Source organism: Diceros bicornis, chromosome 7 (genome assembly GCF_020826845.1).
Source record: "Diceros bicornis minor isolate mBicDic1 chromosome 7, mDicBic1.mat.cur, whole genome shotgun sequence".
Lineage (NCBI taxonomy): Eukaryota > Metazoa > Chordata > Mammalia > Perissodactyla > Rhinocerotidae > Diceros > Diceros bicornis.
Genome location: NC_080746.1, coordinates 72,923,466 through 72,995,554, shown reverse-complemented (window position 1 = coordinate 72,995,554; position 72,089 = coordinate 72,923,466). Strand labels below are relative to the sequence as shown.

General features: G+C 41.0%; 1 protein-coding gene across 3 annotated transcripts; it reads right to left on the bottom strand.

Moving 5' to 3' along the window:
* Positions 1 to 60,284: 60,284 nt before the first annotated feature.
* LOC131408900 (calcitonin gene-related peptide 2-like) lies at positions 60,285 to 67,163 on the bottom strand. 3 transcript variants are annotated; one of them, XM_058546041.1, is made up of 7 exons: positions 66,958 to 67,163; positions 65,344 to 66,116; positions 64,177 to 64,271; positions 63,255 to 63,392; positions 62,948 to 63,031; positions 61,031 to 61,215; positions 60,285 to 60,448 (listed from the first exon to the last, which is right to left on the bottom strand). In XM_058546041.1, exons 3-6 carry the CDS (start codon positions 64,260 to 64,262, stop codon positions 61,056 to 61,058), a joined length of 468 nt encoding a protein of 155 aa, XP_058402024.1. In that variant the 5' UTR covers positions 64,263 to 64,271; positions 65,344 to 66,116; positions 66,958 to 67,163; the 3' UTR covers positions 60,285 to 60,448; positions 61,031 to 61,055. The 3 variants fall into 3 exon arrangements, with proteins under 3 accessions (XP_058402024.1, XP_058402023.1, XP_058402026.1); XM_058546040.1 differs by lacking the exon at positions 66,958 to 67,163 and having other exon boundaries at positions 65,344 to 66,322; XM_058546043.1 differs by lacking the exons at positions 62,948 to 63,031; positions 66,958 to 67,163 and having other exon boundaries at positions 65,344 to 66,315.
* Between the last annotated feature and the right edge of the window lie 4,926 nt (positions 67,164 to 72,089).

Genomic DNA, 72,089 nt, shown 5'->3' with positions numbered 1-72,089 from the left:
GTTCATTGTCTTTAGGAGCTTTGTGGTTTGTGTGAATTAGGCCCCTGCTACCACAGCTCTAAGGGTGGGTGTGATAGATTTTAGATCATCTCAAATTCTTTACAGATCTTCCCATTAAGAGGTGGGGACTTGCTTTGACCAATATAATGTGACAGAATTTATGTCACTCAGGTCTCGAGGTTACATGTCAAGAGGCCTTACAGCCTCTGTCTCACCCTCATGGAATGCTGTGCACATGAGAACAAGGCCAAGCTGGCGTGCTGGAGAGGACACACAGAAGAGAACCGAGGCAGCCCAGACAACCGGCAGACCTGTGACCAACACCAGCCAGGACCAGCCAGGCCTGAGCAGACTTGTTAAGCGACCCTAAATGCATGAGTGAGCCCAGCCAACAGCGCATGGAAGAGAGTGAGCCACCCCAGCTGAGCCCTGCCCAAATTCCTGACCCCCAGAATCAGGAGCCAATAAATTGTTGTGGTTTTCAGTCACTAAAAGTGGAGGTGTTTTATTATATAAGGCGAATATAAAGAGTGGGCTAAGCCAATCGGGGCGAATCTTTCTTCCTGTCACAGTTGGTCCAGAGCACAGGCCTAAGTTGTCAGTGCAGGTTCAGGGGTGGCCCAATGAGTGAGAACCTCCTGGCCTTGACTGGGAATTCCTGGTCAAAGCTGTTCTTCCCCGCTCTGCACAGTGTGCTGTGAAGTGAAGCCAGAACTAGAGCAGCCACTTTGCTACTTTAAAAGGAGTCAGCCTGAGGAGGAAAACTTCATGGGAGAACTCTCCAGAAAACTTCAGAGAAATGGAGTTGGACTCTTGATCAAAGTCTCTAACAAATTGCACTGGAACCTCACATCACCTCCAGACTTCTATAATTATATGAGTCGTCAATCCTCCCAGTTATTTAAGACATTTAACTTTGGCTTTGGTTATTTACAACTGAAAGTGTCCAGCTGATACACTCTCAAAGCTCTACACCAGTGGTTTTCATGTTCATTTTTCCAAAGAAACCTGCTTTTTGAACAAAATCTTAAGCACAAGCATAAAAGGAGAGACAATTGGCTGTGTTCGAAGTAGGGGTGGGCTGCCCTGAATCGCAAGAGCAGGTTCCTTTTTTTTTTGTTTTTTTTTGTGAGGAAGATCAGCCCTGAGCTAACATCTGCCAAATCCTCCTCTTTTTGCTGAGGAAGACTGGCTGTGGGCTAACATCCGTGCCCATCTTCCTCTACTTTATGTGGGACACCACCACAGCATGGCTTGACAAGCAGTGTGTCGGTGCGCACCCGGGATCCAAACCTGGGCCGCCAGCAGCAGAGCGCGTGCACTTAACCGCTAAGCCACGGGGCCGGCCCCAAGAGCAGCTTCTTAATTCCCTGAATTAGAATCCTAGGGCTGCCGTAGGAAGTCCACCCACGGGCTGTCTCAAAACAACAGAAATTTATTGTCTCATAGTTCTGGAGCCTAGAAATCAGAAATCAGCATGTTGGCAGCACCACGCTCCCTCTGAAACCTGTAGGGGAATTCTTTCTTGCTTCTTCCTAGCTTCTGCTGGTTTTGGCATCTTTGGTGTTCCTTGGCTTATAGATGAATCACTCCAATCGCCGATCTACACATGGCTGTCTCTGTGTCTCTTCTCATCGTTTTTCCTCTGTGCATGTCTATCTGTGTCCAAATTTCCTTTATAAGGACACCAGTCATATTGGATGAGGGCCCACACTAACGACCTCAGTTTAACTTGATTACTCCTTTAAAGACTCTGTATCCAAATAAAGTCACATTCTGGTTAAGACTTCAACATGTCTTTTTGTAGAGACACAATTCAATCCATAAAACTCCCTAGCCCACAGCAGTGCCTGAGACAGCCATGCAGGACATTGATCAGGGATCTGAGGAAGATGCCATGTTTCCATTCCTCTGTGCCATTTTACATTCTGAACTTCTACCCAAAAGTCCTTCTTCTTCTTCTCTCTTAGATTTCAAGGTTCAGAATGGATGGCTCCTACTCTTTCTGCTCCTCCTCCCAAAATAAATAATCCATCTCTCTATTGTGTTTCATAGCACTTGTTCAAAAATCAAAAAAGGTACTGTCAACACCTCAAAGGCTAAATCTGTGTGTATGTACTATTTCCACACTGGACTTGATGGCAGTATTGTCACTTGCGCCTTGCTTAGTGACTAGAATATAGTAGATATTCAGTAAGTTTTGGGTGAAATAAAATTATGTGCCCTGACATCTTGTATTAATTGTTAGACATCATTATTTATAAGTTAGAAAAATAGATTTTCTCACCCATCCTTTATAGGATAATGACTTTGCAAAACTCAGGATTTGAGGCTCCAAACTATGGCATCAAAATGGTCCTGGGAATGAATGGGAGGAGGAGAAGTTTGAACATTGACTGGAAGTCACCCTTCTGCCAGATTTTCCCTCATTTGACTTTCCTTGATGCTAAGAATCTCTCATTAGAATGCCTAGACATCAAGAGCATCATCTTGTGATTTCTGTTTATTAGAGGTTTTTGTGGTTTGTAATTTTTGTTCATTGGTGCTTCTCAAATATTCATATAAGTGTTGGTATGAAAATGGCAGAATAGCGAAATCCCAACTAGCAAACATTTAGCATATTAACCTATGAAGATACCACTGTGCTTGCGTGTGTGTGTGTGTTTGGGGAAGAGGAAGAGACAAGATTTAATAGTGCTGTAAAGAAGTAATACTGAAGAGTCACACAGCTGATGAGGAGGATGGGGGCATCCACACTGCAAATTCTCTTCCAATCTAAATCAAAGCTCTTGTTCATTGGTTACCCTGGGATCAGATGTGCATCCTGATTATACAAGCTTAGGAAATAACTCCAGATCCCTCTTCATGCTTAACAGAGCCCTCCAGCTACCTTGCCTGCTCTCTAGCCAACTGAATAGAGAACTATATTACATGGTAACCACAGTGCATAGCCCAACAGGCATACAGTCGGCAAAAGCTCATTCACCCAAAAATATTCATAATATCTGTTCCGTGTAAGTGTTGTGAGGTTTAATAATATAATATATTTTCAGAGCCTGGCACCTAGTGAGTGCCCAATGCATGGATGATGTTAGATTGGATTGTTGTTACTAATTCTTCACTTCTACCCTGTAATAGATTTATATTTATCTTTATATGTAGCCCTTTGCCGTGTCATTTGTCAGTGCCTCCTTCTTGAAGTGGATTGTATGGCCCAGTCTCCCTAACACTGAACTTAGCCCTATGACTTGCTTTGGCCAATGGAATGTGAGTGGATACAACATATGTCATGTCAGACCAGACTTTAAATGTGCTCGAATGTTTTTTTCTGTCCTCCTGGAGTTTCCACCCTGTGCCATGAGAAGAGCATGTCCCAAGTAGTGATTTCTCCTTCAGCCTGGGTACAGGAATGGACATACATTGAGCATCCTGACCCAAGCCAAAGTCTAAAGTTCAGTCTGGCCAAGCAAGCCCAGCTGGGATCACTCAAGCCGCAATTTATCTGCAGTCATCAACAAGAAAGATTAATGTTGTTGTAAGTCACTGTGAAATTTGTAGTTGTTTGTTATGCAGCATTGTTGCAGGAATAGCTGACTAATAAAGTGATGATGATGATGATGATGATGAAGAAGAAGAAGAAGACGATGATGATGATCTCTGCTCTAAGGAACATTTCAACCTTCAGACTCCCACAGCAGGAAGGAGCTCAGAATATCACAGACCGGGGAGAAACTACCTAGACTCACAGAATGTCATATTTCATTTCACATATGGAAAAACTGATATTCAGAAATCTGAGATTAATCACCCAAAGTCTCACAGCTTATCCACTGACAGAATTGCAACCAGCATATGCCTCAGTGGTAGAGTGACCACACATTGCAGTTTGTCTAGGATGGTCCCATTTGACACCTGTTGCCACCATGTAATGATGAATAGCTCCTCCTTACTCTGAGAGTGGTCCTTATTTGAACAATAAATTATATGGTTACCCTACTCACTGGCTAACATTCACAAAAGTTAGTTTGGAAGTTGTCAGTGAAGATGATTTCAGTTGTAAACAGAGAAAATCCAACTCAAACTGGATTAAATAATAAAAGGGATTTATGGGCTGGCCCAGTGGTGCAAGCGGTTAAGTGCGCGCGCTCTGCTGTGGTGGCCCGGGGTTCACAGGTTGGGATCCTGGGCGTGCACCACGCTCCGCTTGGCAAGCCATGCTGTGGTGGCGTCCCATATAAAGTAGAGGAAGATGGGCATGACTTCCTCAGCAAAAAAAGAGGAGGATTGGCAGATGTTAGCCCAGAGCTGATCTCCTCACAAAAAAAAAGAAAGGGATTTATTAGCTCATGAGGAAGGTGGGAACACCAAAGGCTTGGTTTATTTTGACCTGTCTAACCCACACGTCACTACCCCCAAAGGCGGACTCCATTTCACTGGGACAAAGTGATTAGCTGAAACCTGCTTCCTCATCCCTACCCCTGTACTGCATGCTTCCTCAACTCCTATCCCAGGAGAGAGGAAAGAATATCTGGAAAATCTCTCAGAAGAGCAAAGAGGCATATTTCTCAGAGGCTCCCAGCAAACGAATCTTCACGCTCCTTGTCCCAATTTTGCATACATGCTCGTTCCTTCATGAAAATCTGGGGCCAGAGAGTAGGGTCACACTAGTCTGAATCAGATGTCCTGCCCAAGGGACAGGGGTCAAGTCAGCTTCAACCAATGTCCTTGGGCTGGGCAGAGTTGGCATTAGCACCCAGCAAAAATCAGGGTAACTACCAAGCGAAGAAATAATGGATGTCAGGGAGTCACCTTCTTTTCCATTCACTGCAGAGCTTGTGAAGCTCAAAAGGCAAGTGGGGTTTCTGCCTTGAAACAATGAGTGTTCCATAATACAATCCCAGAGCACACTGGGCCCGTTTTTGCCAGGAGTCCCCATCAGATAGGATGGTTAAAGAGCACAGCAGGGCTGAGGGGCATCTCCTCTGTACCTACCATCCGGGTCTGGAAAGAGTTTTGGTCAGAGCATCAGACACTCCTAGGTTGAATCCCAGCTCTGCTATTTACTTTGTAACCAAGTGTGTAGCTTAATCTCTCTTATATGTCTCTGATTCTCACGTGTAAACTGAGGGCAGTAATGCCTACTTCATTGTGTTATGAGAGAATAAAAAAAAAAAATAAAGCTTTTAAATTATCTAGCACAGTGCTAAGTACATAGGTAATTAATTTCCTTTCTTTGTGCCTTAAACTCTGGTTTAGAGAGAACAGAATCAGAAAAAGGAGCTATCACGGCCTGAGTCATTGATCTTTATCAAAGAGAAGATCCTATTGTCTGAGTTTATGAGACACAGCTTGGGCCTACATCCCCCTGGTCTCTGTTGCAAACATGCTGACTAATTCATAGTGTTTGGCTGTCCTTTCTCTAAACTTGGTTGCCACCTCTGTGTTATTCTTTCCTTAGTGTGTTAATTAACAATGTCACAGTTTTCTTTCAGATCAGTTTCTTTCAGAGAACACACTTTGGTGTCTACAGATGCCTAAACTCAAACATTTTATGTAAGATATTCATTTTATCCTAAAGTCCTGGGAGAAGCTCACTCTCGTTCCCTATGAATATAAGCACCTTCCTTGCCTAGCCTTCCTCTGGATGGAGAAGGTCAAAGGAGTTTAAGGATGTAAGATCCTTCCATAAAATCTAAAACCCTATGCAGACAATGGTAGCACTATATGCACTGTTAGAGGGCCAATATTGCATGGACCCTAAATCAGGCAAGCCTCCCTGCTCCCCCCACTAGACTCCTGCTGCCAAGCCTCAGGTAGAATCTTTTTTTTTTTTTTCCAAATCTTTATTTGAAATAAATTTAGATTTTCAGGTGAGGTACAAAGATAGTAGAGTTCCCGTATACCTTTCACCCAGCTTCTCATGGTGTTAACATCTTACATAACCACTGCCCATTTATCAAAACTAAGAAATTAACATTGGTACAATAATATTAACTAAACTATAGATTTTATTCAGATTTCACCAGTTTTTCCACTAATATCCTTTTTATGGTCCAGGATACCACATTGCTTTTAGTTGTCATGTCTCCTTAGTCTCCTCTGATTCTTGAACAGCTTCTCAGTCACTCCTTGTTTCTCATGACCTTCACACTTTTGTATACACTGGTCAGGTATTTCTTACACTGCTCCCTGACTTAGGTTATCTGATGTTTTCTCGTGATTAGATAGAGGTTATGGATCTTAGGGAAGAATATCCCAGAAGAGAGGTGCCTTTCTCATTGCATCATATCAGAGAGTCTGTGATGTCACAATGTATTACTGGTGAGGTTAACCTTGATCACTTGGGTAGGGTGTAAGGTTAAGGTAGGGTCTGCCAGGTTTCTCTTGTTACTAAAGATACTCAAGTTCCATTTCCATACTTTGTCTGTTAGATGAGTCTCTACATCCACCCTACACTTTGGACACTTGAGCACTTCCTCATATTCTAGCACTATAAGATGCTCCAGACTCATCTTGAATTTTTCCTACCCCAACCCTAGAATCAGCTATATCTCTTGCTTAATTTTACTGGAGAATGTTATATGGAAATATAAAAGGATGGGGCCAGCCCGGGGGCGCAAACGGTTAAATGCACGCGCTCCGCTGCGGCAGCCCGGGGTTCGCCGGTTTGGATCCCAGGAGCGCACCAACACACCGCTTGTTAAGCCATGCTGTGGCGGCGTCCCATATAAAGTAGAGGAAGATGGGCACAGATGTTAGCCCAGGGCCAGTCTTCCTCAGCAAAAAAGAGGAGGATTGGCATCGGATGTTAGCTCAGGGCTGGTCTTCCTCACAAAAAAAAGAAAGATACAAGGAGTAACCACTATGTGGTGTTTACAATGCTATGTGCTGGGGATGGCACAGTTTGTTCCTTCAGATAAGAAAGTCATAGCCCTGCCCTCAAGCAGCTGCAGTCAGATGTGATGAGTATTATAGAAGGAAAGTACATAGAGTTATAGGGCATATAGCCAGGGAAGTTAACCTCCTAGGGGGTCAGAAAATCTTCCTAGAGGAACTAGCACTAATGCTGAGCCTAGAAGGAAGAGCAGGGACCCAAAACCCTCAACTGACCTTTAAGGAGCTATGGGACCTGGTGCATTCCCACGTCTCCAGCCTCATTTCTTGCCACTATTTCTCCTGCTCTCTGTTTTCAAATGCCTGTGGGCAGGCCAGGATGAAATAGGGCATGAGGTATGCTCAAGGAACTGAAGAAAATGCATTCCACCAAGACAGAAGAGAGCAGGAGAAAGAGTGGCAAGAAATGAGACATTATTCCAAAGACAATGGAGAGCCATGGAAGGCTGTTAAGCCAATGAGTGACCAGACCAGGTCCCCTGGCTGCAGTGGGGAGGATGGGTTGGAAGGGAGTAGGGCATTAACTTCTGGAAGGCTTAGTTTTCTTCCTGACTCATGGGATTGGGGTGAGGACTAAACAAGGGAACACATACAAGTTCCCTGTAGTGATGTTTGGCACATAATAGGCAATGAAGAAATTTTACTGCCTTGTTCAGTCCAACAATTCTGATTCTTTTTCATCTAATCTCATTTTTCTCTTTATCCCCCTGACCATATTTTGGGTAGAAAATTACTTTTTTAACTTTTTGCTGTAATTAAAATTGATTCCTGTGACAGACACAGTGAACAAATGTAAATAACACCTGAGTTTTTCCTCAAGACTTCTTTACAATGAGCCATAACATGATGTGGTATGAACCACACTAATGACATGAGCCCAAGCCCTCAGAGGGCAGGGACGGCATCCTTCACCTCTGTCCTTCATGTCAGGCAAAGGATGTGGCCATAGGACTTCAACTCAGATTTCTCGACTGAATGACCACATGCTCTGGGAGGTCAGAGCAGGAGGCTTGGATGCACTGACAGTTCAGTGTCTTAGGATTCAGTACAGGCTCAGTGAAGACTGTGGCTTTCTTTCTGTATATTTTGTTGGTTAATGTTTGGGACTATTGTTTACTTTCTGTTTTATTTTTTATTAATCATGAAAGTTTTTCTAAATGATTATTCAACCATATTTTCAAATCAAAACTTTCCTATCAGGAAATACTATATAACAACATGAAGACATCAAATCTATGCTGAGATACTTGGTATGAGAATATTTAATTCCTACTTATGTACCATATTTCCGTCTGAGTCACAGATAACAGGAGGCCAATTTCATTCTCTATTGCTGCCTTTTCCTACCACCTACCTGCACCTTGGCCACCTAACCTAACCCATAGCTGACATGTGTTTAGAAAATCAGAGTAATTTACCCTTAGCCAGAGCAACACGCCAGTGAACTGGTATGAGATCCTGTAATGTTGGGTAAAGTAAATGACTATGGGGTCATGACTAACACTGTTCCCTCTGTCTCCATGGGTAGTTCTCCCAGTTTCTATGCTAATTTATGTTATTTCTGAGGCAAGCTGAAAAATGATGGAAGTAATCATGCTGGCTGTGAGAATATTTAGCACTATTGTGGAGAAGTTAAAGGCAAAAGCTGTATTATTCTTGTATTAACAGTTCTTCAGATTCTTATGTTGGACTTGACCTTGGTCAAATTGCTTACTTTTTCTTAAAGAGTTTTACTCTTCCAGATGAAAGCCATGGCTGCCTGTCCTCAAATTCATTGGAGTTGGTGGCTCCATGTGTGACAGCTGCCATGCACCAATATGATCACCCAGGGAGGACAAGTGCACTTCGAATACCTACACATGTCCCTCAGGTAAGAAACACTTTTTAAAGAAAACTGGAGAGGCAATCCTGACACTTTACAGCTAATCTGTACTCTTAGATGCATTTGAAAGTATCTTTTATTATAAAACCCAAACTCCAAGTGAGAAATTTAAAAGTACAGAAATTGTGGAAAAGGAAATATAAGTTCCTATTTCCCAATTCAGTTCCACAATTCCATACCCCAAAGGTGCCATTGTTAACAGTTTTTGTGGTTTTCTTTCAGACAGCTTTCTCCTTATACAACTACATAAATGAAGTATCTATTATACATTTTAATACAAATGGAATCATCCTACATACAGTTTTGCATTTTTATTTTTTCAATTAAAATTGTCAGTACATTTATATCTTTATCTTCTTTTTAGTGCCTGTATATCATTCCATATAGAGATGTACCATCAATTATTTTACCTATTAATGATGGTTTACATTGTTTCCTTTTTTTTTGCTACTAAAAACAGCACTGCAATGAACATCCTTCTACATACATTTTTTTTTTTTCAAACTTAAGCAAGTATAGCCATTGTATAAATTCCAAGCAGGAATCCTAGCACTGCTTTGAATAATATTCTTCATTTGATTTAGATGCCCAAATAGTCCATCCTAACAACCCACAGGGTAATTTAAGAAATGGTGACGTGTGGTATTGATATAACACATTCTGTTGAATTAGGCAACGTTCTAGTAATCTATTGCTACATAATAAACTGCTCCAAAACTTAGTGATTTGAAACAAAACCACTCATTTATTAGCTCAGAAATCTGCAACTAGTTTGGGGCTGGGCAAGGATGGCTTGTGTCTGCTCCACAGAGCATCAGCTAGGCATGGCCCAACTGTGAGACAGAGGACCCATTTCCAAGATGGCTCACTCAGGTGGTTGGATCTGGCTTTCAGTTTGAAGCTCAGCTGGGCCTGAGGGCTGTGAACCCTCGGTTTCTCTCTGTAGGAATCACTCTATGTGGCCCGGGCTTCCTTGTGGCATGATACTTGTATTCTAATGGCAAGAATCCAGAGGGACGGAGCTAGGTGGCAGCTGTACTGTTTTTTACAACCTCATCTCAGAAGTCTCCTCGTGTCCCATCTACTGTACTGTACTCATTAAGCTAGTCACAGAAGTCCTTCCAGTCTAACAGGAGCGAACACAAATTCATCTCTTGATGGAAATGTGGCAAAGTTCTAAAAACAGCAGATGGAATGAGAAATATTATTGCAGCCACTGCTGGAAAACATAATCTGCTACAGTCAAAATATACCGTCTTCAGTTCTAGACAAATAGTTCAAAATATTATGATGTGTTTATTTTTGAAACAAGGACATCCAATTTTTACTGTTTTTCCTTTGATTCTGAAAAAATATTTTACTAGAACCATCAGTTTGTTTTCTTTTTGAAGAGGTAATACTCATGTTAGTCCCAACTATGACTAAAAACTGTGGTAGTTGCACAATCAACAATTTTTTTTAATTGATGAGAAATGATTTATTTTGTTTTTCTATTCCTCTCCATTTAGCATTGCACCTAATGATAATTATTATTATTATTATTATTCCGTATGAGTTATTGTATCTTCACTTACAGATGAGGAAATCTAGATGTGAAAAAGTGAAGCAATTTTTCTAAAATCACATTGGTGGTGCAGCTTGGATTTGAACATAGGTCTTTGTTCTAAGCCTAGGTTCTTCCTGTTAATTAAACTTTCTACATCATTGGGTCAAGTGTTTTGTTATGTCAAGCTAATCAGTAGGAAAATCTTTAGTCATGACTTAATCCAAGGAGTTGTGATACCCTCCCAGAAAACTGTGTCCTTGGATCTTTCAAGCTATGGATGTGGGTTACATACAGATTTGTATTTGAATATTACCATGTCTGTTGTTCTGTCTGAGAGAATGCTTGAACTAATATAACAAAACGAGATCTCAAGATCCAATGTGGGGAGAACTAAAATATTGTTTTGCTTCTTCTCCATTCTTCTATCAACTCAATTTCATTCTTCTATAAAATGACACACTCTAATTAAATGCCATACTAAGATAAGGAGTTAGCGGATAAAAGGAATCACAGAAATTTTGCTAGTAGGTAAAAGAAATCATGGAAAGCTTCTTGAAGGAAGGTGATCTTGGCCAGTGAAATGAAGGAAAGGATGGATCTATTGTGAAGACTCTGATAGTTTAGTTAGTTCCCAAGACTGGTTGTTCATCAGAATCACCTGGGGAACATAGTAGCCATTCAATGCTCAAAGCTGACCCCTGGAGATTCAGATTCAATTGGCATAGGGTGGGGCCTGGGAATATGTGTCTTTATCGATGCCCAGATGATGCTGATGTAATAAGCCTTCAGACCTCTTTTGAAAACAGGTTTAGGGCACTATTCATGAGGCTTTTTTTAAAACCTTCAATATTTAGCATTTTAAAAAAGTTTTGATGTCTTTCTCTCTTGTCATCAGATTTTTTTTGGCTTCTTTTTTTTTGAAAACCTACGAAGTAATGTCTATTCTTTGATAGAACCCAAGATTCTGATTCATTCTTTTGCAATTACCATATGAGGTTATTATAATATCTTTTGTGCTGAATAAGATGAAACTCTGTTTTCATTGGAAATGAAAATGGTAAGACTCCTAGAGTATGCAATTTTGGGCTACTTGATACATTAATATTTACATTTTCTTTAAATATTAAAGTTCCTTGCCACTGAACTACACCATTAGTATGTGATTGAACCTTCCTTTTTAGTACAGAAATGACTGCCTCCTAGAATCAGTTTGCTTTCTTTTAATGTTTGGTACAACTTTGAAAACTGAATGGACACTCCAGTGACTTATAAAAAAGATGGTTTCTCCAAGGAGTGAACTGTTACTATTTGGCATTCATCGGAACTTCCTAGAAGCATCTAGAAGGCTTTTAGACCCTTCCTTCTCCACTTCTCCAATCTGTAGTGCACTAAGCAGGGTTCCCACAAGTGTATTGAGGATTTTCATACTGGGCTTGTGACATTCTTCAATCTCTATAGAAAATTAATTCGTTCATTCAACGGCCTTTTTGAACATATACTATATTCTAGGCACTAGAAATACAACAGTTAACAAGACAGGCACCATTCCTGCTTTAATAGTGCTTACAGTCTGATGCGAAAGAAAACAGTTATATATTATATATAATCTGGTAGAGCAATTTTATCGGGCAGAGTTCCACCAGAGAAACAGAACAAGTAGTAAATAGACAGACAGATAGATCGATAGATAATTACATATATATAAAAAAGAGATTTATATATATATATGGATATATATCTATATATAAAGAGATTCATTGCAAGGAAGTGGCTTACATGGTTGAGGTGGCTGGTTAGGAAAATCCAAAATCTGTAGGACAGGCCGTCAGTAAGGGAAGGGAAGGCTGGAAACTCTCAAGGAGATGATGCTGCAGTACACAGATAGAATTTCTTATTCCTCAGGGAAACTTCAGTATTGCCCTCCAGGCTTTTCAGATACTTGGATCAGGCCCACTCAGATTATGGAGGATAATTTCCTTACATAAAGTCAACTGAGTGCAGATGATGATCACTTCTACAAAATACCCTCATAACACCACCTAGATTAGTGTTTGATTGAATAATGGGGTACTATAGCCTAGCCAAGGTGACACATAAAACTAACCATCACAGTAATGTTTGGAAAATGCTATCGTAGGGAAAGAATAAAATGCCAAGGACCCACATAGCAGGGGCATTTATCTTATTCTAAGGGGAGTCAGGTATTTCCTGACAGAAATGACAAATAACATAAGACCTGAAAGATGAGTAGGAATTAGCTAGATAAAGAGGTGGATAGAGAACATTCTGGGATGTGAGAATAGCTTAGGCAAAGACCAGATAGAGAGCACTAAAATCTCTTCTTATCAGATTTTTTTTATGGCTTTCTTTTTTCAGAATACCTATGAGATGATGGTTGTTCTTTAGCAGAAGCCAAGATTTGATTCTTTTCGTTTGTAATCATTATATCAGTTTATTGTAATTCCTTAGTGCTGAATCAGATGAAGCTCTATTTCCATGTTTGAATTAGCATTTCCAATTACTGGTGAGATGAAGCACCTTTTCATATGTTTATCTGACATTCAGGTTTCCTCTTCTGTAGATTGCCTGATTGTAACCTTTGCACATCATTCTATCGGGTAGTTTTCTTTCCCTTATTGATTACATATGATTTGGATATTACTAGAAATCCTTTGTCTCTATATGCATTGCAGCTATATCTCCCAGAGAACGTCAGTCCAAACTGGGAGGAGCTTTGTAGGCTACAGTTTTCAGTGAGTGCAACGGGACCTCGTCCAGTCAGAGAGTGCTGGAGTGAGCTCAATTCTGGGTCCAAGTCTCACTTCTAGGACAGAGCCCCCATATTAAACAGGAACAATAGGGGCAAAGGAAAGAAAAGAAGCCAGCCCATCTCACAAATGGCTGGTATCAATTTTTTACACTTCAAATAAATGACAGAAGAGGGAGCTCTAATGCCTTGAAGCTCCACTGGTTGTCCTCTCTGCTAGCACAGGCAAACACTCCACTGACACAAGCAATAGGGAAGAAAAGTAGTCTAATCTGTTCAAAACTGTTACCAGAAAAAAAAGAAACTTAGGAGCAGAATAACTTTTAAGCAATGAAAACAAGCCAGAAAGACATGCCCACAAAATAAAGGAAAACTGTATTCTAATATTTTAAACAAACAGCTAAAAGAAATTAAGAAAATAATAGAAGTTATAAAAGAACAACTTAAATTAGAATCAAAATAACTCAGAAATAATATTATTGGAGAAAAGAGAATAGGAGGATTTGAAAATGAAACTTACAAAACCAAAGAATGTGTTAGAAATAAAAGAAAAAATATTTTAGAAATAGAGACTAGAAGTAATACATTAGTGAATAAACACTATGAATAGTACATAAAGAAAAACAGAAAATAAAAAGAAGGAAATTTTTTAACTAAAAAATGAGATAAATTAAAAAGATTTTAAGAGAAAGTGATACAGAACATTAGCAAACCGAATGTGTATATATGTGTGTGTGTGTGTCTATAAATTCCTGAATAAGAAAACCAAAGCAGGTGAACAGAAATACTAAACAACAAATCATTGTTATACCAAACACTAAAAAATAATAATTGAAGGAATCCATTCTGAAATAAAAGATAGCTTGAAATTACATATTGAAAAGATATACTGTATGCTCTAGAAAATCAACCCAGAATGACTGACATCAAGGCATATTGCAGTAAAATAATTAGAACTTAAAGAAAAAGAAAAAAGCATTAAAAATAGGTATTTAATAACAAAAATTTTTAAAGTCTCTTCAACTAGAAAGCTTAAAATCATGCTATCAAACAACACTTGGATTAAAGCAGAAATACAAATTTAATTAGAGAATTTTTTGAAAAGAATATTAATAATATTAACACAACATAACAGAATTTGTGGGAGACAGCTATAGTAGTTATCTGAGTGAAGTTTATAGCATGAACTACCTATACCAATTCAAATAAAACGGTGAATTTAACACCTAACATATTGAAAGTTATGGCCAATGCAATTACACAAAAGGAAGTAATCAGAGGATTAAGAATTGCAAAGGAAGAGATAAACCTGTCTCTATTTGCAGATGATAAAATTAAATGTCTGGAAACTGAGAAGCATCAAAAAGACTATGCTTTAATAAAATAACAAATTAATTGTAATGTCAGCGTACAAAACCAATAAACTCTACAGTTTAAAACAAAAGATAGGTAGGAGATATAATGGATGAGAAAAATCCATTTAAATACAGGAAGGAAGGGAGGGAGGGAGGGAGGGAGGAAAGGAAGGAAGAAAAGAAGGACAGAGGGAAGGGAAAAGAAAAAAAGATAAAGATAAAGAAAAGAAAATACCTAGCACAAGAAATAGCCACAGCCTAAATGTGTGGAAGGAAGGAAGGAAGCAAGGAAGCAAGGAAAGAAGGAAGGAAAAAGATAAAGAAAAGAAAATACCTAGTGCAAGAAATAGCCACAGCCTAAATGTGTAAAAGAAAAGAAAGAAGAAAAGAAGGGAGGGAGGGAGAGAGGGAGGGAGGGAAGGAGGAAGAAGAAAAAGATAAAGAAAAGAAAATACCTAGCACAAGAAATAACCACAGCCTAAACGTGTAAAATAATAAGACACTCTAGAAAGTCAAAACATAGGTTTGTACAAATGGAAATTTTCCTTCTTTCTTGAGTTGAAAGATAACATTAAATCTATGTCACTTTTTCCTAAATCAATTTATAAATTTCCAATAAAAATATCAGCAGGGGCCGGCCCTGTGGCATAGTGGTTGAGTTTGGCATGCTCCGTTTTGGCGGCCCAGGTTCACAGGTTCAGATCCTGGGCGCAGACCTACACCACTCATCAGCCATGCTGTGGTGGCAATCCACATACAAAATAGAGGAAGACTGGCACGGATATTGGCTTAGGGCTAATCTTCTTCCTCAAGCAAAAAAAGAGGAAGATTGGCAACAGATGTTAGCTCAGGGCAAATCTTCCTCAGCAAAAAAAAATATCAGCAAATATTTTCACAAGCTAGACAAGTTCATTATAAAGTTCACTTGGAAGAATTAAGAAAACATTAACCAGAAAAACTCTGCAAAAGAATAAGCGGGGGCTGGCCCTATCAGAAACGAAAATATATTAAAAGCCTCTAAAATAGTAAGTGTAGTATTGGTGCACGAATAGCCAGAGAGTCAGTCTAATGATATAGAATAGAAAATACAAAAATAGACCCAATAGCATATAGTAAACATGTAATGAAAGCAGTAATTCAAATAAGTAGGAAAACGATGGATTTTTTTTAATGTGGTATTGAGATAACTGGATAGCTTTATAGAATATAGATAAAATTGGATCCATTTTTCACACCATACAGTAGGATAAACTCCAAATGGGTCAAATGTCTAAACAGAAGTGATGGTACCGTAGAAGTACTGGAAGAAAGCTAAGAATTCCTCTACATCTGCAGGTAGAAAAAAACTTTCCTTACTGTGACTAAAAATTCAGAAATGATGAGAAAATACTGAGATATTTGATCTCATCTAAATAAAACTTTTTCATGAGAAAAAAACATAAAAGCAAGGATAAGAAACCCAGAAAACTAGGAAAAATTTTGCAACCTATATCATAGATAAAAATGTTGGTATCCTTAATATATAAAGAGTTTCTAAAAATAGAGAAGAAAACCAACAATGTTAGAGAAGAGTAGTAGGCTGAAATAGACAATTCCCAGAGAAAGAAATGCAAATGAACTTTAATAGATGAAAGATTCCTAGCCTGACTCGTAACAGGAAAAAAACACAAATTAAAATCTATTGAGGGCCGGCCCCGTGGCTTAGCGGTTAAGTACGCGTGCTTGGCTGCTGGCGGCCCAGGTTCGGATCCCGGGCGCGCACTGACGCACCGCTTCTCCAGCCATGCTGAGGCCGCGTCCCACATACAGCAACTAGAAGGATGTGCAGCTATGACATACAACTATCTACTGGGGCTTTGGGGGGAAAAAATAAATATAAATAAAATCTTTAAAATCTATTGAAAAAACATTGCTCACCTACCAGATGAGCAAAACTTCAAAGGTTTAACAGCATGCTCTGTTGTCTAGGCTGTGTGGAAACAAACACTGTCATACATTTCTGGGAAGGGCTTCTAGCCTTCAAAGAGTGAACTACTGATACACACAACAAAATTGATGAACCTGAAAAAAATAGTATACTGAGTAAAAGAAGCAAGACATGAAAAAGTACATCTTGTATAATTCTGTTTGTGTAAGATACAAGAACTGGCAAAACTAAGCTATAGTGAGAGAAAGTAGATGAATGATTAACAGGAACCAGGGAAGAGGGGATTAACTGCAAAAGAGCACACTTAGGGTTATGAAAGCATTGTATATCTTGATTTATGGTGGTGGTTATATTTGTCAAAACTTGTCAAACTATAAAATGAGTGCATTTAGTTTTATATAAATTACACATTAACAAAGTTTTTTTTTTTCCAGAAAAAAGCTATTAGAAGACTTAAATAGAATAAAGAAAGGAAGACAAGGGAAAGGGAAAGGAAGAGAAGAAGGAAGGAAGGAAGAAACTTGGTTTGTACAAAACAAAACAAGAAAAAAGGATAAAGTAACAAAGATCAGATGAGCCAAGACAAAATAAACAGCAGACAGAAGACTAACTATATCAGAAATTATATTAAATGTAAATGGACTAAACTCTACAATTAAAGATAAAGATTATCAGACTGTCTAAAAAAACAAGACCTAACTATATGCTCTTTATAAACATAAAAATAAAATAATGAGAAAAGAATGCCATGAAAACACTAACCACAATGCATCTAGTGTGGCTATATTAATATCAGGTAAGCACACTTTAAAACAGAGGTATTACTAATGACAAAGAAGGACATTTCATGATCTCAAAATAGGTCAATTCAACAGTAAGGAAAAAAATCCTAAATTTTAAATCCACTAATAGTGTAGCTTCAAAATATATACAGCAAAAATTAATAGAACTAAAATAAGAAATAGACAAATTCATAGTCATAGATGGGGAATTTTACACATCTATCTCAGTAGCTGATGAAAAAAGAAATCAGAAAATATAGTGTATAAGAGATTTGAAGAACACAATTAAGCAACTTGACCTGGTTGACCAATATACAATGCTATATTCAACAACCGCAGAATACATACTCTCTTCAAGTACCATGGAGCATTTACCAAAATACACCATATGCTAAACATAAAGCAATTCTCAACAAATTTCAAAGAATTGGAATCATAGAGAGTATTTTCTGACCACTGTGAAAATAAATTGGAATCAATAACAAAAAAATAATTAGAAAGTACCCAAATATTTGGAAATTAAGCAATGCACTTCTAAATAACCCACCTATCAAAAAAAAGAAATCATAATGAAAATGAAAAATATTTTGAATGGAAAGTGAAAATATGGCATAGCAAAATTGGTGGGCTAGAGTTAAAAATGATTATAGAAAAAATTATAGTTTTAAATACATATATTTAAAAGAATGAAAGATTGAGAATCAAGAAGCTAGAAAAAAAGAACCCAAATTAAACCCCAAGAAAAGAGAAAGAAGAAAATAATAAAGACAAAAGCAGAAATTAATGAAATAGAAAGCAGATAGAAAACAGAGAAAATCAACAAAGCCAAAAGTTGATCCTTTGAGAAGACGAATATAATTCGCAAGACCCTAGTGAGACTAAGTAAGATAAAAAGAGGGGAAATATAAACTACCAATATCAGAAATAAAAAGGGGAACATCACTAGAGATCCTACAGATATTAAAAGATAATAAGAGAGGGGCCGGCCTGGTGGCATAATGGTTAAAGTTTGGCATGCTCCACTTCAGTGGCCCAGGGTTCACGGGTTTGGATTCTGGGCGCAGACTTATACAACTCATCAAGCCATGCTGTGGCAGCAACCCACGTCATACAAAATAGAAGAAGATTGGCACAGATGTTAGCTCAGGGCCAATCTTCCTCACCAAAAGAAAAAAAAAGATAATAAGAAAATATTATGAATAATTTTGTGCCAGTAATTTTGATAATTTAGATTAAATGGACAAGTTCCTTGAAAAAGACAAGTTACTAAAATTTACACGAGGAAATGGAAAATCTGAATAGTCCTATATCTGATAAAGAATTCAAATATATCATTTAAATCCCTCCCACTCCAAGAAGTAAGAAATATCACCAATCTAATAAAAATTATTTCACAGAAAAAAAGAAAAAAATGAACATTTCCCAACTGATTTAATGAGGCTGGTGTAATACCACCAAAATTTATAAGGACATTACAAGGAAAGCAAAATACAGGCAAATATATCACATGAATGTAGATGCAGTAATCCTAAACGAACAAACAAAAAATCAAACGAAAACCATCGATATGGAAAAAACAATAATCATGACCAACAGATGTTTATTCCAGGAAGACAAGGTTGGTTTTACATTCAAAAACCAACATAATTCACTACATTAGCAGAATGAAGGAAAACCATATGATCATCTCAATAGATGCAGAAAAAGCATTTGGCAAAATCCGAGACTCTTCTTGATAAAAACGCTCAGAAAACTAGGAATAGAAGAGAATTTTCATATTCAGATAAAGATATCTGTAAAAAGTCCCACTGCTATCATCATATTTAACGGTCTAATAGTGAACTCTTTCCCCCTGAGATTGTAAACATAACAAGGATATCCACCACCACCAGTTCTTTTCAATATTGCAATAGAGATCAACAAATGTCCCCAAGGCATATGAGCAGCAATTAAACCCTAGGGACGACACTTACTTTCCTGTGAATTTAGCTATTCAGAAGTGAGAAACATTTCCATGAGTTCTATCTGAGTTTTCTTTCTTACAGATTATCTAATTCATCATATTGTTGTAAAGAGCTCGGAGTGCTCATCTGGACAGTTCTGTGTGGTCACCTTCTGGTAATCAGCTGTTCTACCTGAGATTGACCGTCCACCTTAGGGGAGGAGGCTGTGGGGGAGAACCATCCTTCAGAACTCAAACTGACTGAAAGGGAAGGAGAAAGAAGCTGAAATCTCCTAGCATGTTAGAGCACCTACTGTACCTCGTTTTGATCCAGGAGACTCTGTTTCAGAGGCAGTCAGTCTCTCGATAGATAAATTCGGTTCTGGTCGTCATTCCACTCGGCTCTAATCCTCCTCTTTTCTGCCACTGGGAACCTCCCTTGGAAGCTCACTCGCTTCCAAGGAGACTGGGTCTCCGAGCCTGAGGTGCTCAGAATCCAAAGGGCGCCACAGGCGGTGACCATTGCTCCTTGAGAGATCCAGTTTGGTGGAAACTCGAGCTTGGTCCAACGCTGGGATGCGCCTTTTGGGAACCATCCCTAAACTGGGGCAGTGTGGCGGGCGACTTGAGGAAATGAGTGTATGAGGGGTCTAGTTTATACGGGTGAGGCACTCAGATCTGAGTTCAAGTGAAGCTGTAATGCTCAGCTCCTGGGGAGGGCGTGGCTGCCACTGCAAAGAACCTCAGGCTCTATATCTGGTATTAGCTGTCTCTGAGACCAGGAAGGTGCACAGCGTGTGTGTACTTCTCCAGGAAAGATAGTCCCAGATTTCTCAGTCCCCGAGGAGGCGGATGAAGAACACTTCTTCTTCAGCCATATCCTGCGAAAGCCCTCCCGGTAGACTAGGCCCACGGAACGAGGCTCAGGCGCTCCAACCCCGAGCAAACCCCAAAATCCTCAGTACCTCTCCCTGCGCTTTCCAGCTTCTGTACCATTTACATTCATGGACGCCTTCAAACTTCAAGGTGGCCCATTGGGGCAGAGGATAGAAACGAAGAGAGGAGCTCCACTTACTTTGCCCCGGGGGTCTAAAAGGCCCTGAGCTGTGGGGGTCATTGCTCTGGCCCAGGTCCCAGGGCTTGAGGAAATGCTGAGAAGTAGCGTTAGCCTGGGATGACTTGACCTAGGACTGGGCAGATGGTCCCTGTGACCAGCTCAAGCGGCAAGAACAAGTGTGCTGAGGCACAGGTGAGCACTTTGAAAGAGGATGCTGCAAAGTCTGTTTCCTGGGCCTCTTCCAGGTAAGACTGGGAAATTTTTAATTTCCTATGGAGGTGTGTTTGATGTTTGTACTTGGGGTGTGGTCTCTAGAGGCTCCTTATGTACCTTAGAGTGGGACTGGGAGTAACCCCCACATTCACTGAGGTCCTTCTGGCCTTTGTCAGTTTGCCCATGCTGGCCCTGAAAAGATTGACCATAAGCGATGGGAAGAGCATGTGCCCCACAGTCAGGAACCAGGACTCTCAGTGGGTCCTGGGTTTTCTGTGAGATTCTTTGGGAGGGGCTCCTAGCAAAGATTGACATGATAATTTCCTCTAATGGCTCTTGTGATCTTCTGTTTTGATAATTATGTTTAGGAGAAACACTTACTTGGCCAAGTGATGCAACCCAGAACATTAGTTCTTTTAAAGAAGGTACCTTGAGGAAAGCTCCTCTCCACTGGACTCTTAACCTCAGAGACTCACAGTCCTTCCTCTTCTTCATCCTGCAAATCAGAGTCACTGCCTAGAAAGTCTGCAACATTTCCACCTGTGTCACCCTGGCCTCCTGTTAGCCAATAGCTAATGGGGTGTGGAGGGGTGAAGAGCAACTCTATGCCCAGCAACGTAGGCTCCAAGGTCTTCAGCTGGTGTGCAGGGACCTTCAGGCCTGAGCAAGTGCTCCCAGAAAAAGTGTATGGAAACTGATTTCATTCTTAGAAAACTCCTCAGTCTGAAATCTGCTTGTGCTGATGGTCCAAGTGCTTTCTCAGACCCCTAAAATAAAAGCCACTCTGTTAGACCAGTGGGCTTCCACAGGCCTAGGAGTAGGAAGTGCTAGAGAAACCTAGCAGATAAATTGAGTTTTGGTCTAGAGGGCTCTGGGACGATGGAGGAGTAGGAAGCACCAAGAATCTGTCTCCCCGGCTAGAGACAGTTGCCCTGGCAGAATCTGACTGGTGTAACTGTTTTGGAATTCTATTGACTCCAGTTAGATTATATAATGACTTTCTTTGTTTTTGTTACAGATTTTGACTTAAAATCTATTTTGTCTAATACAAATATAGCTACCTTTGCTCTCTTGGTTTCCCTTTGCATGGAATATCTTTTTCAATCCCTTCTTTTTTATTTTTTTTATTTGTTTATTTATTTTTCCCCCAAAGCCCCAGTAGATAGTTGTATGTCATAGCTGCACATCCTTCTAGTTGCTGTATGTGGGACGCGGCCTCAGCATGGCCGGAGAAGCGGTGCGTCGGTGTGCGCCCAGGATCTGAACCCCGGGCTGCCAGTAGCGGAGCGCGCGCACTTAACCGCTAAGCCATGGGGCCGGCCCCAATCCCTTCTTTTTAAGCCTCGGTGTGTCCTTGTAGCTGGACTGAGACTCTTGCAGGCAGCATATAGTTGGGTCTTGTTTTTTATCCGTTAAGCCACTCTATGCCTTTTTTTTCTTTTTTTCTGAGGAAGATTTGCCATGAGCTAACATCTGTTGCCAATCCTCTTCCTTTTTCGCTTGAGGAAGATCAGCCCTGAGCTAACATCTGTGCCAATCTTCCTCTATTTTGTATGTGGGTCACTGCCACAGCATGGCCGATGAGTGGTGTAGGTCCACACCTGGGATCCGAACCTGAAAACACGGGCCACCAAAGCGGAATGCACTGAACCTAACCAGTATGCCACAGGGCCTGCCACAAGCCACTCTATGCCTTTTGATTAGAGAATTTAATCAAATACATTTAAAGTAAATATTGATAAGTAAGGACTTAGAAATGCCATTTTATTAATTGTTTTCTGGCTGTTTTGTAGTTTCCTGTTCCTTTCTTCCTCTCTCGCTGCCTTCCTTTGTGAACTGATGATTTTCCATAGTGGTGTGCTTTGATTCCCTTCTCTTTATCCTTCGTGTATTTACTGTAGGTTTTTGCTTTGTGATTACCATAAGGCTTACATAAAATATCTTATAGATATAACAGTGTATTTTAAGCTGATAACTTTGAATGCATATATGATATTGTGATTTGTAATAAAAAATTTAATTTGGTCTTTGTCCCCATTTCTGGCCAAGCTCCTAAAATCTTAGGAGTTTCCTGTGATGAGAGGAATAAAGGTGTCTCTTGCTATATTAATGAAGTGACTTTTGGACCGCACCTAAAGATGGGGGCTGGTTGGCAGGAGAACCAACCATGTGATTAGAGGATTGGAACTTTCCAGTCCCACCCCCTTGACCTTAAGGGAGGGGGAGGGGTTGGAGGTTGAATCAATCACCAGTGGCCAATGATCTAATCAATCATGCCTGTGTAATAAAGCCTCCCTAAAAACCCAAAAGGACAGCTTCGGAGAGCTTCTGGGTTGATGAACACATGGAAGTTTGGAGAGAATGGTACACTCAGAGAGGGCATGGAAGCTCCACTCACTTTCCCAAATATCTTGCCCCAAGCATCTCTTCCATCTGGCTGTTCCTGAGTTGTATCTTTTTGTAATAAACCAGTAATCTAATAAGTAAAATGTTTCTGAGTTTTGTGAGCTGCTCTAGCAAATTAATTGAACACAAGGAGAGGGTTGTTGGAACCTCCAATCTATATACTGGGTGGGGCGCAGCAGTCTTGTAGGACTGAGCCCTTAATCTGTGGGATCTAATGCTACCTCCAGGCAGATAGTGTCAAAATTGAATTGAACTGTAGGACACCTAGCTGGTGTTGGAGAATTGCTTGGTGGTGTGGAAAAAAAAAAACACACATTGGAATTGTCATTGGAATTGTAGCACACAAATACTCTGCCTTTGTCAAATGACAAAACTAAAACAATTTAGTAATGAGTTTGATGTCCTTTACTCAAGGGAAAGCAGTTCATGGATTGGGGGAGTACAGTGCCTCACAAGCAGTGGAGCACTCTTCCTGAGGGATTTTGAGCATGAGCTAGTTTTATAGAGTGTTAGAAGAGGCAATATGGAAACAGGGCATGATTGGCTAGGAGGTTGGGGATTTCCTTATAAAGCTAGCGGGTCCTATTTTCTAGGGTAAGGTAAGCTGGCTACAGCTGAGTTGGAAGATTGTGATTGGTGTTAGGTTTCCTTGGCAGGTGTTTCCTGGTAAGCGCAAGCTGACTTAGCTTTAGATTTGTGATGTGGCCAGGCCACTGGGGTGGGGGGGGGGAGGGCTCCATTTTTTGGGTCCTGATATATGAATTAACTTTATCACCTTTTAATCCCCTCCCCCCATATATGTTTTGATGTCACAATTTACGTCTTTTTATATTGTGTATCCATTAATAAATTAATGTAGCTATTGTTATTTTTAATACTTTTGTCCTTTAACTTTTACACTAGAGTTAAATGGTTAACACATCACCATGTTACAGTATTAGAGTATTCTGGATTTAATTAAATACTTACCTTTATCAGTGTGTTGTATTAGTCCTATCTGCCACTCTCTCAGCTGCTCCCCACCCCCTAGTTGCATGGCATGCCTCAGTATTCTGGATGGGGTGAGAAAGAAGTGGGTCTCTTTGGCAGCATCCCACATAGCTGGGGAAGCCAAGCACTCAATCAAACATTCTCAGTTTCCCCAAGGGAGAAATCACAGGCCAAGAAGTTCTCTGTGCCAAGCTGTGCTGCCTTGGGAAAAGAGTGATGTGGGTAAAGAGAATCTCTTCCTCTTATCTTCTTCAGTGCATTCAATCTCAGATTTTCTTTGCTCCAGCGATATGCATGAACTTCTGCACTGGACTCTTGGACTTCCACAAAGGCCTTCTTGCCCATGGGTGATTGTCTAAATGAGTGTTCTCTGGGGGAAAGATGGTAGAAAACTCTTATTCTGCCATGATGATGGCATCACTCTCCTCAATGGATTTTAAAAGATAGATATCATACAAAGTATCTTCTCTGACCATATTAGGATGAAGTTAGAAGTCAATAATAGGGGTAAAACTGGAAAATTAACAAATTTGTGAAAATTAAACAACATAGTCTGAAACAACCATTGGATCAAAGAAAAAAAATCACAAGGAAAATTAGAAAATACTTAGAAACAAATGAAAACAAAAACACAACATACCAAAATTTATGGGATGTAGCAAAAACAGTGCTAAGGGGAAAATTTATAGCTATAAATGCTTCCATTAAAAAACAAGAAAAATCTTAAATTAACCTAACTTCACAACTTAAGGAACTAAAAAAAGAAGAAAAAACTAAACCTAAATAGAAGAAGAAAGGAAATGATAAAGACTAGAGCAGAGATAAGTGAAATAGAGAATAGAAAAACAATAGAGAAAATCAACAAAACCAAAAGTTAGTTCTTTGAAAAGATCAACAAAATTGACAAACTTTTAGCTAAATGGACTAAGAAAAAAAGAGAGAAGATTCACATTACTAAAATCAGAAATGAAAGTGATGACATTACTACCAATTCTACAGAAATAAAATGGATAAGATAGTACTATAAACAATTGTATGTATTGGATACAATTGGATAGCCTAGATGAAATGGACAAATACTAAAAAAAAAAACCTACCAAGACTAAATCATGAAGAAATAGAAAATCTGAATAGACCTATAACTAGTAAGAAGACTGATTAATAACCAAAAATCTCCCAACCAAGAAAAACCCTGGTCCTGATGGCTTCACTGGTGAATTCTCTCAACCATTTAAAGAACAAACACCGTTTCTTCTCAAACTTTTCCAAAAAACTGAAGAGAAAGGAATACTTCCTAACTCATTTTATGAGTCCAGCATTATCCTGATAGCAAAGCCAGAAAAAGATACTACAAAAAAAAAAAAACCCAAAACTGCAGACCTATATTCTTTATGAGTATTAATGCAAAAATCCTCAGCAAAATTTTAGCAAACTGAACTCAGCAGCATATTAAAAGGATTATACACTATGACAAAGAGGGATTTATTGCAAGGATGTCATGACAGTTCAACATACAAAAATTGATCAATGTAATATACCACATTAACAGAATGAAGGGGGAAAACCCCACCTGATCATCTCAATTGATGTAGAAAAAGCATTAGACAAAATGCAATGCACTTTCATGATGAAAACACTCAACAAACTAGGAACAGAAGGAAACTACCTCAACATAATAAAAGCCATAAATGAAAAGCCTGCAGCAAACATCATACTGGTGAAAGATTGAAAGATTGAAAGCTTTATCTCTAAGATCAAGAACAAGGCAAGGAAGCCTGCTTTCACTACTTTTATTCAACATAGTACTAGAAATTCTAACCAGAGCAATTAGGCAAGAAAAAGAAATAAAAGGCAAACTGGAGGGGCTGGTCCAGTGGTGCAAGCTGTTAAGTGTGTGAGCTCTGCTTCAGTGGCCCAGGGTTCGCAGGTTCGGATCCCAGGTACACACCGATGCACCGCTTGTCAAGCCATGCTGTGGCAGCATCCCATATAAAGTAGAGGAAGATGGGCATGGATGTTAGCTCAGGGCCCATCTTCCTGAGCAAAAAAGAGGAGGATTGGGATCAGATGTTAGCTCAGGGCTGATCTTCCTCACCAAAACAAAAGAAAAAAGGCAAACTGGAAAGGAAGAAGTAAAATTGTCTCTATTCACAGATGGTATATGATTTTATATATAGAAAACCCTAAGGAAATTACAATAAACAGTTCTATCTACAATAGAATCAAAAAGAATAAAATATTCATGAACTAACTTAACTAAGGAGGTAAAAGACTTGTACAATGAAAACTACGAAACATCACTGAAAGAAATTAAGATACAAATAAATGGAAACACATCCTGTGTTCCTGGATTAGAAGACTTAATATTGCTAAGATGTCAATACTACCCAACCAATCTACAGATTTAATGTAATTTCTATCAAAATCTCAATTATGTTTTTTGCAGAAATGAAAAACCTGTCCTAAAATTCGTATGGCGTCTCAGGGGACCCTGATTAGCCAAAACGGTCTTGAAAAAGAAGAACAAAAGTGGAGGATTCACATTTCCTGGTTTCAAAACTTACCACAAAGCTACGATAATCAACAAAATGTGGTACTGCCATAAAGACAGACATATAGACGAATAGAATAGAATAGAAAGCTCAGAAATAATCCCTCACATACATGGTCAAATGATTTTTGACAAGGGTGAGAAGACTATTCAATGGGGAAAGGTCAGTCTTTTCAACAATGGAGCTGGGAAAATTGAATATCCACATGCAAAAGAATGAAGTTGGACCCTTACCTGACATCAGACACAAAAAATTAATTCAAAAGAATCAAAGACCTAAATGTAAGACCTAAAACTATAAAACTCTTAGAAGAAAACAGTGCAAAAACTTCACAGATTTAGCAATGATTTCTTGGATATGACACCAATGGCCCAAACAACAACAAAAAAAATAGACAAATTGGACTTGATGAAAATTTTAAAATTTTATGCATCAAAAGACACTATCAACAGAGTAAAAAGGCAACCACAGAATGGGAGAAAATATTTGCAAATCATATATCTGACAAGGGATTAATATCCAGAATAGAGAACACCTAAAACAATACAAAAATAAACAACCCAATTCAAAAATGAGCAAAGGTCTTAAATAGACATTTCTCCAAAGAAGATATACAAATAGCCAACAAGCACATAAAAAATGCTCAATACCACTAATCATTAGGGAAAGGCAAATCAAAACTACAGGAAGATACCACCCCACACCCATTAGGATGACTACTATCAAAAAAGAAAGAAAAAAAAACAAAAAATATTAGTGTTGGTGAGGGTGTGGAGAAATTGGAATACTTATGCACTGTCGGTGGGAATGTAACATGGTACAGCCACTATGGAAAACAATTCCTCAAAAAATTAAAAGTAGAATTACCGTATGATCCAGCAATTTCACTACTGTGTGTATACCCAGAAGAATTGAAAACAGGTACTCATAGAGATTTTTGTATACCCATGTTTATTATTCACAATAGCTAAAACGTGGAATCAACCCAAGTATTCAATGGATGAATGGATAAGTGAAATGTGGTATATACATACAATGGAATATTGTTCAGCCTTAAAAAGGAAGGAAATTCTGACATATGCTACAACATGGATAAAGATAAACCTTGAGGACATTATGCTAAGTGAAATAAGCCAGACTCAAAAAGACAAATACTGTATGATTCCACTTATATGAGATTCTTAGAGTAGTCAAAAATATAGAAACAGAAAGTAGAATGGTGGTTGCCAGGGTCTAGGAGGAGTGGGGAATAGGGAGTTATTGTTTAATGGGTATAAAGTTTCAATTTTACAAGATGAAAAGACTTATGGAGGTGGATGGTGGGGATGTTTTCACAACATTATGAATATATTTAATACCACTGAACTGTACAATTAAAAACACTTCAGGTGCCAACTGCAAGCCCAGGTTATCACCTATGCTTCTGATCAATCGGTTATAGATCAGAAGATCCCATGACCTTCTCCTGGAGTTTGATTAATTTGCTAGAGCCACTCATAGAACTCAGAGAAACATTTTACTTACTAGTGTGAGGGATCAGAATTGGCCACCCCAAAATATGTCTCTCTGGCTTGATTATTTTTAAAGACAAAAGACTCTGAAAGAAACTTTGACCTTTCCCCTAAATGCCTAAAAGAATTTAAGATAGAAACACCTGTTCCAGGAAGAAGCTATCACCAGAGATAATTCTAGATAGGTAATAGGAAGGCATCTAGCAAGGGCCATTTTATCTAAAGATCTCTTTCACGTCCCATTCTCTGTAGATGGCCAAGCAAACATTTGTTTACCAAACATTTGCTTTTCCATTTCCATGTAAATTGCCTTCCTCCCCTTTGAAGTCTCAAATAACTACCCCCAACATCCTCTTTTGTCTTTAGCTAAAGGTGGTATTTAAGGTGGTGGCTTCCACCATTCTGGCTAGTTACTCAATTTTCCTGGGTTTCTCTCATGTATATATGTTATTAAATTTGTTTTATTTTCTCCTATTATTCTGTCTCATGTCAATTTAATTCTTAGACCAGCCAGAAGGACCCAGAGGGTAGAATTATTGTCTCCCTCCCCAACACTAGATTAACAGTTTATTATAAAAAATATAATTCAGGAACAACCAGATGGAAGAGATTCGAGGGGCAAGGTATGGGGAAAGACATGGAGCTTCCATGTCCTCCCCAAGTGCCACTCTCCACACATCTCCACATGTTCATCAACCCAGAAGCTCTTTGAACCCTGTTCTTTTTGTGTTTTTATGGAGGCTTCATTATGTAGGCGTGATTGCTTAAATGATTGGCCATTAGTGATTGAACTCAATCTCCAGTCTCTCTCCCTTCCCTGGAGATCAGCAGGTGGGATGGGGCATGGGGCTGAAAGTTCCAACCCTCTAATCACATGGCTGGTTCCACTGGCAACCAGCCCCTATCCTTAGGTGCTTTCCAAAGTGGCCTCATTAACACAACAAAAGACATCTTTATCACTCACGTCATTTAGCAAATTCCAAGAGTTTTAGGAGCTCTGTGCCAGAAATTGGAACAAAGACCAAATAACGTATTTCTCATTATAAATCACAATATCACACAGCTGAAATGCATTTTTCAAAGTTTTCACTTCCCCTGGGGAAATTGTTACTGAAAAACTGTATTTCAGAGCTTAGGTTAAAATACTGCATTTGGATCAATCCATGACTAAGCAAGACAATATTTTTTTAAGCCTGGCCCTTCCTCTATCTTGGCAGGATTTGAAGATCTCTAATTAACTGGAGTGTTAAAAACTGTACAGAAATTATAGTTTTTGAAGGAGAGAGCCAAAAGCCTTCTATCAAAAGGCCTATTGTGAGAGAAAGTAGAAAGAAAATGAAATGGTTCCTAGCCTGCTGTATATTAGGATATTATCAGAGAGAACTATGGCACTTGTCCTTGGGGAACCAAGAAATCCAGGTAGGAGAATATCCAAACGGGAATTTTGCTTAGTGATCTGGCAGTAATGTAATGTGATGGTTAATTTCATGTGTCAACTTGACTGGGCTAAGGGATGCCCAGATACCTGGTAAAACATTATTTCTGGTGTGTCCTGTGGAAAAAAATGAAATCAAAAAGACCCCTGAGAACAAGATGGGCTCTGTGTGGCTACCCAGGACCTAAAAACAAAATGGAGTCAAGGCACCAGGATGAGACCAGGATGTAGTCATATACTCTGTTCTCAGAAAAACCAGAGAATACACTCTTAAGCTTTTGACTCTGCCAGAGTTCCTGATTTTACAAAAGTCCGTAACAGCCAACTGGACCTAACCAATAAAACTGTGACCTGCACCAACCAATCAGGACTAATCAGGCTTGCATCCCTCATTTGCATAAGCAGACCTGACTGGGAAACTCACAGGAACCTTTTCTCTCAAAAACAGCCACCTTGTGTTGTTCTGCTTAGCGGTCCTTCTGTTGTTTGCTGCCCAAGGCCATGTCTCCTCGGTTTGCAAACTGTATGAGCAACAAAGCTTTCCTAACTAAATTCTTGTATTCCAGAGACTTTTGTTCACAGTCCTTACAGATGTCTATGACAGAGATTAGCATTTGAATCCATAGACTGAGTAAAGAAGATAGCCTTCACCAGTGGTGGTGAGCATCATCCAGTCCTCTGAAGGCCTGAGTAGAACGAAAGTCAGAGGAAGGGTGAATTCACACTCTCTACCTGAGCTGAGACATCCATCTTCTCCTGCCCTCAGACATTGGCATTTCTGGTTTTTGAGCCTTTGGACTTAGATACCAGCTTTACTAGTTCTCCAGTTTGCAGACTGCAGATTGTAGGATCTCTTGGCCTCCATTATGGTGTGAGCCATTTCCTATAATAAATCTCCTCTTCTATCTATCTATCTATCTATCTATCTATCTATCTATCTATCTATCTATCCTATTGGTTCTGTTTCTCTGGAGAACCCGGCCTAATATATGTATATTCTACATTTGGAAATCTATACTGAGGGGGAGAAGAATATGCCACCCCAGAATATGCCACTTTGGCTTGGGGATTATTTCAAGCTAAAGACAGTTGGGGCCCAGTAGACTCAGGAAGAGCATTTTACTTCTCCTTTGACTACCTAGAAGAATTTTGATAGGGTGCCTGTACCAGGTAAAAAGCTATCTATTATCAGAGATACCTTTTTATATCAGAAAGACTTATCTGCATGGCATGGGAAACATCTGTTTACCAAACATTTGCTCTTCTTGTGTTCCTGTGAATTTTCTTCCACCCCTTTGAAGTCCCAGACCCCTATCCCCCTTCTCCTTAGCTCAGGATTGTATATAAGCCTCAATTACTTGACTGCCAGGGAGTGTCGTAGTTTTATGGGGCTTCTAAACATATGAAATTTATTTTTATACTGTTAGTCTGTTTTATGTCAATTTAATTACTAGACCAGCCAAAGAACCTAGAAGGGAAGAAGGGAGACGTTTTCTGCCCCTACAATACCAAGAAAATTATCTCAAACAGAGAATCCTGTTTGAATGAAGATGTTCATTCTAACACTATTTACATAGCTTTCCCAGAAGCAAACAAGAGATAATTTTGAAAGTTTGACTGTAAACCTAATTGTAAGATTGTGTTCTAAAGACATCAACACACAAATATGATAAAAAAAAAAAAAAACGAAAACTTGAGACAAAAAATGAAATGTATTCTATGAATCGTTAAACTTGAATTCCATAATAATATTACCAATTTGTCTAAATCTAAAAATCAACATTTATGCAATTCCACCATAGGCTTTTTACAAAATATAGTAGTCCACAGACTTCTTTTTTTTCTGCCATATTTGTTAAGACACATGATTCTCTAGAGCAATGGATGTGCTCAAAAGAAAATATAGTCAGGTCTTTCAAGACCAAACTGATTGTAATGAAAGACACAAAGACAATATATAAATTACCCAAAGATACTAACATGTAGGAAACTTCCAGTTTTGTAGCAGAAAATTATATATTTACCCATTATTTCACAGTAAATCCTAAATTTCGTAAATAATTAAATAGATTAAAGTAAAAGAGAAAACACTTTACACCAGCAGAAAATTTCTCAACTTAACTTCTCAACTTCTCCAGGTATATCCAGCCAATAATCCAGCATGGATTTAGGGCCCATGGTGTGCCTAACTGTGTCTTAGGGGTTGGGATTCTGGAGAAGAATAAGACAGGGAGCCTACCCTCCAGAAATCCAGAGTCCTTCTCATAAAATGATTAAAAAAAAGGAGAAGAAACTGAGAGGTGGATACTGATCTGAGGGATGAGTATAAATGCTGGAGAGGCTCAGATGTGGAGTCCATCATGGTCCAGAACATTTGGATAAGGATCCCCAGTGAAGGTAGTCTGGAGCAGGCCTGGAGTGGGATGATTTGGAGACAGGCAGAAAGTAGGAAGCCAGGTATTCCTGTGAGAAGTCTTACTGGCCTCCATCTCCTGCAGGCCCAGATAATTGTCTGTTCCCTATCTTGCACTCAAAATGCTGGTCTTCAAAACCACAGAAAAATAAACTTTCTGTGCCCCTGAGACCGGTGGACAGTTAGCCGTTAATGATTAGGTAGCTAGTAACTCAAGGTTTTTTGCAAGTATTAATTATAGCTTTTAGTTGTTTGCCAGCTCATTGTTCATTGTGCTGCTTAGGCAATATATTACTTGACTCGCACTAGGTTCCTACAGATAACATCTCCCTGGCACCTGGGTCACCATGGTAATGGATGTTTCACTTGTTTTTCAGGAACTAGGAGTCCAGTTCAGGCCAGTCAAGACCACCAGTCCACCAACTGGGCCTGCGCAGGTGCCTGATAGGTGAACCCCTGATGTCAGGGAATTAAAAACTCTACCCTCAGATCATGCCGATACTACCATTTTGTGGATGTGTGTCCTATGAAGAGTCATGGAGCTTGACTACACTTGCACAGATCATCAAAATACCTCACTCCTCCTTGCCTGCAATCATCTATCCCCACACTTCAGACCACCTTGCCCCTTACCACATAAATATCCCTAGTCCCCATTTTCAAAGAGGTGGATTTGAGATTTGCTCTTCTGTCTCCTCACTTGGGTGCCTTGTGAATAAACCCTTTCTCTGCTGCAAACTCATCATCTTGGTGATTGGCTTTATCATACAACAGGCAAAACGAATCTGTTGGTAACACTCCCAGCCACCTACAAATACCCCTTCTGAAGACCAAAAGATATTTCAAGTTGTTGGGAGAAAATGAGCTGAATATGATGGCCCAAGATACAGTATGATAGACGAGGTTGGTCACTCTGAGAAGTAGACAGTTTCCACAAATACTTCAAAGAATTGCTCAGATTATGTTCCACAATGATTAAAATTATTTTGGGACTCAGAAGCAAAGGCCAGATGGTTCACTTCTTGTGTCCTCTGAAAGCATTGACCTATAAAACCAAGAAGAGAGGGGCCAGGGCTTCCCCACTGCATCAGCAAGCTACTGCCATGAGGCTTCATGTCATCATCATTGTCCTTCATCATCATTGTTGGGGAATTAGGGCTCGTGAAGGACGTTTTCTATATAACTGAAGTTAATCCTTCAAGTGCTAGGAGTTTTTGTGTTTTAGAAACTTACCCAAATCTTCCAAAAATAAACTACACACTTCCCCTGTACTGTTAAATTAGAATGTCCTTAAAACAATTTTAATCTTCTTTGATGAGCATGTTCACTTAAAGATAACACGAATTATTATGTTCTGCTGTCCTACAGGTGACATCCTCAGGATTTGAGATTTGTGGGATTGATATTCCCCACCCTAAATGATCCCAGACTACTGTACTTTTTGGTTTCTTCCATCTATTTTTTATAATTATCTTTTCCTTTTTCTGTATCAGATTGTCAGATGTCATTTCTGGATGTTGGTATGGTTATCTCTAATAATAACTCAATCTACTATTTGCTTCTTCCATCTTACTGTTTTCGAAAGCATGACATAAGAACGTTTATGAAAATCATTTGCCAAGCAAGAGTAAGAAGGCTTCAAATTAGGACTTAAGTAGCTCTCTGAGTGTTATTCACAAACTTTAAAGAATGGATTTTGTTACATATACTTTCCTTTACCTCCCTGCTTGGCACTCAGTGTTCCATGTAAGACCAGTAGCTTGAGAAGAATTTTGATAAAACTTGCAGTGAACATGATTATGGAGACAATAAGTTCCGGAATATTAACTGGTTCTCTGCCCTAGACTGCAATTTCTGACCCTCAACACTGATCACATTTCCTTTTTTTACATGCTTATAGAACTGTTTCTTTACTTCACAAAACTTAACTGTAATGATATATCAATTTGTCATTATTTGATTGATGTTTGCATTCCCCAATAGACTGTAAATCCCAGTAAAGTGGGGACCATGACTGGTTTTGCTCACCATTACACCCCTAGCACCTTGTCTACGAGGTGCTCAATAATTTTGTAATGAATGACTGAAGGAATACATGGCAAGTCCAGATTCCAGATTTCTGGTTCTGCAGGCACTGTCTTGTGATGAGATACTCTCACACTGCCCCTCAGGATGAGTCCTGGAGGGACAGTCCATTTGACAGAGCATTACACCTCCTCAGAGTCTCCTCAGAAGACATTTGGAAGAGGATCCTCAACAAGATGACCACGAAGTTCATCCACATTAGACTTCTAATCTATTTAAATGTGAGGAAAGGATAGACGATGTCAAGATTAGAGGACTGAAGCCAGGTACCTGAGGGTTACTGTAGATATTAAACCAATTGGCTGTTTTTTCTGTTTAACTTGAGGGGTGACTCAGAGGTCTATAATATTTGTGAGCTTATTTTCCAAAGGATTCATGCTTGTTTTGCAGAAAGAGAATGCCTTCACGGTGGGTGCCATCACTGGATGGCTGGCCCTCAGCAGCCATTGAAGCCCAGAAGTCAGATTGCCCAGAGGCTTATCAGGAGTGACCTCTTTGTTTCCTCGAAGCTCCTCCTGCCAAGCCTCTTAGCTCTATAAAACCCCCCTGCTTTCTGTTCTTAGGGAGGTGGATCTGAGTGAACCCAGGCTCCTACCTACTCATTTTGGCCAATTCGAATAAATCTTTCTCCATCTCCAGGCACCAATGTCTCAGCGTTTGGCTTGCCGGGCCTCGGGCACACAAACTTGAGATTAAGAGGCTCAGTATCAGGATGGTCCGGAAGAGAACTGGAGGGGAGGCAGTGGCAGGGGTAGTTCTTTGAGCCTCCCCAGGAAATGGCAGGAATGGCTCCTCGGAGAAATGTGATCTCTCTACAGCCATCTAGCCTTTGGAAAAATTGTGAAGGGAAAGAAGTTTTTAATTGAAATCCTACTTCCCTTTCTTTATTCCTTTCTTAAAACCCCACACCCACCACGAACATCATGACCATGCCACTACCTCCAACAAATCAGTGTCATCATGCCTCCCATTCTGTCCTGCCTCAAAGAAAATGTTGGAATAAACTCATTCAGATATAAGTGCAGTTTTAGAAACTTCCTATCACTGTACTCTCCTGCCGTCAGGGTTTGCATTTTCCAACTCAGTCTGTTTGGAGGAATGTTTAACTCATAAATTAATTGGTAAAGATTGAACTTCAGGCAAGATGTGGGTGGGGGGTACAATTTAGCGGTCAAAGAGAGTTTCATATGGCTCCTTAAATCCCACCCAGAGGCCCCACTGCTCTGCCAACCCACCTTGGTGCCTGGTTCCTAGGAGCACCAGGAAAATCCAAGTGAGCAAACCCAGTTCCTATATATCATTTTGTAATCAAAATCATCATTTGAGTTCTCTACCTCCCAGGGTGAGGACTAGGGTGAAGCGAAGCAATTTTTCACCTCAGGAGCAAAATTTAAGGGGGCAACAAAAGCTCAGTAATCAAGATAATATTTTACTATAACACTTTAAAATCTAAATTAATGCAAAATCTATAAACAAGATATCAAATTTTTAATAAGCCAAGATCAGTATTGTTGATTTTTTCTTTTGCCTCAGCCTCCAATATGGCTCAACTTAGCACTTCCTTCCATTTTGATGAAACACATAATGAACGTGCAAAGGAAGCACATTTGTGCTGGCTGCATCACTGTGCACTGGGGGAGGATTGTGGGGCAAGCACCCAGGGCTCAGGCTAGGGTCATAGTGGTCCATGAACTAGCAGGAAGCCCTCAAGACACTCACCTGGTGCTGCCCCTCAGGATGAGTCCTGGAGGGACTGTTCTCAAAGCCCAAGAAAGAGGCTCTCAGTGGAGCACAGCAGTGCTGTCCTCTATTGAAACCGTTACTGTTCTGCACACAGAAATATCAGAGCCATTTACAGAGTTTTCTCATTTCCCCAGGCACTCATTCCACCCTGCATACTGAAGACGGGATCCCTGCCATGAAACAGCGAAACCCTTAATTTCCTGTACCACCAAATATCCCTGTCCTGATAAAATCCGTGGACAAACATTATTGATCATTTTCTATCACTCTAGCAGGAAATGCAGGGATGGGGAAGAAAGGGAGATATTTTTCTTTGCTGAGCACTGAGAGAACATGATAAATGGTGACAAGGAATGATCTGTGTTTTTAGAGACTTTTAGTGATTCCTGAGGAACATCCCCACCCCACTATCTCCCAAGGGCTGGGGACAGGAGTGGGGAGGTGGGGATGAGGGTGGGAGAGGAGGCACTTCATCAGTGCTGTTATTCAGGCAGCTGTCAGGGCTCCAGCTCCCCTCTGCTAATGTAGCCAGGGGAAGAATGCCAAAAAAGGAATGCTCCTTAATTTAAGTGAATGGGAAGATATTTTTGGAATGGAAATTAATCCTTTTTAAAAATAAAGGATGGAAGGGGGCCACTCTTGAACAGAGTACTGCTGCTGCATAACAGCTGTGGCCAGCCCAGACACTGCAAACCTGATGATGTTGGGGAAGGCAGACAGGGCTGATCTCAGGCATCCTATAGGTGATAGTTCCCTGCTCCCGGTGCCTCAGCATCACTGTGCCCACCCGCAGTCCCAATATCCATCCTGAGTCATCGTCACAGGCCTTTGGTAAGAAATTGAGGACTAAGTTTCGCAATGATCTCTCACTATTTTTCCGTTTTACCAGAAGATTCTTAGAGGAATCTCTAAAGATAATACATCAAGCATTTGTAATAGGCAATATTCTGTGGCTGGAGACCCTGTAAAACATACCCTCTGGGGGTAATGTCAGATCCTGAGGATGTCCACATACCAGATAGTGAGCGCAAAACACTTAAAACAGCAAAACTCTAAGGTTAGCTAACTGGCTGGCTTCATGCCAGTGTATTTGCATTAAAGATATAGAAAGTGAGAGACTGGAAACACTCAGAGGACAGGGCTTGCTTAGTATATGGGGGCCTTTGCTCTTGATATTCCTCTTTGGAATATTTCCCCCCAAATCTCCCTCAGATTTTCCCCCTGTAGTAGGCAAAATAATGCCCACCCCCACTCCCCACCTCCCCTTATTTCCACATCCTAATTCCCAGAACACGTGAATGTGTTAGGTTTCACAGCAAGAGGAATTAAGGTTGCCAGATAGCTGAGCTTGAGATGGGAAGATTATCCTGGATTATCCCAGTGGACCCAATGTAACCACATGTGTCTTTATAAGTGGAAGCCGGAGGCAAAAGAGAAGAGAGAGAGATGGCAGTGTGAAAACGAATCAGCCTGACATTGTGGGCAGTCTCCAGAAACTGGAAAAGGCAAGAAAATCGATTCTCCCCTAGAGCCTCTAGAAGGAATGGTACCATGCCAATACCTAGCTTTTAGCCCAGGAAGACCCTTTTGGACCTCTGAGCTCGAAAACCGCAAGATAATAAATTTGTAGTAATTTGTTACAGCAGCCGTAGGAAACTAAAACACCTTCTCATCATTTGATCTAAGCTCAAATATCATCGTCTTAAAGAGACTTTTCTTGACATCCCTCACCTACTAAAGTATCTCCCCATGCCCAGGCGTTCTCTATAAAACACTTTTATTTTCATTAGCTTATGATTATCTAAAATTATTTTATCTACGTGTTTATTCCTCTTCCCTCTTTAGAAGAACGTAAGTGGTAGGAAGGTAGGGACTTTGTCACTTTTATTCACCTATGTATCTCCATTGCTTAGGATACCACTACATGATAGGCATTCAATAAATATTTGTTGTATGGATGAGCCTTAAGCTAATGAGGACCATAACACTCTTGCCACTGCTGAATCACAATTAGGGGGCAGCTACTAGAGAGTCCCATACCCAGTAGGTCCTATGTTGCAAGAAACTGCTCAATAGAAAATGGGATAGAAACAGAAATAGCAAATAGGAACTTTCAAATAGGCAATCAGTTGCTTAATTTTAGGTAGGGGAGGCAGAAAACTTGAATAGTCAGCACTATCCCTGAGCAACTGCAGACCAGACAGTCCTCTCTGATTGCCAAGAAATAGCCAGTTTGGGAAGATGAGAGAGGGATGAAAAGATAGGTAATCTAAATTAATCACATAAATATTGCTTAATCATCACAATTCTTAAAGGATCACACACAAAAATGCCTCTTAGGGAGGATGACTAACAAATGAATAAAACAGAACAAAATGGTAAGATGATTTTCTTTTTTTATTGATGGGTCAGTTCTCTAATGGAGACTCTGAAGATCATCAGGTTCAGCTAAAGACTGCAGTGCTGATAATCTCTCCAGTTTTCCTAGTCTGAAATAAGCAGAGCTGGTTCCTAAAATGACCCTGTCAAAATTGACTATAGTGGAGCCATTTTAAATGGAGTCTGAGCTGCATTTCCAGAGAAACTGCCTTGCTCTTGTTAACTTGAAAAGCCCCAAAACAAGTTTATTCAGGAACAGCAAAAAGAATTTCAATTTGGGATGTGCATACCATGGCAAACCATAGGCAAATCCAACAAACAAAGAAGAGGAGCTGCCTTTACAGAGCAAAAGGGGGATTAGGAAGGGGCTGTTCTCAACACAAGTCCATTGGGGGAAGTAACAGTTCAGGGCAGCAACCGCTTCTCATTGCCTGAGCTAGGGGGTTTCTCATTGGCTAGGCTGTTGCCAGGTGGGAGAGGAATCTTCCTTTGGTAGTAAAGTAGTTTTTTGCGTCGTAGGAGATGCAAGCCTCCCCCTCTTCCTGTTTGGTGTAATTGATGATGTGCGACAGGGCGTTAGAGCTCCCTCTACAGGCCTTCCCAACTCCAATTTAGTTAAGGTTTCTTTTATTAGTTTCCACACAGTCCTGAACCTTGGACTGAACCAAACCTTTGGACAGAGCCAAACGGGCAACTGGTTTGCAAACAATTGTTTAAGAAGTCAGAAGGAGAACGGACACCCTGATTACAGGCTGAGGACTGTCAACTTTGTGAAGACAGAATCACCAGTCAGTCAACGTGTAGCCAAGACCAGCTCTCTACCTCCAACTCCAATTAAAATTCTTTGCAATACAATCCCCCTTCTTTACCATAAAGACCCTAACTTTTACTCCCTACTGGGACAGTATTTGGGTTTCCACCTGAATCTGTTCTCCCTGAACTGTAATTCTTTGATCTCAAATAAACATTTTGCCTCTTAAACTGGTTTTGCTTTTCTAGGTTGACAACGCCCTCAGAAAAGGCTGGCCCCCAGAGAGGCAGAATCCTCCTAGCCCAGCGAAGGAGGCTGTGCTGACAGGTCTGCTGTCAACACCCTAGAAGAGGCCTCCAGCCTCGGTTCCCTGCCATGCTGGTGCTCCCACAGACCAGCACCCCAGATCCAAAGGATCGCACCTGCCTGTGCCCCGTGGACTGTGAGCCAGCCAAAGCCAGGAGTAACTATCCCGAGGAACCCAAGGGACCTACGTTCAGCCAGCCAATGGCCATGGGACGGGGCCGGGACCTCGGATATCAGGCCAATGGGATGCGGCGCGGCTGGAGAGCTGCCGGTCCCAGGGCGGCGGGGGTTCGCAGCCCACAGCCCCCCGCCATGTGGGAGCCTCGCGGGGCTGAGGCGTGCGCAGCGGCGCTCGGGGGCGCGCTCTTCCTGCTGCTCTTCGCGCTGGGGGTCCGCCAGGTGCTGAAGCAGAGGCGGCCGACGGGCTTACCCCCGGGGCCGTAGGGGCTGCCATTTATTGGCAACATCTACTCGCTGGCCGCCTCAGCCGAGCTGCCGCACGTCTACATGAGAAAGCAGAGCCAGGTGTACGGCGAGGTACAGCCCGACGGGCCGCGGGCAGGGAGGGCCCGCGCCTTCCTCCCGGGTGGGCTGACTGCCGCTCCTGGGCCCGAGCTGTCGGGGCCCCGCCCAGCCGGGAGCCGCACCCGCCTGACGTCCCGCGGGATCCTGGCGGGATCCGGGCGGGATCCTTCCGCTCCCGAGGGCGCCGAGGGGTGCTCCCGCGCCTGCGCAGTGGGCGCTCGGGCCACGCCGGCGGCGTTATGGGCCGTGGCGGGAGCTGCCCTCAGCAGAGGGAGCCCTGGGCCGAGGTTCTCCGTGGTTAGGTTAGGTTTCGAGGCACGACTTCTCGGGAAAACAAGGCGTCCGAATTCTGGGACCGAGTTAATGCTTAATAGGAGGTTCTTGGAAGTTTGCATTTGAGGACGGCTGGTCTGGGCGTTGCTGTGAGGACTAGAGAGCGCGGGTGACGACCTCTGGCTCGGAAGTGGGCTCTGGAGAATGATTGGGAAAGAATGAACGAATTAATAACTAAAATCGGTGCGGAGTCTACAGCGCTGAGGGAGCAGTATGGTCCTGTCTGGCCGGGAGCATCCTCATAGCAAACACAGAATGTGCCTGCTGTGGGCAGCCTCCCTTCCAATGTGGACTCATTGAATCTCACAACCCCCAGGAGGTAGTACTTCCGGTCTTCCCCATTTTGCAGAGAAATGCTGAGTGACTTGCAGACAGCCACACCCTGCTCACTGGCAGGGGAAAAGACCAGAACACAGGCTTCTGTTTGGAAGTGTCTTGATCTCAGAAGGAGACGGAAGTCTCAAGAGCACTGGTACTGACTGAACTCATCTGTTTTGTTTTGAATGCCTTTATTTATATGCGACAAGCCAGGCTCTGCCACGTGCTGGGGCTGAAGAGGTGAAGAAAGCAGATACAGCCCGATTTTAGGGAGTTACAGTTTAGTGAGAGAGAGAAAATAAATCTAATTATTGATCACACATTGTGGCTAGTGCTTTGAAGGAAAAGTACAGCAGGGCTGTTTGGCAGTTGTGAATTTCAGGTTGGGTCTTAAGTCCTTATTTAAACTGGTTTTCACAAGGATGATTCTAGATTTCTGCAGCTCACTAGTGGTTTATATTGCTAAAGGGAAGCAAGATTTAGGTAAAGCAAACATGATTCTTAGATTTTATTTTCCACCCTCCAGTTCTTCAGGAATTGAGTCTATTTCCATAATTTTCATTGAGTATATTTGATCTCTGCTGTGTTGGTACAAAGCATCATAATATTCTAGAGAAATCATGAGATGTGAAAGCATGAGACTAGAAGCTGAGTCTTCTTTTGTCAGATAAAACTTGACATTTACTTCTCTAAATCTTAATCTTTCCTCATGTGTGTAATGAGAATAATAACTGAAAACAGTACAGTGCTATTCAAATTTTCTTGGTCATGAATTATAGAACAGATATATTAGGTCTACAAATTAAAAAGTATTTTTAAAGCACTGTGTGAAATGGTTTCTGGCAGAATCGGAAATTAAGTTTTTCATATATAAATATTTGAACTGAAAGGAATGCTGTATTTACAATGAACATGCTTTTTGGGGAGGGGGAAATCTAAGTCTCCTATCATAATAGCTTACAAATTAAATTATAAACCTGCTGGAGGATTGTCCTCTTGGGATAGGTAGATCTGGTTCAATGGATTTAAGAATTTGGCATGAGTAACCTGTTTTATTGCTGGTACAACTATTTGAGGTCACCATGGCTCTTTACAAAGAGGGCTCTTGAACCAGCCTCAGTGGCCTAGAAGTTGAGTTGAACCCATTCCACTTCAGTGGCCTGGGTTCAGTTCCCAGGCACAGACCTACACTGCTTGTTTGTCAGTGGCCATGCTGTGATGGCGGCTCACATACAAAATAGAGGAAGATTGGTAACAGATGTTAGCTCAGGGCAAATCTTCCACAGCCAAAAAAAAAAAAAAAATGAGGGCTCTTTGCTACAAATCGAATAGGGCTAAACTGTGTTATTAGGTTGAAGAGAGGCAGAGGAATAAAAGAAACGGGCAAAAATGAAAAGGATGTCCGCATTGAAGAGTAGACATGGTTTGGCTGACTCTGCCATAAACTTAAGTTGAAAGCCACCAAACATATTAACTCTTTAAGCTATGGCAACAGTTGATCTTTATCCAAGTTGTCTCCCATTTTCTTAGAGGTGTTTCCTGATTCTGACAAAGTCTCAAAGTTAATATGAATTGTTAAAATACTATACCTTTTTTGGAAGTGAGAGGAGACTGTTATCTCCTGTACTCTGTCATCCTCTGTTCTCCTCTGTTGTTCTCTCCTGCACTTCTGGAAGGTTGCAGAAAGTTGTTTATAGGGCTTACTTGTCAATAGAATCTTATTTTTCCACTGTCTTACTTTATAGTTTGGAGATGTATACTCCCAGAAAAAAACCTGGACTTTAAAATTGCTTATGAGCAATGACAATCAGTTGAAATGACACTTACTTTTATGCAGTCTGTGAATTCAATTATCCTTTATAATTCTTGAAAGGAAGACAGCCAGTCCTCCGATAGTTGCCAAGGGGTGGGAATAGGAGTGAATGGAGAGTTAATGTTTAATGGGTACAGAGTTTCACTTTGCAAGATGGAAAGAGTTATGGAGATGGATAGTGGTGAAGATTATACAACATTATGGACATATATAATACCACTTAAAAATGGTTAAGATGATAAATTTTATGTTGTGTGTATTTTACCACAATGAAAACATCGGGAGGAAAAAAGGGACAATGACTGCTGTTAGGTGTTAAAGAAGAGTTATCACTGATCTGAGTCTCTTTGGTGTAAAAGGCAGGATTAAACTATTTGGATACAAAAACAAAAAACACAACAAAAGTTGCTTCTCGAGCAAGTCTCTGTTTTATATCTTCATCTAAGGGGTTGGATTTAGATGCCTCTCCCTGTCCCTGACCCTTTTTGATCCCTGACCTCCTCTCTTTCCAAGCTCAGTGCACAATTCCCTAAGTTCTCCTTACTGTGCAGTCTCAAAAAGGTACACTTAACTCTAATAGCTTGTATAAGGGATCCGTGCATCACTCTTTTATGTAAAACTCAGGTATTAAGTTATTAGCATCCTCCACTTGCTAAGTGCTGTGTGAGGCACTCTGGAGAATACAAAGAAAAAATAGATCAACAACCCCTGCCTTTAAGATACTTAGAATGTAAGAGAGGAGACAAAGATGTTAACCAACTATACTACCATGTATTCCAGGCTATAATCAAAATGCTGTAAACCTTACTGCTGGAAGTGTGGTCTTCAGTCCAGCAGCATTGGCATCATCAGAGAGTTTATAAGAATTGCAGACTCTCTGGCCCCAGCCCAGAGCTACTGAAATAGAATCTATATTTTAGCATAATGTGCACATGAGTCACCTGGGGATGCCAACGCTGCTGGTGCATGGATCACACTTTTGAGATGTGAGGTTGTAGAACACAAAGGAAGGGATAATTCTGTCTAGCTGAGTGAGGGGTGAGAGTGTCACTGAGAGCATCACAGAGGGAGTGACATATGCACTGGGCAAGCAAAGACAGAGAAGACTTTGCTGAGCAGATAGGAAGAGAGAACAGGTGGATGGGCAGTCCAGGCAGAGGGGATAACACAAATAAAGACATAGGGGCATGAACAGTATATTTGGAGAATGGTAAGCAGTAGTTGTATTGGAAAAATGGATGAAGAGAAGTTGAAAATATAGGCTAGGACCATACTGTGAAAAATATTTTATGCTATGTCAAAGACTATAGACAATAGGAATTCAAGAAGTTCTTTGAGTAGAGGAGCAACAAGATCATTTCTGTCTCATTTAAATGAAGACAGTAGACTGAATGGGAGAAAGCCAAACCACAGCAAGAAGCCAGGAGGAAGTTATTGCAGTAATCCAGGCATGAAATAAATAATGGCTGGAACTAAGGCAATCATTGTGGGGATGTACGTTCTTTCAAACTGCTAAATTTGTGCTGATTTGTCACGCAGCAATAGATAAAAAACACAGATTTTAGCACCTGGAAGTGGGACCATGCTGTAACAAGTACCTAAGAATGTAAGAGCAGTTGTGGAACCTGAGACTAGGCAGCGGCTGGAAGAGTTTTGAACAGCATTCGTGAAAAAGTTCTAATTGCCTTGAAGACTTTAGTAGAAATCGGGACATTAAGGACACTGCTGGTGAGGACTCAGAAGGAAGAGGGGAACATGTTACTGGGAGCTGGGGAAGGGAAATCTCCGTTATGTAAGGAAAGAAACTTAGCAAAATTGCCTCCTCTAGTTATGTGAAAGGAGAAGTAAGTAATGACTTTAGATTGTAGAGCTAAGATTTCCAAGCAAAGTGTTGAAAGTGCCACCTGGTTTCTTCTTGTTTGTAGTAAATGTGAGAGAGAGAGAGAAATCGAGAGAACTCTTGAAATTCTTGAACAAAAAGGAACAAAGACCTACAGATTTTGAAAAATCTCAGTGTCTCTAGATGGCAAAAGATGCTAAAATTAAGAGATTCACTATTAGGAAAACATGCTCTAGGGGCCGGCCCTGTGGCTTAGCGGTTAAGTGTGCGTGCTCCGCTACTGGCAGCCCAGGTTCGGATCCCAGGCACGCACTGACGCACTGCTTCTCCAGCCATGCTGAGGCCGCGGCCCACGTGCAACAACTAGAAGGGTGTGCAGCTATGACGTACAATTATCTGCTGGGGCTTTGCGGGAAAAAAAAAAGGAGGAGGATTGGCAATAGATGTTAGCTCAGAGCCAGTCTTCCTCAGCAAATAGAGGAGGATTAGCATGGATGTTAGCTCAGGGCTGATCTTCCTCACGAAAAAAAAAAAATGCTCTAGAGAAAAGGGTGAGATCATTATTATACAGCATTTTGCTGAAACCTCAGGAAGATCAAAAGATCTAGTATTCAGTCACACTAAAGATCCTTTGAAGAGATTCAGAGTGTGCCTCCTAGATCCTTTCAGTCAAGTCAGAGGGTCTCTGAGAGACTTAAGAGCATTGTCCCTCAGGTATTTCAGCCAAGGATAGAGAAGGGATTATTTTGAAAAGATCTGTGGGTGTGGCTTTTGTCTAATGGAGCAATTCCCTGTGAAATCCATGGAAGACCCACAAGGTTCTTGAAAAAGATTGCTTCAGCAGAAACACTGCCATCTCAGACTAAAAGGGACAAGAAATGTACAAAATTAAATAAGGCTATTAGACCCCCAAAATTCTACTAGTTAGAAGCATACTGATAAAACCACACAGCTGCAGACATATGTAATCTTTCATGAAAAAGAAAGGATGATTCACAGGGAGCCAGGGAGGATTGTTCTCAGGCCTTGAAACCTAATCAAGAGACATTTGTCCAGTGTATTTTAGAATTACCATGGACCAATTACTCTTTTTTGCCTTCTGTTTCCTGCCTCTTTTGAGCGAGAATGTCTATAGCTGTGACCCCACGTCTGTCCCATCACTGTGTGTTGCGTTTGTTAGGCGCTGTTTCTTTAGTTTCACAGGTCCCCATATGGAGAGTAATTGCCCCAGGAGTTGTACTTAATGGATTACACGCAGGAGACTCATCTACACTTGGAATCGACTTTGATGAAATTTTGGATATTGAGGTGATGGAATGAGGCTCTTGGAACCTTGAAAGACAGTGAATAGACTTTGCCTGTGGACAGGGCATGAATCATTGGGAATCAGAGATGGACTCTTCTAGACAGAATTCTAAGATAGCCCCCAAGATTCCAACTCCCTAGGTACCCCACTGCATAATCCCTTCCACTTGACTAGGGGCAGGACTTATAAATATGATGGATGTCACTCTCATGATTAGGTTATCTTAGATGGCAAATTAAAGGGATTCTACACATGTAATTAAAATCCTAAATTCATTGATTTTGTGTTATTCAAAAGTGAGATTATCATGGGTGAGATTGACTTAATTAGGTGAAAATGCTTAAAAGAAAAACTGGATCTTTTCTGAAGAGATATATTCCTCTGCTGGCCTTGAAGAAGCAAGCTACCATGAGTTCTATGGATTCGGGGAAATAAATTCTGCTAACAACCACGTGAGCTTAGAAGAGGACACCGAGCCTCAGACGAGACTGCGGCCCGGGTCTGTGGCTTGAATTCAGCCTTGTGAGACCCTGAGCAGAGGACCTAGCTAAGCAAAACCTGGATTTCTGACCCATGGAAACTGTGAGGTAATAAATAAATGTATGGTGTCTTAAGCCAGTAAGTGTGTGGTAATTTATTACGCAGCAATATATACATAACACAGCTGGAACTAACCAAAGACTGTGGGATTTGAAAAGTGAGATAAAGATTCATGGAAAACTTCAGAGAGATGACTTGGCCCACACGTCACATGAACCAATTACTTGAGTGTAATATATATATAATCTACTACAGCTTCTGTTTTTCTCTTTCTCTGGAGAACCCTGACTGATAGACCTGTTTTCATGTGTACCTGCACTTTTCCACTTTATATTCACTCAGAGGCTTGGCCATTGACCATCTGCTTACCACAGATGGCTCCCCTTTGATCTTATTTGTTTTTATTAAAAAAAATATTAGTCTTTTAAATCATATTGAAAAACAAAATTGGAGTTAGAAACCATTGTTACGGTTATACCAGTTTTTATAATTGTCCATATATATACCCTTATTGAAATCTTTATTTCTTCATATGGCATTGAGTTATTGTCCAGTGTCCTTTTATTCCTCTCTTTGAGCATTTCTTGAAGGGCAGGGCTAGTGGTAATGAACTCCCTCAGCTTTTGTTTATCTGGGTATGTCTTAATTTCTGTTTCATTTTTGAAGGACGGTTTTGCCACTATCGGATTCTTGGTTGACAGTTTTTTGTTAAAGCAATTTTTATATGTTGTCCCATTGTCTTCTGAGCTCCAAAGTTTCTGATGAGAAATCTGATATTCTTTTTGAATATCCCTTGTATGTGACAAGTTGCTTCTCTCTTATTGCTTTAAAATTTCTTTCTTTGTCTTTGGCATTCAAACATTTGATTATAATGTGTCTTGGTATGGGTCTCTTGAATTCATCTTAGTTGGAATTCATTGGGCTTCTTGGCTGTGTTGTCTTTCATCACATTTGGGAAATTTTCCACCATTATTTCTTCAAATATTCTCTCTGCCCCTTGCTTCTCTCTCTTCTCCTTCTGGGACTCCCACAGTGTGTGTGTTGGTCTGCTTGATGGTTTCCCACAGGTTCCATAGGCTCTGCTCACTTTTCTTCAGTCTTTTCTTTCTGTTCTTCAATCTCAATAATTTCCATTTTCATATCTTCAAGTTCACTTATTTTTTCTTCTGCCTGCTCAAATGCCTTTGAATCCCTCTAGTGAATTTTTCATTTCAGTTATTGTACTTTTCAGCTCCTCAATTTTTTTTAGGCTTTCTGTCTCTTTATTGATATTTCCATTTTGTTCATACATTGTTTTCTTGATTTTCTCCACAACTTCCTTTAGTTCTTTGAGCATCTTTAAGACAGTTTTTAAAAAGTCTTTGTCTAGTAGATCTGCCATCAGGTCTTTTTCAGGGACAGTTTGTTTTATTTGCTTCCTTTGAGTGGGCAGTACCTCTTGTTTCTTTGTATGCCTCATAATTTTTTGTTGAAACTAGACAGTTGAATCTAATAATGTGGAAAATTTGGAAAACAGAGTCTCCTCCTTCTCCAAGGCTGGCTGTATTTGTGTTATTGTTGTTTGTTGTTTTTGTTATTTTGATTACTGTAGGCTGTCTCTGTGCCAAGGATCACCTTAGGTGTAAATTTAAGGTCTTCTCAGGTCTGTTCTAAGCCTTTCCCAGGGATGCACAATCACTTTCTTATTTTCTCTTATATTTAGCTTTTTTTGAATATCCTAGTGTTTAACATCTGGCTCCCAAAAGGGGGGAAAGAGAAAAATGAATTGGTGGAAAAAAAGGTGCTGACCCATTAAATCCTCTGGAATTAACTTCAACTAGAAAGGGGAGTGGCTTGAAACAATGAGGGAAGGTATAGCAAGAATGGCTGCCTGTCTATGAATGTGCTGTCAGTGATCAGAAGCAGCAATCAGAGCACATATCCCTGATATTTGGAGAACAGTCTCCTTTTAGCCCACTCTGGCTCCCACAAGCTGTATGCAAACCCCTTCAGGAACATCTGCACAGCTGCCATCCATGAGGCTAATGTGGGGGGATACAGGGTAATTGCTATTGTGATAAGAGCTGAAATTGACCAAAATTAACTGCAGTTTACCAACCAAGCCTTCTCCTGGATATTGTAGTGGTTGTCCAGGTGGGGAGATGATTCCTGGTGGTTCCTGTTCCACCATCTTCCCAGAATCCTTTCCCACACTTTGGTCTCAATATAAATACCAAGATCTTACCAAAACTTACAAGGCTCTCTAAATCTTACCCAGTGGTTCTTACCCTTTGTTGTAAAAACTGAGTAATTATGTTTTTTTAAAAGACTGATAATCAAACCCCATCCCAAAAGTCTAATTTTAGCCTCATCTCTTCCCACTTTATCTTTTACTCTGTCTCCAACTCTACTATACTCTCTGTTTCTTAAACAGGCTTTATAGCTGTGTGTGATAAATATTTAAAAACTGGTAGCTCTCTGGAAAGAAAAGACCTGATTTGTAGTGTTTGTAAAATTCCACTGTGTAAATCCACCCAACATGTCTGGTTTCAAGCTACCTGTAAGATATGGCTGAACACAGAGTTGGGAAGAGATGCTAACAGTGGCTTGCATGAGTTGGTATAAGCAGGCTCCATCATGCCATTGATACTATGACTGTGCCCCTGGTCTCTATGCCTGAATGCCCCTTAATCTCCCCAACCCTCCCTCCACCACCACCTTTCAATCTTCAGATCTCTAATTAAAGTTTCTTTCTTAAGGGAGGTCTTTCCCTAGTTGCTGGGGGTAGCCTACATCTTTGTTACATATACCTATGCCTCATTGTACATTCTGGTTATTAGTCATATTTTATGTTAATGTTTGATATCAATCTTTTCTATTCATCCACCAATGAGAGTAGGGACCATGTGTTTCCTGTTCACCACTGTATCGCCACTGTGTTAGCTGGGGCCTGCCATGACACAAAACTATAGACTGGGTGGCTTACACAACACACATTTATTTTCTTACAATTCTGTAGGCTGGAAGTTGGAGGTCAGAGTGCCAGTGTCGTCAGGTTCATGTGAAATTTCTCATCCTGGCTTGCAGACAGCAACCTTGTCATTGTATGCTCACATGATGCAGAGAGAAGGTGGTGGTGGTGGAGGGTGGGGAGAGCACCAACTCTGCAGTATCTCATCATAAAAGGATGCTAATCCCATGGGATGAGGACCCCACCCTCATGACCTCATCTAAACCTAATTATTTCCCAAAGACCCCATCTACAAATACCATCATGTTGGGGATTGGGGCTTCAACATTTGAGGTTAGATGAGGTTGAATTACTCTTGGGAATCACCTCATGGATTTCATAGCTGCCTTGCAGACATGCCCACCCAGTATTCCTTGGCAGCTCTCCAGGTCTGGTGTATGTGGGACTGCTTTCTCATTTCTCTAGGGTTCTGTGGAGTTGCCTTTGCATTCCTGGGTCATGCCCTGGGCCCAACCTTCATGAGATGGATAGACAAATAGCTTTAGTGATCCTGCCCTGACATGGCCTCACCACTTCTCCTTTTCAAATCCTCAGCTCTGGCCCCTGGATGTTATGCCATTTCCAGAGATCCATAAGTAAATGAAGAGGCAGCTTTCCAGCAAAGGTTATCTTCCTTGCCGATGCTCTGGAAGGGATCTGGCTATTTCACAAGCTGTGTGTCATCCAACTACCACCTTACAAGGTCATTTCACACTCAGTTTTAAAGCTCCTACCATTCTTCATGGGATCTTCAGTAACTTCCTGTATCTGGATAGAAGGACCAATAGTTCTCGTTGCAGAGGAGAAATAATTGAGTAGACCTGGATCCAGTGACTGATGAGCTCATTCAGGCTCTTATTGTTTCTTCCTTCCCCAGTTGCTTTGTTCATCTGACAGAATCCTGTTCATTTTTAGAGATGTGATATGATATCACATTCCCAGGAAAGCTTTTCTATCTGGATTAGCTTAGAATACAGCCTCCTGTGATACTCAGAGTATACCACTTATCAAAATGGGTTCTAGTTGCCTCCTTCCTTTGTGTTACAAATGCTTGGTGAGTACCTACTATAATGATTCTATGTTAAGTGTTACAATGGAGAGCAAAATGGATGCAGTCACTGTGTGAATGGAACTTTCAGTCTAAGGGGGAGTAGACGTTAATCAAATATTCCCACTAATAAATGTATAAACTAAAACTGAAATGGTGAGCTGAAGGAAAGGTACATCCATGATTTGAGATCAAATAAGAAAGAATTATAACCTAGACTCGGGGGTGGTCATCGGGTAAGGCTTCCCTGAGGAAACAATGCTTAGCCAAGATCTAAAAGATGAGTAACTTATCTGAGAATAAAAAAGAAACAGGGATTCTGGAACAAGGAAACAGCATGTGGAAAGGCCCTGTAGTAGGAAGAACATGCAGATTCTGACAAACAGAAAGAATGCCAGTGTAAGTGAAGCTCAGAGTGAGAGGGAGAGCATGGTGAAAATTGTGGCTGGAACAAAAGTCAGATGCCACACCATACATAGCTTTGTGGACTATATTTAGGGTTTTGTACAAGACCTGGCCATTGTTGGCTACATTTAAGTAGGCAAGAAACCATTCATACGACTTTCCTAGATCTACAGATGAGCCAAGCTCTCCAGGAAATCTCAAAACTACCCCTCTTTATGGAAACAATCTTATCATTGTCCTGGCAAGCCTGAGTGGGAAAGATGAAATCCAGATTTATAGCACTTGGCTCAGGGCCCTACCAGCCACAAGGGCAAGACAGTTGTTAGCTCTACCAATCACTTATATGCAACAGCTGCTACAGGAATATCCATAAAAGTTTCACCAAGTGCAGAAATATATGAGGATCTAAATAATTGAAGAGGCTTCTCCTCTACCCCAGATACATTCTTGAGAATGAGTAGATAATTGCCTAGGAAGGATCCAGCTAATGAGATGGCTCACAGAAAACCACATTCATCCACAGACTTCATAGCAAAGAAAATATGATTTGCTGTAAATCCCCAACAATTAATACCCAGTCCTTGCTTCAGAGGTGTGGTCTCAGTCACAGCAATTCTCCCTGGAAAGTCTGCCCAAGAGTGAATCTCTTGAGAACCAAGTGAATCAGAGAGAAGAGAAAGTGAATTCTGCTCACTATTGGAGGAATTTTCTAAGAGTCAGAGTGATCCAAAGATAGAATGAGCTACCCAAGGAGATAGTGACCTCATATTTTAAAAGTAAACTCGAAGATGACTTGGGGGATGTTATAAAGTAGATTCAAGCATGTGAGTTGGTCTACATGGTCTTAAAGGTTTCTTCCCACCATGGAAATCTTAGAGGTATAAAGAATGATGTGAAACAGTAGCTGTAAGTTGGAGAGAAATGAGACATGAGAGAGAAAGAGGCTGCTGGTAAAAAGCGCTCAATAATGAGGAAGAACACAAGGACTTAATTTTTTTTGGAAGGGAAGCAGCTTCTGCTGTTGTACCTAATCTGGTCAGGGCTTGGGAACCAGGGGGAGGAGATCTGACAATGCATCCTTTCTGGGAACTGTGGCTTCCAGCTTGAAGTCAGGTCTGCTCATCTAGCCAAATTCCTCGAATGCACTTTCCAGATTTTGAGATTAAAGTAGAGTAATCATAGTTTGGATGGATATTAGTTATCTATTGCTGTGTAGCTAATTACCTAAAAACTTAACAGCTCAGATGAATAAATATTTATTATGTCACATAGAGGGTAGGCTATCTGGGAGAGGCTCAGCTGGATGGTTCTGGCTCAGAGTGTCTCTTGAGGTTGCAGCACAGCTCTCAGCTAGGCCTGCAGTCATTCCAGGCTCAAGTGGGGCTGGAGAATCCACTTCTAAGCTCACTTATTTGGTTGTTAACAGGCCTTCATTCCTCGCTGGCTATTGGCCAGAGACCCATGGACCCATGGATCCGTAGCCTACTTGAGTAGCATCATGACATGGTATCTGGCTTGCCACAGAAGAAATGATTCAGAAGGGAGAGATATGTGAGCAGGTGATTGAAATAGTGCCCCAAAAGGCAACAGGATTCATATCTAGAATATATTAAGATCTCTTACAGCTCAATAATAAGAAGGTAAGTTGCCCAATTAAAAATGAGCTAAATAGGGGAACAGGAATATCACAAAAGGAGATAAACAAATGGCCAATAAGCATATGAGAAGATACTCTATCACTAGTCATTAGGGAAATAAAATTTAAAACTCACAGTGAGAATCTGATATAGAATCATAAGAATGACTAAAGTTATAAAGGCTGAAAATACGAAGCATTGTCAAAATTATATGGAGCAAGTTGAATGATCATACATTTTTGCTGGGAGTGTAAAATGGCATAGCCATTTGTAAATTGGCATAGTCAATTTAGTTATACAGACATCCACCATACAATTTCTGGCTATTTATCCAAGAGAAATGACTTCCACTCTTCATAGAAACACTTGAATGTTAATAAGATTGTCATACATAATAACCAAAACTGGAAACGATACATGTGTCCATCCAACAAATTTTGGTATACAATGGAATGCTACTTAACTCTTTTTCCCCAATCATTTAGAATAAATACCCAATTAATCCCTCAAATAATTATGTACCAATATATGCAACAATATAAATAAATCTCCAAAACATTGTGCTGAGTGAAAGTAGCTAGATAGAAGAGAGTACATACTATCTATCTATGAAAAAATGAATCTGCAGTGATAGAAATCACTTCAGTGATTGTGTGGGATAGGTCTTTGGGGGATATTGACTTCAAAGCAGCATGGGGAACATTCTGGGATGATGGAAATAGTCTATGCAGTTTTTTTGTGGTAATTGTTACAAGGGTTATATGGCATACTATTGGTAAAACTCATTGAAATATAAAGTATATAATTTTATATTTATAGCTTATTAAAGTTGTTTATAAAGGTAATAAAAAATTAAAAGTATGTAAACTAAAAAGTTTTAGAATGCAGGGATTAGTTCACAGAAACAAAATAGTATTTGGAAACTTCATTGCCCTCTCAGTCTTTGCAAGATCAACTACAAGACAAAAATAATGTATATGAATAATGTAATTAATCACTTGAATTTCATATCCATAGACATATAAGTAGAGATATAAATATTTTAACCTCAAGGAAACACTTTTTTCTGATATTTTAAAGATATTTTGGGGAGAAGATCACATACTAATCCCCATAGAAAAAATCTCAATAATTTTCCCAAGTAAAAAAATTATAAAGATCATTTTGTCAAACCTCGATACAAAAAACCTGGAACTGAATAACTGAAGTATAATTTTAAAACCTATTTTAAATCTAGAAATACTCTTCTTAATAATTTTTGAGTCAAAGTGAAAATCAAAACAAAAATTATAGACTATTTAAAAAACGAGATCATTATATCTCATAATATGGCACATGGTTAAAGATGAACTTAGAGATCAATATCAGAGCCTTACATAGTTTCATAATTTATTTATAACTCAAAAAGTATTTATTGAGGGTCTCGCATGTTCTAGGAATTTTTCTAGGCTCCTGAGATATAGCCAAAGATACATGTGTCTTCCTTCAAAGAGTTACATGCTAGTGGAAGGAAATAGATAAAAAAGGAAAATAAGTAAATTTCAGATAGTGATAAGTTCTTTGGATAAAATAAAGCTGAATAAGGCAGACAGAGAGTGATCATAGAAGGGGTGCCATTTTGTATATAGTGGTCAGGGAAGCCCTCTCGGAGAAGATGACATTTCCGCAGAGTTCTGAAGGAAAGGAGGGAGGCAGTCACGCAGACACGCAGGGAACAGCATTCTAGGGAAAAAAAAAAAATAAGTGCAAAGACCCTGAGGAAGCTGGGAGTGGAGCAAGCAATGGATTAATTGGCAGAAAGAGAGATCAGAGGAATGATGAGGGGTCAGATTGTAGTACTTCTTAGGCTACCATATGACTTTAACTTTTATTCGAGTGGATGGGGAGCCTGTGGAAGGTTTTGAGCAGAGGATAGACACAATATGACTTGTGTTTTAGACGAGTCACTTTAGAATTATCTATACAGCAAAAAGGGTAAGAAGAGATCAGTTGGGGTGATGGGGACTTGGGTCAGGGTGGAATCAGTGGAGGTGGGGAAGAAGTGGCTAAATACAAGTCATCAAGAAAAAGAGAATATAAGCAATTTGATTTAATCATTCAACTCAGAAATCTGGAAAGAGACCAGCTAAACAAATTTTTCAACGGTCATCTCAGAGAAAGGAATTCAATGAGCAGGGAAGAAATTAGTGAATTAGAAACCAGGAAGATAGTAGAATTGAAAAATAAATATTAAAGCTAGTGCTTTGAAAAGTCCAATAAAATAGAATTTTTGGTAAAGTGAGTAAGCAAAAAGAAAAGAAAAAATACAGATACACCACATCCAGAATGAAAACAAAGATATAACCTCAAATATGGATATTCTAAATTATGAAAAAGTTCAACTTGCTAATGCATGCAACAATTTTTAAATTAACAAGTTTCACAAAAATATATGTGTCAAGAATAGATAGAATAAAATAAATAGAATCACAGTAGAGTAGAACAACCATGGCAGAAATTGAAAACCTTGTTAAGAACTGTGTTATAAAAGGAACTCTGTGAGAAAGTTTTATGGGTGAATTATATCAAGCATAAGGCACAGATAGTTTCCATGCTATTGGCACTGATCTAAAACATAGAAAAATTTCAAAAGTTTGCCAACCCATTTGAAAGCATTGGCATAGCCCCAATTCTAAACTTAATAAAGGTACAAAATCCTAAATAAATCCAAGTAAATTCAATTTGGAAGTATATTTTAATGCCTATCTTCTGACCAAGTGGAGTTTATCAAGAAGCAGTGCAGTGATTTAAGAGAGCAGATTCTAGAGTCAGATAGCCTAGGAACAAGTTTGTATCTTGAGATGGATCTAATAGGTGTATGCCTTTGGTCAACCTGTTTAATCTCTCTGTGTCTCAGTTTCCTCATCTATAAAATGGGGCTTTTGACAGTATCTACCTTTATCCAGTTGTTATAAAGATTAAAAGAGTTAATATCTGTAATGCACTTACTAACATTCCTAGCACGTAGTAAGCACTCAAAAATATTATCTGTTGGGTCCGGCCTGGTGGCGCAAGCAGTTCAGTGCGCGCGCTCCACTGGGGCAGCTCGGGGTTCGCCGGTTTGGATCCCGGGCATGCACTGACGCACTGCTTGGCAAGCCACGCTGTGGCGGCGTCCCATATAAAGTGGAGGACAATGGGCACGGATGTTAGCCCAGGGCCAGTCTTCCTCAGCAAAAAAAGAGGAGGATTGGCGGATCACAAAAAAAAAAAATTATCTGTTAATATTAGTTTCTACTTTTTGAAATGTACTACTCATATTAATAAAAGGAGAAAACCCATAAGATAATCTTGTTAGATAACAAAGGATATTTTGATAAAACTTAATATCTCTTTATGATTTTTAAAAATCTGTTAGTACACAATAAGAAGAAAGATTATTCTTCTAATATGTATTCTTGAATATAGAAGAAGTTCTACTTGTTAGAATAAGAACAAAAATATGAAATAAGATTTACTGTTATTTACAGATAAGACAATTATCTACCTGGAAAGCCCAATGCAAGTCAAAATCCAACAGGATTTTTTTAAAATTGACAATTATCCTAACTTCCATCTAGAAGAATAAATGTGTGAAAACTGTCAAGAGCATTTTGAAAAAAAGAAAAGTATGAGGTGCCTTTGCCCTCTAGTTATTAAACTGTGTTACTGGTACATAAACACATCAATAGACAAGAAATGAAAGGCCAGAAGATGATCAGCATATGATAAGGGTGGTGTTTCAAATCATTGTGGGATGTCTTGGTTTATTTAATAAATGGGACAAGTAGACATAATCTGATCAGTAATAAAATCTATCACCCCTTTGTGAGTGTAACCATTGTATGGTTTCGGAAATTCATCACATTGTCAGAGATATTTGCAGAGCCAACTTGAACCATGCACCAGGGAGATGATACCAGAAGCCCATGGCTTATTGAAAAGAGTATATTAATTCTCTAAAAACAATTCTTGATATATGTATTTCTCCTTGTAGTTCTGTCAGTTGTTTTACATAAATTGAGGCCATATTATTGAGTGTACATGTGTTCATAATAAATGTATCTTCCTGCTTAATTATTCCTTTTTCTAGTACATCACACATTTCTTTTCCCATAAGATTTTTTTTGCCTTGATTTCTATTTTGACTATATATTAAGAAGTTACCTCAACTTATTTTTATTCATATTTGTATTTTATAACTTTATAACCCTTTTTTTAAATCTATTCTGAATCTTATGCTCATAATGTTTCTCTTGTGGAAAAGACATTGCTGGATTCTTTAAAAAATGCAACACGACAGTCTTTGTCTTTGGTGACTTTAACTTATGATGATTTTAAAGCATGTGTTATGCCATTTTTCTTCACATGATGCATTTACTATACATTTTTGTGGTCTTTTTTCTCCTTTCCATTGACTAAAACAGATTCTCTTTTGCTAGGTTAAAAGTTATGCATTCTTTTAAAATTCTATGGAGGTTGCCATAACTTAAAAAAGACCTATACTTATATGCATTTATTCCTATTAAACATGAATATAATAAACATCCATATATACCACTACCCAGCTTAGAAAATAAAACCTTAGGAAACAAAACCTTGGTAGAAGATGCCTGTATACCCCTCTTCATAACATCTTCCCTCCTTCTCAACATTAACACTTTTTTGGATCTGGTGTTTATAATCCCTACGTATGACTGTATATTTTTTTCTACATACATATGTAATCCTAAATTTTACATAGTCTTGTTCTGCATGTTTTAAACTCAAATGGTATCATCTAATATGTACTCTTTGCAACTTGCTTCATTTTGCACTCAACATTATATGTGAGATTTATCCAAAGTTGATACATATATTTATATTCAGTGCTATGTTATGTATCATACATATCCATTACATAAATAAACTACAATTAGCTTATTAAGGTATATATTATCCAGTTTCAGTAGTAGGAGGCTGGAATGGACTCAAAATGAACATTCTTTACGATGATTTTAAGAAGACAAAATGAAAATGGTAACCAAAATGAAGTAGTAAAAAGAAACAAGTGAATTTGACAAATTGGCCATTTAGCAAATTGGCCTAGAGCCCAAAATCTCAATAAGAAGAAAAAACAAGCTGTGGTAGCAAAAATAATTCCATTTACTAATGCCCCTTATTAGTCTGATTGGGTAGCCATAACAGAATTCCACAGCCTGGATGTCTTAAAAAAACAAAAATTTATTTTCTCTCAGTTCTGGATGCTGAAAGTCCAAGATCAAGGGGAAGTCAGGGATGGTGTCTGGTGAGGGCTCGTCTCCTGGCTTGGCAGTTGGCTATCTTCTTACTGTGTCCTCATCTGTCCTCTTCTCTGTGTGTGCTCAGAAAGAGAGAGAGATCTCTGGTGTCTCTTCCTCTTCTTATGATGACACCAGTCCTGTCAGATTAAGACCCCATACTTATGACCTCATTTAACCTCAACTGTCACCCTAAAGGCCCTATTTCCAAATACTGTCATATTGGGTGTTAGAGTGTCAACACATGAGTATAGGGAGGACACAGTGATTCAGTCCATAACACTCTCAAATTGTATATACCACTTAGCTATTGCCACAAAATGCTACATAGAAACAAACTCAAAATGTCATGGCTTACAACAACAAATATTTATTTTTCTTGCTCATGGGTCTGTAGTAGGATTATATATGATCTCAGCTGGAGTTGGCTATGTGTGGATCCAGGCTACAGGACAGGGTTAGGTTCACAGGCCTCATTTTGGAGTCAAGGCTAGTAGATCAATGGATACCTAAGGCATGTTCTTTTCAGGGTGATGACGGAAGCACAAGAGTACAAAACCCAACCACATAAATGTGTTTCAAGACTCTGCTTTCACCGTGTCTACCAATATCCCATCAGCCAAAACAAGTCACTTAGCCAAGTTCAAAGTCAATGAGCAGAGAAATCAGTTTCACCCACCATGACACCATAGGAGGTTGAAACTATATAATACTACCATGGCATAGTGAAGAATTGGGAGCAGTAATTTAATCAGACACAGCTCTGAGTGTTCAGCTCTGAGAGTTCAGGGTGAGCCTTAATTGGCACTAAAAGACATTCTTTTCCTGCAATGGCCCATGTAGATTGTGAGTATTAAATATTGATGCTGTAGCAATACCAAAAGTCTCTGTCATTCCATGTTGTGCTTTGATTGCGTTATGCACTCCTTACGTCTGTTCTTAGAGTTCTGAGCCAAGACACCCTATTTTTGTTTTGAGGGTTCGAATTAATCACACTCGTTCACTATGTGAGCTCTGAGTCAATTGAGAAATATCCAGAGTTCTGGTGGGAATTTAGTACAGTGTTAGCTCTTTTATTGGTGAACCTGCCTTGGATCCCAGACTAAAAGGGTCTTCTCACTACTTCCCCTCCTGATTTGAACTTAACCTACCTAGTCATAGGCATCACTCCTAGAGAGCACCCTGCCCATCTTCTTTGTTTACTGCATGGAAAGAAGAAGAAAAGCTGGTCAGATTAATCCAGGGAAGGAGAAAGACAGAGTCAGAAGTGTGTTCAAACTGAAGAAATAGTCCTTGTGGAGGCCTTAAGGCAGGAAACAGAGTCACTGATAACCAGTGGCCATTGCAGAAATCTCCAGGCACTTGAGGGATTCACTATCCAGGTGATGTAATTGCTGAAGGTGAAGACCCTTGGGCAATTTAGCCAGAAGAAAATTGGGCCTAGAGGGAACCTGAGAGTTGGCCAAACATAAAAGGGAAGATGACTTAATGCCATTCATTCACTCATTCATTCAGTAAATATTTACTGAGTGCTACCTTATACCAGGCACACTGTTCACTGTTTGGCGTGTTGGGGATAGAGCAATTAATAATATATCCATGTCCCTGTCCATGTGGAGCTTACATTCTTGATGGGGTGGGTTTACAAACAATAAACAAAATAAATAAGCAAAATATATACTATGATAGAAAGTAACAAGTGGTAAGAAGAAAAAAATAACGAAGAGAGTTAGGGTGCGTAGGTGGGGTGGGGTAGGGTACAGTTTCAGAAAGGATAGCCAGGATAGGTGACATTTGAGCAATCTGGAGGAAATGGGGCCCTGGGGATAGAGCATTCTGCACAGAGGTACTGGCAAGTGCAAACACTTGAGGAGGGTGGTGCTGGGGATGAAGGTTGAGGGACAGTAAGAATGCCAGTGTGTGAGAAAGCAGTAGGACATGAGTCCGGGTGGCTAATGGGGTGGTGGTGAGAGGACAGGAAGGGAAGATCAACTTGTAAGCAATTGCAGTGCCCCAGGTGTTTATTCCATAAGATGGGGAGTCAATGGAGTATTTTGCACATAGGGGAGATGTGGTCTGATCTACCTTTTACAGCAAAGGTTGGGCTACTGTGTTGGGTACAGACTAAATGCGACCAAGGGTCATAATTCTCTGTGCTCCTGCAGAAATAACTAGAGGCAGTAGGTAGAAGGGGATGACTTTTCTACCTAAATAACCCCACTTCACTGACCGTCCAGCAGTGTAACTGGCTGCCAGTCACCCTGGGAGTTGCAGTCAGCAGCTTGTCACTGGCAGTCCCAGCAGAATATAGGGATGTTGATGCTGGGAAATTCCTACCTCAAATAAGGCATCAGACTTATGACATCCCAGATTCCTTCCAATACTGAGCATCTCTGATTACATAGCGTGCGTCCTCAATCTCCCCCAGTTAGAATATCAGCTCCATGAATGCAGGGAGTTTTGTCTGGTCTGTTCATTGCTATATTCTCACTGCCTCAATAGTGTCAAGCATATAGCAGACACTCAGTTAGTGCTTGTTAAATGTATGAATGTCTGTTAAACTCATTGCAAGACCTTGAACAATGCACTTTTCTTCTGTGCACCTCGAAGAATAAAACAGTTGGAATGGATGGCACCTGATGACCTTCCAGGTCTGCCAGCCTGTGATCCCATTTCAAACTCTGAGCCAATTTTTCTAAAGGGCTTTGCAGGCTAAGGGGTGTATGAAGGGGTGTTCATGGGGAGGAGAGGCAGGGATGGGTAAGGGCAAAGCCGAGTCAAGGAGAAGTGCAGGGATATCCTCTGGGGCTGGGGACCAGGGCACTCTCTGAAAGTAAATGTGAATTGTCTCTTTGAGATGCACAGGGTTCTGATTGTAATATGGGATGTTTCCCTAGAAACTGAGGCTACAGGACACTGAGGACCCATCGCGAGCATGTTGTCTTTGCCTCATTCGAGTCAGCCTGGTCAACAAAGTGTTCACAGGTCCCTGAGGCTGTCCTGGGAAAAACAGCATAAATAGCAGCAGGAACCCCTTTTAAGTGTATCAAAAATACATTTTTTATCTTGAAGTTCGCAAATGACAATATTCTTTAAGCAAAGAGTTCCATCGAGGCACAGCATTACTATATCCCCAGACACACACGAGGCAGCAAGTTCACGTCTCCCTGAGGTTTAGCAGAAGCTGCCAACATTGATGGGTGGGCTGATGGGGCCCAGATCTGATACTAGATAAGCCAACAGACATGCCGTCATATTTATTGAATACAAATCTAATATAAAAAGATACACACTAGGTAACCACAATGATTTTATTCTGCATTTAGCTTTAGTTTATTTCAAACAAAAACGAGTGACTTCAGTATCTAGAAGCATGCATATAGGTGTGTCTTCCATGCACCCTGTCCTACAAGTTGTTTTCACTACAAATTAAAGGAAGTAGAGTTTAGCTTCATGGTGATCTAGGAGAAAGAAAAAATAATAGCTACAATTTAGTTACTTATTAAATGTGAGGCTATTGACATCTATTATGTCATTTACTCTTTCTATTAACGCTAGCAGGTAAATACTATTGTTACCTTCATTTACAGATGGAGAAACTAAGGCTCAGGGAGAGTGGCCCATGGTCATACAGCTAGTAGAGGGCAAACACAGTATTTTAACCCAAGTGTATGCTCTGAATTCAGATGTTCATGACACTGTACTGTATACTTCAAAAAGATAATGTTATTGCCTTTCAAACTCAAGTGCTAGAATAATCACGATTATAACTACAGGGAATAGTGTTTTAAATTTAAAAAATCTATATTTCCTGGCAGATGATCTCAGTGTCACAGGGAGACGCTGGAAAAACAGAGAGAGATGAACCCAAATTCTAGTAGTTTCAGCTATTGGGACTCTCTGTTCTTTCGCCAGACACTGGAGTGGGCATCTTCTCCTGTGGATTTTTTACCCATATGGGCCCAAGGAGGGTTAAAGTGTGGACAGCACCCCTGCAATACCCGGCCATCCATCCTCCCATCTGACAGTACGAGGGCGGTCACCTTCTTCCTGGAGTCATTTCACTCCTCAGGCCTGAACATCCCTGCGGCGCCGGCCAAAGGCATTGGAGCCCACATTGGTCGGCACGAAGTTGCTCTTCACCACACCCCCAGATCTGCTCAGCAAGCCTGCCAGCCGATGGATCACGCAGATGGCAGTGTTGCAGGATCTCTTCTGAGCAGTAAGGCTGATTTGCAGGATGGAGAAAAGGAGAAGGCCTGTCAGTGAGAAGTTGAGGGCAGGAGCCTGCCCCATGGGACATTTGTGGTAAAATTACTGCTCTGAGAGTCACCAATGAAACTTAAGGGTTTTTCCTAAACACAAATCACAGCAGAATCATAAGGCATTAGCGAAAACGGCATGATCACTCCCTGTAGAAATTCCCAGAGGTGCCAGAAAACCCAAAGATGGCGCTGAGAAACTGGCCATGGGAAAAAGAGCTATAACAGCCAATCTTTCTCGTATAAATAAACTGAAAATCAACCAGGCATATGAAACTGGAGAGAATTATGGTACCACACCCAACTCCATTCTTAAAGACTGTCTAGAAGCTACATCCCATTCACTGGTACCAAGTACTCCTTCTTAGGAAAAGGAAAATTCCCCTGTCTTACCTGGAAGAGACAGAGAGGTGCCAGCATCAAGTCATGGATGTGCTTATCTGCTCATTAGTCCTCCTGTTCTCACTACTTGAGGTTGGTCAGAGAGACCACCCACCATGCCCTGAATCCGGCTACCTGAGGCTAAGGCTACTTCTAAGACAGGTGTTCCTGAAGCCATGAAGCCTGAGACCTGGACCAGAGCAACAACCACCACAATTTAGTCTTTGTAGAAATATACTTTTATTGCCCAATGACAGGCACATTCAGAAGCAAGACTAAGAATCCCCTCAGGGACTCAAAGGGTGGCCCCCTTCCCTCTGATCTCTTCCTGGGTGATTCTCTTCTGGCCTGTAGGTCCTGCTCTCTCTCCTCAAATCTGAGGTTCCAGACATTCACTGCCACAAAGAAAGCCATTGATACCAGCGCGAAGAGCAAGCAGAGAGGACTGCACGCATCAAGTTATGGGAAGGAAGCAAGAAAGGAAATTAGAAAGGAGAGGGAGGGGCTGAGTAGGCATCCTGGGGCATGCCAATGTGAGGGCTGTGGTCTCTCTCCAACCCTCTGGCCATGACCCTTTCCTTGCCACACACTTCAAATCCTATTGTAGCTTAGGGGAACATATGAAACTTGTTGAGGTCCTGTGTGTTTTTGCCAGGCACGTAGGTACTCAGATTACCACACTGCTTAGCTCTGGGGCTGTCCAGGCTGCAGGGAAAAGACATGCCAAATGGTACCATGCACTGGGTCTGCCCCGTGGCTGTCACACAGAAGGTTAGACGAGGGAGGGGTCAATTTGAGTGGGGGCAGGAGGGGCAGGCAGGAGGGCAGCTCACACATCGTCCATTAGGAGAACTCAGAGGTTTGCTGAGCCAGAGCGGTGTGGGGAAGGGCTGTGGTGGAGAAGCTGGGGCCTTTTCTGGCCTTCCACAAACTGCTCAGTCCTTCACGCTCTGCAGAGAGGGTCTCAGGGCGGATGCAGGTGCAACACGTGCCTCTATCCGGGCAATGCTGGGGCCAGGCCAGGGGCTGCCTTGTCTCCAAGCTCAGGGTGCACAGGGAGGGAGGGCTGGGAAGGGTGCCTGGCCCCTGACAACAGGCACATCTCCACAGATCCTACACATCTCAAGACCCCAGACCTACCTCAGACACTGCTCTACCCGACTCCACCCTCTGCAAGGCCTTTGGCTTCACCTTGCAAATGTGCAATGAAGGCGCCTTGCAGGTGAGAAAGAACATCATATGCAGGTTAACTAGGAGGAGTCTAATTTCCAGAATTTCCTGAGATATATGGGGTCCATCTGCTGCCCTCACACTTACCAGTCCTCACTCTTCCAGTGCTCGGAGGTCTCCTTAGTAGGGCAAGACGAATTCCCAGAGTGAAGGATTCCACACCTTTCCCAACTGCTTTCGGAAATGGATCTTTTTACATGTGGTCTAACCATAGTCTCTCCACCTGACCTCTGTCTTCAGTGGAGCCTGAGAACAGCTGGGCCCCAGGCTGGGTGAACGAACAGCCTGCTGGCCTCCCGTCCAGCTGTGTTCTCTCCTACGTCTTGGGATATGCCTTCTTGGTCATGACAGGAGGGAGGGGATGCCCTGTGCTGGGCAGGGTGGGGAGTCTCACCTGGAGCCCTCTGTCTCCTGCTCCAGCTCCAGCTCTCTGGCCTTCATTTGCACATAGTCCTTCACCAGCGCAGCCAGTAGGAGGCAAGTTTCCTCCTCAGTGAGTATAGCACGGTCTGGGTGGCTCTCCAAGGCAGACCTGGAGAAGGAAAGGAAACCCAATACAGGCTCAGTCACCTGCCTGCCCCCTCCTGGATAAGCAGCCAGGACCCCTGGGTTCTGCAGCTTCTCCTGAGGATGTGGCCTCCCCAGCTCCCAGTGGACAGGGCAGGAGGCCGCTTTCCTTCCAAAAATGCTGCTTTACCAGAAGCCAGGCACTGGTGTGAATTTGAAGTGGTTTACTGAAACTGGATCATCCAGGCTTGTGAAAGCTGATGGTTAGATTTTCAGGAATTTTATGAGCTTAGTGTTAAACACATGCATTATTTAAAAACTTACATTATTATAAAACTTACAATCAGTTTGAATATGAAAAAAGTTTAAGTTTAATAAATGTAATTTGTATGAAGGTGAGAAATCAGATTAAAAGGTCACATATCCGATTTAATAACAAATTTATTGGCAAAGTAGTTAGCACATTAGGATGCAATTCACTTCTCAAATTATGGTTGAATTAGATAAATCAGTTTACTACAGATGCAAATGTTCGTTACAGGGCAAGGAAAGCATTCTGTGACGCTCAATAAGGTATATGAATTTTATAATAAAGAGTATTGTATATCTTATTTCTATTTGTAAATTGTGTGTGACACATCTTTATATCATAAAAAGTTTATAATAAACTTATAGCAGGTTTACATACATACATTTTTTCCCCCAGAGAGCCAGATGTTAAATTATCAGCACACCAAAATTCAGAGCATGAAATTGTTTGATCTGAGGGGCAGTGGGAGGGGAGTGCGCTCCTAGCAGGGCTGTCTTACCTGAATGGTGCTGTCTGGAGGATGCCCGCCTGGTACAGGACCAAGATGCTGAGAAGCAGGAAGGCGGAGAACTTCCAGAAGCCCATGACGCCTCTCTGCAAGGGAAGAATGACATCACCACCTGCGGCAGTTGGAAGTTCTCTGAGCCCACAGACCTGGGCTCCAGTCCTGCCTCTGCCTGTGACCCCCTGGCTTCCTGGCTTCAGGCTGGTCATGTCATTTCCCTTCACACTTGTTTCCTCATCAGCAAAGTGGATGGAAGGTCCAGTGAGCCTGCAGCAGGCAGGTTTAGCACAGTGGGAAGAGCATCCTAGCAGGACCACTGAGTGAGGAGGTCTCAGTCTATAGCACCTTCTCCGCCAACCCTACACACTCTCACATACACCTATTGCCCAGATCTCCATTGAGGACAGTCTCAGAGTACCCTGTCACCACAGCTGCTCTCACAAACAACTCAGAGCTGTCCTCCCTGTGTCGGGCTTTTACTCACACCTGGTGATCTGTGTGGGAGAAGGTAAGTGGAGTAGGAATATCTCTGAGGTGGGGATCTCTGAGAAACTGAAGAACCAAATTCTTAGAGCTCAGCTGCTCTGCACTTTGGCATAGAGTCCCCTATAAGAACCAACCTTAGCAGAGTGGTAAATTGGAACCCAAGACTTAAACTGGGGGAAAAAGCTCCCAGAACTCACAACTAGGGCTTACGTTTAATGGCTGCCTGCCCCTCAGTGGTTGTGTCTTGTCGCAGCTCACTTGCGCTCGCCCAGGTTGCTAATTGTGATTTCCCATGGGACGACTAGGAACCAGACGGGATTTGCGAGCGCGGTTTGCAGAAAGCGACTCTTGCCTCCTGCTCTGCGCGCGGTGCCTGGGGAGCTAAAGCATCCTGAGATTGGACTAAGCATGGGTCCAGCGGGAGACAGTGAGACTGGAGCCCGCCTCCGCGCAGGAGGAGTAGAGCAGGGTGTCCCAGAATTGAGACTGTCCAGTCTTACCTGGAGCAGGAGCGCGGAATGAATCGCGGACTAATAGAGATTGTGTGAAGAAGAGACAGAGAAAAGTGGACAGAGACTCTGAGATGGGCTAGGAAATCAGCCAAGAGAAAGACTAATGGAGAGAGAGGGAGAGAAAAACAGAATCACACAGCTAAGCAGAAATCTCGGGGCTCACCTGGCAGCAAGTAGAGGGTAGCTTGGAGCAGCGACTGTGGCAGTGGCAGCAGCTTTGGCATCAGGTGATGACACTGTCGAAGTAGCGATAATGCCTGAGCTGGTCAGTGGCTCTGATGCCTCCCAGCACCGGTTGCTGCTCTTATGCCGCAGCTCTGGGTCTGGGGGGAGCCAGGAGCTCGGCGCAACCAATTAGGGGGAGGATCCCGCGCCCCAACGGATTGTGTCACCACTTGCGTCCAAAACCTGGGGCATCCAGCAGGACCATCCTGCTTGTATTTGCATTGAGGTCACTGATGGAAGGGGAGGGGAGGTGATCAAGGAGAAACACCCTTCAAGTGAGCAGGAATTTGAGGACAGTTTGACATGATGGTAAATTTCGCCTGTTCAGTTCCGTTCAGTTCCGCCTGTTCAGTTCCGGTTTTCAACACGAGCCCCACTCCATCCCCAGGTTTGCGGTCTTGTAGAGCAGGGTCCAGAACTGCAGGGACTCCCGGCTCCCCCAGTCTGACCCTAGACCCCCATGCGTGTGAGCCATGGAGGGCTAATGCGCAGTCGTTAATTCTGGACCCAGGCAACCTGTCTGATTCGGGCATCTGGAATCACCCACAGAGGAGCAGGGCTTCTGGGAAGCACGAGATGGAGGTGAGAGCAAGAACTTTGTCAGACCTGAACTCAATTCCAGCTGCGCTAATTCCAGGCGGTAGGGTCACGAGCAAGTAACTTCTCAGCGCCTCACCGTAGTCATCTTTGAAATGGGGACCCTATTCCTGTCTTGAATAAATGTTGTGATTAGTAGCCATGTGCCTGGCCCCCAGCTAGATAGGGATCTAGAAGAGCTTCCTAGCCCACATAGGGGATTCTGTAAGATCGCGGTCCATCCTTTCCGAACCCCCACCTTGTGTGGCTTCCTGGACTCATGCTGGATGGTCTGTCACGTGGGTAGGAGGAGACATACGACCTGCTGGGCCTCAGCGGGGAGGTGCAAGGCACGCAGACGGTCCCCAGCCTCCAAGCAGCCCCTAGCCCTCCCCCTTCCTTCCGCCCCCACCCCCACTCCCCACCCTGCCATCCATCACGTATCACTAGTCCGCCTGCCGGAGCCATTTGCCCAACTGACTTCTGCTGCTTTGCGCCAAGACATCCCAGTGGCGGGCGATTCCGGCCCTGCACCCGCGTCCCCCGCGCTTGAGCCCTCCACTAGAGATCAGGGCAGGCTCGACGCTGCTGAAGAGTCCCTGCCGAGACTAACGCTCACACTCACTTCCAGCCACACGCTTCCACACACACAAACTCATATCTGTGCGAAACATGTGCCCACTCCCCCAAAGCACAGGCACTCACAAAACGACACTGGCACTCAGGGGCATCTGCCCGGGTTCACTCTCAGTCGCGCCCGAAGCGTGCCTCCGAGTCTCTTGTGGGATCGCACGCACACACCGGCATGATGATGATCTGCGCGCACCGTATCTGCAATCACTCTCAACGATAAGCGTGCTCCATAACATCAAATTATGCAGAACCTCGACCCTCTCACACCCTGCACAAACGGATTTCAGGACCCCTCCGCCAGAGCTTTCTGCTCCAAGCCTGCCTGCAAGGTCCGAGGTCTTACTTGCCGCCCTCAGCGGGTAGAGTGCAGAGAAAGAAGCTTCGCACTGTCTCCCGGATCTTCGGCTCTGAGCGCTCATTCAAGATCCGCCGCAGGCTGTACAGATCCTCCCAGCGCGGCAAGCACAGCCCCGGCATCGGGGTGGGGGACAGGCAACGACCCCAGCTAGATGGTTCTCTCAAAGTAGAAACTAGCCCCAGCGGTGCCGTGAGTGACCCGAGCCACCGGTCCACGCCCCAGTCCTCAGTCCCCAGGAGCCTCAGCATTTCCTAGCACACACCTGCCCCGCGGCACGTCTCTTCCTATTCCACTTGGTGGCCTCCGGGCTGGGGGACACCTAACTTCCAAGATGCCCTTATTCAACTTTTCTCCGTCTTGACTCCTGGGGCTGCACTGCCGGAAGGGAATAAAAGCTCGGGGCGGGGGAAGTGGGGGTCTGAAACTCGCTCTGGCAGGGCAGACTGGCGGGGTGGCGGTTTATTTGGCTTGGGAAGTCAATTCCCTCATCGAAGTTTTCAGGAATGAGGCAGGGAATTAAAGGTTACCCCTAGAATTCTTTCTAAAACTCGGGTAACCATTTTCCCTGAGCTTATCCCTCATTATCTAGTGAATCCAAGGAAGAATTTTAGACTTCCACATGCGCGGATCGCTTAGATTTCGGCCAGCTGTTCTTGAAACCTATCTGGGCTTCAGAACTAAACACAGCATGATCTAGCGAAAAGTCACTAAGGAAAATACTGATTTTAAAATAGTCGCTTGACTTTTTGGCTCTTGATTTTACAATCTTATTTCATAAGAGTCAGTTTTGAAACGATCTTTCTTGAAAAAAACATTTTACAACACTGATAAATTCTTACTTTAATTTTTATTTCCATTCATTTAAATTGGATTCCTCTACTCTTTGATTTAAAAATAAAGATAATTTATCAGGGCTTGTCAGAGACCCACATCTGGCTGAAAATTCTTCTTTTTTTTTTTTTTTTTTTTGGCTTATATACAACATAAATTTATTTCTCACAGTTCTGCAGGCTGGAAGTCCAAGATCAGAGTGCCAGTACAGTTGAGTTCTGGTGAGAACCCTCTTCCAGGTTCAGACTTCCAAATTCTCTCTGCATCCTCACGTGGTAGACAGCAGAGTAAAGGAAATGGCTCTCTCATGACTTACGAGAAGTCTAATCCCATTCACGGAACAGACATTTCTCCAAAGAAGATATACAGATGGCCAACAGACACATGAAAAGATGTTCAAAATCACTAACTATCAGGGAAATGCAAATCAAAACTACAATGAGATATCACCTTACGCCCATCAGAATGGCTATAATTAACAAGACAGGAAACAACATGTGTTGGAGAGGATGTGGAGAGAAGGGAACTCTCATACACTGCTGGTGGGAGTGCAAACTGGTGCAGCCACTATGGAAAACAGTATGGAGATTCCTCAAAAAATCCAGGATAGAACTACCATATGATCCAGCTATTCCACTGTTGGGTATTTATCCAAAGAACTTGAAAACACCAATTTGTAAAGGTACATGCACCCCTGTGTTCATTGCAGCGTTATTCACAATAGCCAAGACTTGGAAGCAACCTAAGTGCCCATCAAGGGACGAATGGATAAAGATGTGGTATATATACACAATGGAATACTACTCAGCCATAAGAAACGATGAAATCCAGGCATTTGTGACAACATGGATGGACATTGAGGGTATAATGCAAAGTGAAATAAGTCAGAGGGAGAAGGTCAAATACCGTATGATTTCCTTCATTAAGTAGTAGATAATAACAATAATAAACAAACACATAGGGACAGAGATTGGATTGGTGGTTACCAGAGGGGAAGGGGGGAGGGAGGAGGGTGAAAGGGATAATTCGGTACATGTGTGTGGTGATGGGTTGTAATTAGTATTTTGGTGGTGAACATGATGTAATCTATGCAGAAATAGAAGTACAATGATGTACACCTGAAATTTTTACAATGTTATAAACCAATGTTACTGCAATAAACAAAAATAAAATAAAATAAAATAATCCCATTCACGAGGGTTCTACCCTCATGGTCTCATCTAATCCTAATTACCTCACAGAGGCCCCACCTCCTAAAACCATCACATTGGGGGGGTAGAGTTTCAACACATGAATTTTAGAGGGGGGGGGGACATAAATATTCAGTCCATAACAGCTTTTAATGAGTAAATGGGAATGTATTTAACAAAATATAGATTTAGAAGATAACACCGTTTTGCAAGATAGACCATAAGACCTAAATAGATATATTTACAAAATATATCTATTCTTTCAATAAATACTTTGTTCAAAAAATGACAGTGTAATGAAATCTTGCATTTGTGTAATGGTTTTTCATTTCAAAATAGTTCTTTATTATAATCAGAACCAGCTAGAAGATTATTCCTCTAATCGCAAAGTTCTTACCAACTCAGTACAAGTAATAGTAATTAGAGAACAACATATAAAAAAAAGAGTAGGTTGTTGAAATTAGAAGTTAGTAAGAATCCAATTTTGATCAATTTTCTATTACATACTAGTAAAAATATCCAAGGTTTTCTGTGCAGCACTTTTGAAATCACAAAATAAAACTTCGCCTGAAAAAAATGGAATTTTTCCTTACACAAGATGTAGGAGAGGATGGGATGGGTTGATGATGATGAGTTTTGCAATACAAATATTCTCTTAGTGTTTACAAAATTCCATAGAAGTCTTGAATTTGCCAACTAATGTTTTCAGAGATGAAAATCAGTACTACTTCTCCTTGGTATTGGTCTAGCTCTATAAATAATAACTTGCTAGCATGTATATGCCTGAGAATCTTAACTTCATAACATTTTTCACTGAACTTGGGAAGAAAGTTTTCACTGAACACATAATAATTTCATTTTGGAAACACGATAGTGGTTTATATAACACATTCCCATTTAATAACACGTGGCTTCTTTTATAATAAAGTGATATATATTATAAATAAATCACCTATTGTTCATCTGAATTTTGTAACATATATATGGTTAAAATCTTTTTTTAATTTAATTATTTATTGAGGTAACATTGGTTTATAACATTATATAAATTTCAGGTGTACATCATATATTTTGATATTTGTGTGGACTACATCATGGTCACCACCCAAAGACTAATTACAATCCATCACGGTACACATGTGCCCTGTCACCTCTTTCACCCTCCTCCCTTCCCCTTTCCCCTCTGATAACTACCAATCTAATCTCTGTTATCTATGTGTTTGTTTGTTGTTGTTGTTTGTATCTTCTATTTATGAGTAAGATCATACAGTATTTGACTTTCTCTGTCTGACTTGTTTCACTTAGCATAATACCCTCAAGGTCCATCCATATTGTCCCAAATGACAGGATTTCATCTTTTTTTTATAGCTGAGTAGTATTCCATTGTGTGTATATACCACGTCTTCTTTATCCATTCATCCCTTGGCTGAAAATTCTTATGTGAGTTTCCACAGGATTAAAAAGGTTACAGCTAAAGGCTTACTTTTTTAATTGAGCATCCAATTGTGAGGCAAACAAATAACAACATAGGAAAAACAAACAACGAAACAATAGTCTCACATTCAGAGCTCAAGTTAACTTTATTACCCCAGAAATAAACCCATGTATATATGGTCAATTAATTTAGGACAAAGAAGCCACGGATATACAGTGGGGAAAGGACAGTCTCTTCAACAAATGGTGCTGGGAAAACTGGATATCCCCATTCAAAAGAAAGAAAATGAAACTGGTCCACTATCTTACACCATACACAAAAATTAACTCAAAATGGATTAAAGACTTGAACATAAGACCTGAAACCATAAAACTCCTAGAAGAAAACGTAGGCTGTTAGTTCCCAGACATTGGTCCTGCTGATGATTTTTTGGATTTGACACCAAAAGCAAAGGCAACAAAAGCAAAAATAAGCAAGTGGGACTATATCATACTAAAAAACTTCTGCACAGCAAAAGGAACCATCAACAAAACGAAAAGTCATCTTACCGAATAGGAGCAAATATTTGCAAATCATATATCTGATAAGGGGTTAATATCCAAAATATATAAAGAACTCATTCAACTCAATAACAACAAAAAAAAAAAGCAATCGGATTTAAAAATGGGCAGAGAATCTGAATAGACATTTTTCCAAAGAAGACATAGAGATGGCCAACAGGCACAACATCACTAATCATCAGGGAAATGCAAATAAAAACCACAATAAGATATCATTTTACACCTGTTAGAATGCTTATTATCAAAAAGACAAGAAATAACACATGTTAGCGAGGATGTGGAGAAGAGGAAACCCTTGTGCCCTGTTGGTGGGAATGTAAATTGGTGCAGCTACAATGGAAAACAGTACAGAGGGTCCTCAAAAAATTAAAAATAGGGGGCCGGCCCTGTGGCTGAGGGAATAAAGTTCCGCACGCTCCACTTTGGTGGCCCGGGTTCATGGGTTTCGGATCCTAGGTGCAGACCTACTCTGCTCATTAGCCATGCTGTGGAGGCATCCCACATACAAAATAGAGGAAGATTGGCATGGATGTTAGCTCAGAGCTAATCTTCCTCACCAAAAAAAAACAAAAAAAATTAAAAATAGAACTATCATATGATCTAGCAACTGTACTTTGGGTATTTGAAGAAAACAAAAACACTAACTTGAAAAGATATTTTCCCCCTCATGTTCATTGCAGCATTATTTAATTAGCCAAGATATGGAAACAACCTGTGTCCATTGACAAATGAATAGATAAAGAAAATGTGATACACACACACACACACACACACACACACACACAATGGCATATTATTCAGCCATAAAAAAGAAGGAAATCTTGCCATTTGCGACAACATAGGTGTACCTTGTGGGCATTATGCTAAGTGAAATAAGCCAGAGAAAGACAAATACTATATGATATCACTTATATGTGGTATGAAAAAAAAACCCAAAAACCTGAACTCATAGATACATGGAACAGATTGGTGTTTGCCAGAGGCAGGGGTTGGGGGATGGTGGGCAAAATGGGTGAAGGGGGTCAAAAGGTACAAAGTTCCAGTTATAAAATAAATAAGTCATGGTGATGTACAGCATGGTAACTATAGTAAATAACACTG

What these genes read in the sequence shown, in the direction of transcription:
- LOC131408900 (XM_058546041.1), bottom strand. Translation starts at nt 64,262, where the DNA reads ATGGGCTTCTGGAAGTTCTCCGCCTTCCTGCTTCTCAGCATCTTGGTC. An exon ending in CAGGAGACAGAGGGCTCCAG is followed by an intron (nt 63,032 to 63,254) that starts GTGAGACTCCCC and finishes TTCCGAAAGCAG; the next exon opens with TTGGGAAAGGTGTGGAATCC. An exon ending in CACTGGAAGAGTGAGGACTG is followed by an intron (nt 61,216 to 62,947) that starts GTAAGTGTGAGG and finishes CCTGCAAATCAG; the next exon opens with CCTTACTGCTCAGAAGAGAT.